The sequence below is a fragment of the Ranitomeya imitator genome, chromosome 1 (genome assembly GCF_032444005.1).
Source record: "Ranitomeya imitator isolate aRanImi1 chromosome 1, aRanImi1.pri, whole genome shotgun sequence".
Lineage (NCBI taxonomy): Eukaryota > Metazoa > Chordata > Amphibia > Anura > Dendrobatidae > Ranitomeya > Ranitomeya imitator.
Window position 1 is genome coordinate 1,192,188,255 of NC_091282.1, and position 72,089 is coordinate 1,192,260,343.

Below are 72,089 nucleotides of genomic sequence, written 5' to 3' on the forward strand. Positions count from 1 at the left end.
TCCCCGGACCAACCCGGAAGTGCTCCGGCGACTTCGGGGTTAGACGCGCCGCTCTCACTCACCATGCAGCGGCCAGAGGTATAAAGCCGGCCGCTGCAGCGCGCGTCCTCATGGAGCCGGGCGGACCCACGGTGACCAAACCCGGACCACGGATGGTTGGCCAGACGAGGGGGGGAGCCTGCAAGCAGGGGCACCCCAGCCGCTGCTTCTGGAACCGCAGCCCCTGCCCTTCCCAGACACCGACCCAGGCAGGTGCATGACCCAGGAATCCTTTTGAACTGCAGGTACTTCGGATTCCTATAGGAACAGGAAACCTAAACTGAGGAGGAGAGGGGACCGCCTCCTTTTATTCTGTAGGTTTCCTGTTCCTATGGGCGAATCCCTCTCTCTCATGTGGGGTGCTGTCGTGGGAAAGGGTAAAAAGTATTTTAATGAAAAAGACACATGGTGTTGTAATAGTTTATTAAACACTCAATCCAATTGAAGACCCTTGTCACCTGAAACAAAGTTACAATTAAAAAAAAAGCAACAATATCCCATACTTCTCCGGCGTTACAGTCAAGTCCCACGCTGCAAATCCATCTGAAGGGGTTAAATAATTTTACAAGCAGAAGCCTGCTAATGCAGCCACCCCTGCCTGTAAAAACTGGGGAATTAATGGAATGCAGGGGAACATAGCTACAGTACCTAGACTTGCGGTGCTGCGCCCCCTGCTGGCATAAACTCATATGAACTCTAGCGTGGGAATTTTTCGGAATATTTTCTCACGTTCGAGTTCATATGAGTTTATGCCAGCAGAGGGCGCAGCACCGCAAGTCTAGGTAGCTACGTTACCCTGCATTCCATTCATTCCCCACTTTTTACAGGCAGGGGCAACAGCTGCATTAGCAGGCTTCTGCTTGTAAATTTAACTCCTTCAGATGGATTTACATCGTGGGACTTGACTAACGGCGGAGAGGTATGGGATATTGCTGGTTTTTAATTTTAACTTTGTTTCAGGTGACAAGGGTCTTCAATTGGATTGAGAGTAAAAAAAACTATTATAATACCCTGTGTATTTATTTCATTAAAATACTTTTTTCATAATGTTTTTTAACCCTTTATTAACAATGGATAGGTGGCTTATTGACACCTCCATTATTAACCAAGCTTAATGTCACCTTACAATAGCAAGGTGTCATTAGCCCCTTATTACCCCATATCCCACCGCTACAGGGGAGTGGGAAGAGAGGCTAAGTGCCAGAATAGGCGCATCTTCCAGATGTGCCTTTTCTTGGGTGGCTGGGGGCAGATGTTTTTAGCCATGTGGGGGGGGGTCAATATCCATGGTTCCTCTCTAGGCTATTAATATCTGCCCTCACTCACTGGCTTTCCCACTCTGTCAGAGAAAATTTGCGTGGGAGCCCACACCAATTTTTTCCATGATTTAACCCTTTAACAGCTAGAGCCACAAAATTTTGCATACATACACTTCTAACATCAGTAGTGAGAAATAAAAAAAAAAAAAAAAGGGGATACGAAATGGTTTACTGTATGTAAACCATGTCTCATATCCTGTCGGGTTTGAGAAGGAGATAGGAAAAGCCGGCAATTAAATTACTGGCTTCTGTGCTATCTAGCGCTGAGCCCGTGGATCCAATCTACGTCCATTTTGCAAGCCGGCGAGAAAATCTCACCATACAGATGACACACGAACAATTTTTGGAGAAAAAAAAAAAAATGCATCCTCGCATTGAATAAGAACCAATGTTCAGGAGCTTTTCTGTGTATTACGGCCGTAAAAAACAGACCGTATTTCCCTACGATAAGTGACGCCGGCCTAAGTGCGCGGCCACACTGCCGAGCAGAGTCTGAAACTTGGCTAGAAGTGTGGGCAACGCCCGATTACAGTGCACACCCCAAACTTTTTAAAAGATGGGTTCACTATCGTATGAACGGCACTTATACCCAGGGGCCAGCTGGATCTGACTTGGTATGATAACTAAAGGTCTGTAAATAAGAAAGCGGCTCCTGCAACCGTCCACAATGCTGGTGAGAACATGGGGCTGCACGAGAACCCAGACACACATGGAATTGTAGACATGATTACATCAGCGGACGTAACGGGGACGACCTGTACTGTGCGAAACAGGTTCAGAAGGGAGAAGTTTGGGGGCTGGAATACCTTTGCGCTTTTCTGTCGGTAACCTCAATAGAATAACATACACAGATGAGAGTTCCATGCTCTGGAAGTACATGAAGATTTCCATAAATTGCTCATTTTGCCTTTCTACCTCGTTAATTATTCTCTGCTCTACATAGAAGCAGGAAGTCTCTTGTCTCTGCCTTTATCATCCCCCTCTTCACCTCATGTCCCAGCTGCTCTCTCCTCTTCCTACCAGGGGCTTTTGTAGTGATGAATCAGTACAGTAAAAATTGACCTCCTGTTTCTACATAGAGCTTAGAGGGATTCAACTAACCAGTTATTAATCACGCAATGTCATAGACCTAATGGAAAAGAGAAGAATTAGATGGTAGAAAAGAAAATGAGCAATTGTAAGTAAACAGTGCTGTATAATATGACGACTGCAATCTATGAGGGGGAGAAAAGGAGGAGGAAAGGAGGAGGAAAGGAGAAAAGGAGGAGGAAAGGAGGAGGAAAGGAGAAAAGGAGGAGGAAAGGAGAAAAGGAGGAGGAAAGGAGAAAAGGAGGAGGAAAGGAGGAGGAAAGGAGGAGGAAAGGAGAAAAGGAGGAGGAAAGGAGAAAAGGAGGAGGAAAGGAGAAAAGGAGGAGGAAAGGAGAAAAGGAGGAGGAAAGGAGAAAAGGAGGAGGAAAGGAGGAGGAAAGGAGGAGGAAAGGGGGAGGAGGGCTGCTTTAATGTACACTAGTCTGTGTTCATCATTTCTTATATGGAAACAAGAGAAAAGGAAAAAAAAAAATCAACCTTCCCCCACGCTCCTTAGGCTAGGTTCCCATTGCGTTAGGGCAATCCGTTTAGCGGATTGCGCTAAACGCAATGTATTTTTGGGGGTCACGTTTAACGTCCCCGCTAGCGCAGATCCCCAATCTGCGAGAGTGGGGAATGGACCTCGGGCGCGTCCGAGGCGCGTCACGAAAGAACATCACATCGCTAGAGCGTACCAAAAATGGCATGCGCTAGCGATGCGTGTTAGCATTGCTGCCAATGGGTGCACTAACGGACGCGTTGCTCGGCGTTAATTTCGCCGTGCAACGCTGTCCGTTAGCACTGTCCCATTAACGCAATGGGAAACTAGCCTTACCGTCACCCAGTCCTCATTGCATCTTCTTACACCTGGGCCTCTCAGTTATAAAACACTTCCAACTCGGATGAGGAGCAAAAGGGTTCTAACCGAGTGTCTTCAGCGTGCTTGGAAAATATGTCTGACTCCCTGCGACCGTTGGACAGCTGCAACACGCAAGGATTGTCTGTTTGTTAGTAGGTGATCCCTGCATGGGTTGCTGCTGTTGAACAGCCACAGGGACTCAAACATATATTTCGAGCACGTCGAAGACACTGTTAGCACCCGAGCATGCTCAGATATCACACGTTCGCTCATCACTAGTGAAGTATAACAATCGCCCAACTTCCGTGAGGTCGCCATATCCTCCACACCACACAAAACTCACAACACAGAGGAAAACAATACATAAAAAAACCCTTTTATTTTTTCTTACACACCCCGTTGTCGTTGGAAGGGGGGTACCACTTTACTTGGTTGTTATAGTTTGAGGCAACAGTTTCCGGGACAAACAGAGCAAGAAAACACAGTAAATGCACACCAGGATTGTAAAAATAGATCACAACTATCGTCACCATGGGAGCAGATACGGAAATGTTCTGAAGAAGGAAGGAAGAAGTGAAGTCTGCATTGTCTCATGCTGGGCCGTAGCGCGCACACCGCCACCTTCCTGTCAGCGCTATTGTATTTGGCCGCTCGCCTCTGGAATGTCGATGACATAACCGGACATGTAAGATTCACCTGCACGCAGTCACTGACTAAAGCTTTTTTTTTTTTTCCTTTTTATAGACAGACACACCACCTATGTCTGGAGAATGAGAATGTGGCCACGCAACCACGGAGCATAGAACAGAAATATATATATATCTTTTTTTTTTTTTTTGTTATTTTTAATAGAATTTCCAATTGCAGTAGTCCTAGCTGTGCTGTGCCAGTCCACGCCGGAGCTCATTTGTAGGTGACCGTCCATTGTTTGACACAAGCGTCGTGGGACACGGTGACCAGAGTGTGATCGTCCAGCCAGGCCAGGCCGCTGACGTGGTGAAGCCGATGGGTATCTGGGAAGACAGACAGGTCGATTAGCGGAGACATTTCATGGCATTTATGACCACACGGATTAATAATGGGCTCGTCCTCAAACCTGACAAAGAAGATTAAGAGCAATAGACCCAACTAGGGTCACCGGGACGTGGTGGGATGGCTTTTGCAATTTTTTGAGATCAAAATTATGTTAACCAAGTACTCTCTATTATTTTCATGCACCATTACCATTTACTTAATATGTCCCTTTTTTTTTTTTTTTCAGAGCAATACCAGTAAGAGGGGTTGTCGTGAATACACCACGCCCCATTGCACAAGCTCCAAGTAATGTCACATCGAACCCTACTGCGGAGAACCGAGCGCCCATCACGGGGAAGGAAGGAAGCAACAGTGATGGAAATCCAGCCTCACTGCCGAGCTCCGCTTTATCCTCTTCACAACAAGGAGGTTTTTTCTTTTTTATATAATTTTTTTTTTAACCATCTTTCCTCACCTTTCTGCAGAGATGCTTTTAATCCATTTGTCCCACGACGAATCCAGCTCTGCTACATCTAGATGGCAGGCTGCATGGATGCATGATGCGACCATGCAGCCCGTCATCTAGCAGAGAAACTGAGCACCGTGTGATCAGTGTGTCTGGGTGAACTGTTATTCCCTGTCTGAGGGCCCCGCGAGCGTGAGAAAGCCCTCATGCTCGGGGTGCTGTAAGACAGGTCCTGCAAGTTCACAGCCAATGAACTCACTTCACCTAATTTCCCACGGCGCTCACACTGATATCAGAAAGGTGAAGCGAGTTCACTGGCTGTGAACTCCCATGACCTGTCTGACGGCACCGCGAGCAGGAGAACTTTCTCACGCTCACGGTCCCTCAGACAGGGAATAGCAGTTCACAGGGAGACACTGAGCACACGGTGCTCAATGTCGACTGGATGACAGGCCGTATGGACGCATCATGCAACCATACACCCTGCCATCTAGATGTAGCAGAGCTGGACCAGTCGAGGGACAAATGGATTAAAAGCATCTCTTCGGAAAGGTGAGGAATACTGTTTGTTTGTTTTTTGCCTCTTTTGCAGATGACGAGGACATCGGGGGAATGGGCGACGTCGTAATTATGGTTTAATTAAGATTATTAAAGGAGGCAGTCTTTCTTTCATTAAAGGACATTTTTCCGGGTGTCTGTTTTATTGCAATGTGACTATAGTGTTAGTAATGGGGGAGTCTTATTGACATCTCTCCATTACTAACCCCTGGGCTTGATGTCACCTGACAATACAAGGGTGACATCAACCCCACAACTATCACCCCACTTGCCACAGATACAGGGCAAGCGGGAAGAGCGAGGCCAAGTGCCAGAATAGGCACATCTTATAAATGCGCCTTTTCTGGGGAAGCTGAGCGCTGATGTATTTAGTCTGGGGGGGGAGGGGCAGTATCCATGGCCCCTTCCTAGGCTATTATTATCAGCCCGCAGCTGTCTGCATAGCCTTTGCTGATTATTAATTATATGGGGACACTACATCATTTTTTTTTTAGGGTCTCCCATTTTAATAGTCAGTAAAGGCTAATAATGCAGCTGTGAGCTGATATTAATAGCCTAGGATGCTCCATGGGCAATACCCCCTTCCCAGGCTTTAAACATCTGCCCTCCAGCCGTCGGCTTTCCTCTGCTGGTTACGAAAATTGCGCAGGAGCCCACACCATTTTTTTCCCAAAAAAATCTTTTATTAATTAAAACACCTGTCCAGTAATTTGCACACACTGTACTAATTGTATTTGTCACTGACATCTATATATCTACCTATTCCATTTGTACTTACTGTATGTAATCCATCTCTTCTATCCTGTTGGTTCCTGCAGTGATTTTACTGAACACTACAGATGAATTACCGTGAGTGTGTGTGTGTGAGAGTGTGTGTGTGTGAGAGTGAGTGAGTGAGTGAGTGAGTGAGTGAGTGAGTGTGTGTGTGTGTGTGTGTTTTTTGACGGATATTACCTTTGAAAACGATGTGTAAATGAAAGAATTGCTGTATGTAAAAGCTCATGTGAAAAATCACACTGCAATCGGAAGCTAGGTGTGGAAAAATCGGATTATACTCGCATGACGCTCGCACTGCATTCGTGCGACTCTCGGCATGGAGACTCGGACCGATTTTTCATACGTTAAGTGTGACCCAGTTTGTTAGGCCATCCCTGCAAGTGTTGGCTGTCTATCAGCGGCGAGTCATGCAGCCGCCAAGACTCGAACATATTTTTCGAGCACACTGAAAACATTCTGTTAGCACTGGAGCATGCTCAGATAACACCTTATCCGAGCACATTCACTCATTACTAGACATACTCTTTGTTTGGACAAGTAAGGATTTGATAATGTCTTTTGCCAGATACAACCCCTTCCCGGCTGATGAGAGGCTTACCTGGCATTTTGATACGGGCGTCTGCGTCACTCACGGTCCATACGAAAACCATCATGTCCATGCCCCCGGTGGCAAAGTGTTCGTTGTCCGGTGACCATGCCACGCAGACTACTTTAGCATGGTGTCCATAAAAGCGGTCCTTCTCCTGGTGATCAACACAAAAGAGAATTACAACCCTGGAAATGTCAGGCAATAAATGGAGCAAAGAAGGAATAAAAGTCAATAGCGGCTCAGCCATTGGTGTAGATCGGCATAACTGGTCAGTAAGCTTCTACTTATAAGTTATAGGATTTGTAAGTTTTTATAATCTGTCCATATGCTGGGAGTTGTAGTGTCACAACAGCAGGATTGCTGCAGGTTGGTAACTGGTGATGAGCGAGCGTGGTCGGATAAGGTGTTATCTGAGCATGCTCGGGTGCTAACCAAGTGTCTTCGACATGTTTGAATAACATGTTTGAGTCCCACCTGCTGTTCGACAGACGCAACACATGCAGGGATGGTCTAATAAACAGCCGTGAGCCATGCAGCCGCAGGAACTCGGACATATTATTCGAGCATGCAGAAGTACCAAGCATGCCAAGATAACACCTTATCCAAGCAAATTCCCGACCAGAGAAGATACAGCATTCCCCATGGCCAACTACTTACCGCATATCCATCGGCGACCGTGAACACCGTCACCCCCCTGTTGACATCAGTGGCAGCGAGAAAGGCGCCATCGTTGGAATAGGCGAGGCTGGTGACCGCGGCCTTCACCAGCAGACACTTGCCTTCATCCTTCAGAGAGTTTCCGCTAATGGAATATAGATGGATGTTGCCGTCCTGTCCAGAAACAACAAGGAAAATGAGTGGTGGCTCGTGTCAGGGGAAGTGCACACATTGCTGCAGAACCTTATTCTCAAGACAAAGGGTTATTCCTAAAAAAGTGAGAGACGCCTTCAGTGACATGGAAAGTGTGATAACTATCCCAGTCATTGTTCTCCCACTCCAGTCCTCCAGAGCCCCCGACCGATCAGATTATCAGTATTTCCTTAGCACCGTCCAGGGGATGGTTCCATCACGTCTGACCGGCCGGCGGCTCCGGAGGACTGGAGTTGGGGGAAACGGTTTTACATCCTTCAGTGAAGACCAAGCTAAGAGCCCCACCTAGTGGATAAATCTCAGAACTAGCAGGAGGATGGCAAAAGTAGGGGCTGCGAGAATCGTCCTAAAGCAAGAATGGCTCATACTCCGAGAGCAATTTCCAACCAAAAATGTACAATTTTTCTACTCTTATCCCTGCTGGAACTTTTATAAGGATTCTTAAAGTATGCCAAGGATTTCCTGAGACTGGCGTGGGGGCAGTAGTGGACTATCCCCAGCATATGTAACATGTATGATGCCGCGGTCACACGTCCGTGTCTCGTGGTTGGGGAGTACAGACTTTATGGGTCTCCAGAACAGAACGGGACATTCTCATAGAGGCCGATGAGGCTCAGAGTGAACGCACGGATGTGAATGTGGCATCAGACCAGATATTGGAGAATGATTCCTACCAACATAGGCATGAAGCAGAGAAGTGCCCATGACGGGGCACACAGCCCGCAGGCATGTGGGGGACGTATCATCAGCGGCACCCTTTACCTCCTGGAGCTGAAGTAGGCAGTGCCAAGCAACCCCCCTCAACAAACACACACTTTGGACAAGGTACATACCGCCCCGCCAACCACGACATCTCCGGAGCCCGGGTGAATGGCGACAGCTTCCGGTTCATAGTCCAGAGAATCAAGGACGAACACCGGCTTCTTGTCCTTAAGCAGCACAATCTGTGGGAGGATAAGAGATAGGATGTAATGTCCACCCGGGCAAAGGCGGCCACATTGTGCGGACCCCGGGGACGGCAGCTAGACGATGGGGAGAAATTTGCTTTGCCTTGTGTTCCCATGTGGTCTCCGACATCACCGTTCTCCCTACACACTCAATAAGTTCCATGTTTGGACTTTCCTTCCTTTACTATGTAAACTGGTAAATGTGATAAGATTAGGAAGAGTGATGAGCGAGCGCGCTCGGATAAGATGTTCAACAGCTGTGAGACTCGAACATAGTATTGGAGCACGCCGAGAATACTCCATTAATACACGAGCGTGATCTGACAACACCGTATCCAAGCACGCTCACTCATCACTAAATAGGAACCAAAAGCCACAGAACCTACGCCTGTGACTCAGGTGGAAAATCCACGATATCATGAGGGAGGGGAAAGCGAAAGCAGAAAAGGGGAAAGCCAAAGCAGAAAAGGGGAAAGCGAAAGCAGAAAAGGGGAAAGCCAAAGCAGAAAAGGGGAAAGCCAAAGCAGAAAAGGGGAAAGCCAAAGCAGAAAAGGGGAAAGCCAAAGCAGAAAAGGGGAAAGCCAAAGCAGAAAAGGGGAAAGCCAAAGCAGAAAAGGGGAAAGCCAAAGCAGAAAAGGGGAAAGCCAAAGCAGAAAAGGGGAAAGCCAAAGCAGAAAAGGGGAAAGCCAAAGCAGAAAAGGGGAAAGCCAAAGCAGAAAAGGGGAAAGCCAAAGCAGAAAAGGGGAAAGCCAAAGCAGAAAAGGGGAAAGCCAAAGCAGAAAAGGGGAAAGCCAAAGCAGAAAAGGGGAAAGCCAAAGCAGAAAAGGGGAAAGCCAAAGCAGAAAAGGGGAAAGCCAAAGCAGAAAAGGGGAAAGCCAAAGCAGAAAAGGGGAAAGCCAAAGCAGAAAAGGGGAAAGCCAAAGCAGAAAAGGGGAAAGCCAAAGCAGAAAAGGGGAAAGCCAAAGCAGAAAAGGGGAAAGCCAAAGCAGAAAGGGGAACAGAAAGCAGGAAGGGGAACAGAAAGCAGGAAGGGGAACAGAAAGCAGGAAGGGGAACAGAAAGCAGGAAGGGGAAAAGAAAGCATGTAGCAGACAATTGGCAAGAAATGTCTCTTCCACCTGGCTTATGAGAAGAAAAATCGTTCAGCTGACATTACACACCTGGCCAATGCACACGGTGACCGCAAAGCCATCGTCGCCTGCAGCAATGCTTTTTGGTTGGACATCCAACTTAACCGAAGGACTACAAGGGAGAAAAAAAAAAAGTTGATAAGTGAAATATCATTTGTCCAGCCCGTTTCTTGTTTCAAAGTTGTGTTCCTGTATGCACAATACTGCCTGCTTCAGAGCTGGGCTCTCCCTTACAATCCTTAGTGGTTCACCAACTCAGGACTGGAAGCGAGCGGCTGCAGGGAAAACAGAACTTCATTTTCTCCTTGCAGCCGCACTTTCAAAGAGACACGTAATGTAAGTTTAACCCTATGTCCTGCAGATTCCACTACGGCTGCAGGAAATACAATCTTGCATATTTTTTTAATGAGTTTCCTTTTACTCTATAACAGTGCTGTTGTGCATCAGGAAATATCATCATCATACAAACCTGTAGGCCCCGTCCCCGACGTTAGTGTATCGCACTGTGTCATCCATGCTGCAAGTGACCAGTTGGTTGGAGCGGTCCACGGCCATGCTGGACACTTGGTTCGTGTGGCCTTTACCAGTGAAGGAGTCATTCTCTCCCGTCTCTGCATCAAAATAATGTATGGTCGATAGTTAAGAAAAAGATTTCATGTATGATAGAAAAAAAAAAAAAAAAAAAAATTATATATATATATATATATATATATATATATATATATATATATATATATATATATATATATATATATATATATATATATATATATATATATATATATATATATATATATATATATATATTTTTTTTTTTATCTTGCCAGATAATCAAAACCTTCGCAGGGAAACACAGGGTTTGGCATGCTGAATTTCAGACATTTACTGTCTCTAAGGAATTTAAGAAGCCCTCTCCCCTGATGTGATGCCACCTCCTGACGAAGCCTCGTGCCGAAACGTGCGTTGGGGCTCGCACCATTCCAGCAGGCGGAAGCTACGAGTAAGGTGTTATTATACAAAAAAAAAATTCTGGATGATGGAGAGCAGAAGTAGTCCACCAAGATAAAAATAAATCAATGGCAGTAGGGTTAGTATATCCAGGATGCACTCGTCACATTTCGGTGTGAAGTGCATGTGATAAGCGGCCATATTGTCAGTCACTCTGGATGTATGGGGGCAGTCAAACGTGCGGATTATTTTCTAAAGCTACATAAGATGGCCAGGGCACTCTTGTTTTATAATTATTATTTTTTTTTTTTATCTTCTTTTTTTGGATCAACCTACTAGGTTAATGTATTTGGCAATGGTCCTCAGTCCCCTCATCCTCCAGATAGGAAGGTGATGGGCAATCCATCTAAGGCATGCCCCAACAATCAGATCCCATATAAATGGACAGGGTGCAAATTCCCTTTTCGTACATTTACAGCAAATCCACAGGCCATAAAAGTATAATACATGCAAGTCGCAGCATATACAGGTCCTTCTCAAAAAATTAGCATATAGTGTTAAATTTCATTATTTACCATAATGTAATGATTACAATTAAACTTTCATATATTATAGATTCATTATCCACCAACTGAAATTTGTCAGGTCTTTTATTGTTTTAATACTGATGATTTTGGCATACAACTCCTGATAACCCAAATAACCTGTCTCAATAAATTAGCATATTTCACCCATCCAATCAAATAAAAGTGTTTTTAATAACAAACAAAAAACCATCAAATAATAATGTTCAGTTATGCACTCAATACTTGGTCGGGAATCCTTTGGCAGAAATGACTGCTTCAATGCGGCGTGGCATGGAGGCAATCAGCCTGTGACACTGCTGAGATGTTATGGAGGCCCAGGATGCTTCAATAGCGGCCTTAAGCTCATCCAGAGTGTTGGGTCTTGCGTCTCTCAACTTTCTGTTCACAATATCCCACAGATTCTCTATGGGGTTCAGGTCAGGAGAGTTGGCAGGCCAATTGAGCACAGTAATACCATGGTCAGTAAACCATTTACCAGTGGTTTTGGCACTGTGAGCAGGTGCCAGGTCGTGCTGAAAAATGAAATCTTCATCTCCATAAAGCATTTCAGCCGATGGAAGCATGAAGTGCTCCAAAATCTCCTGATAGCTAGCTGCATTGACCCTGCCCTTGATGAAACACAGTGGACCAACACCAGCAGCTGACATGGCACCCCACACCATCACTGACTGTGGGTACTTGACACTGGACTTCAGGCATTTTGGCATTTCCTTCTCCCCAGTCTTCCTCCAGACTCTGGCACCTTGATTTCCGAATGACATGCAAAATTTGCTTTCATCAGAAAAAAGTACTTGGGACCACTTAGCAACAGTCCAGTGCTGCTTCTCTGTAGCCCAGGTCAGGCGCCTCTGCCGCTGTTTATGGTTCAAAAGTGGCTTTACCTGGGGAATGCGGCACCTGTAGCCCATTTCCTGCACACGCCTGTGCACGGTGGCTCTGGATGTTTCCACACCAGACTCAGTCCACTGCTTCCTCAGGTTCCCCAAGGTCTGGAATCGGTCCTTCTCCACAATCTTCCTCAGGGTCCGGTCTCCTCTTCTCGTTGTACAGCGTTTTCTGCCACATTGTTTCCTTCCAACAGACTTACCATTGAGGTGCCTTGATACAGCACTCTGGGAACAGCCTATTTGTTGAGAAATTTCTTTCTGGGTCTTACCCTCTTGCTTGAGGGTGTCAATGATGGCCTTCTTGACATCTGTCAGGTCGCTAGTCTTACCCATGATGGGGGTTTTGAGTAATGAACCAGGCAGGGAGTTTATAAAAGCCTCAGGTATCTTTTGCATGTGTTTAGAGTTAATTAGTTGATTCAGAAGATTAGGGTAATAGGTCGTTTAGAGAACCTTTTCTTGATATGCTAATTTATTGAGACAGGTTTTTTGGGTTATCAGGAGTTGTATGCCAAAATCATCAGTATTAAAACAATAAAAGACCTGACAAATTTCAGTTGGTGGATAATGAATCTATAATATATGAAAGTTTAATTGTAATCATTACATTATGGTAAATAATGAAATTTAACACTATATGCTAATTTTTTGAGAAGGACCTGTATTTGTTAGAAGGCCCTGACGTGCGCCGTACTCGTTGGAGAATTCCTATTCACTCCTATGGGAAGTCAGCACCTATCAGGGACCCGTTGGCGAGACTTGCATCTATGGCATAACTTGGGGTTACGCCATATATTTATGAGCTTGGAATACTCATGTAATGTAATAAACTTTCATAGAAAGGATATTGATATGTCCATCGTGGCTGCCGGTGTAAATGGTGGGTCGACCATCCTTTCTGTGGACCGTCATGCACTGGATTGATTTGCTGTGTCCCTAAAATGGGAAAATAAAAATATTACTTACCAGTCCCTGACCCCAACCACGGTATTCACCAGTGACAAGAAAAAAAAAAAAAAAAAAGTGGGGGAGTGTAAGGAGTCCGCCGTACCTTCACCACACGGATGGGTCTGTCTGGGTTATTCTTGTCCAGATAGTTGATGTAGCCAGACAGAGAAACCGTCAGCAAGTAGTCCTTCTGCCACAAGCATCCCAGCTGCTGATCCAGCATGTCGCTCCCCAGGTGGAACGTGGTGACCGCCTTAGAAGCCGCAACGTCCCAGATTTTAGCGGTTTTGTCCCCAGACGCAGAAAGGAGTTGGGTGCTGTCAGCGCTCCAGCTGATCTGCAATGAAACATATGGTCACCGCCGGACAACGAGACGGTAGGAACTTATTTTTCCCTGGCGATTTTGGTATGTTTTTTGCCCCAGTTTACCACTTTCAAAAAAAAAAAAAAAAAAAAAATCAAATCAGTGTGAACAGCCCCTAAGTTGGTCACCCACTTTCTTCTGACCTCCCATACATGTGCATGCTCGGGCGAGCGCTCACGTGTTAGACTCCCCGTGTCAGACCTCTTTGGTGGAAGTTTTTGTTCCCCAAGCGCAAAAGAAATGGTATGTTGAAAACCAGCAGCGCCATTTTTCTCACCCTATGGGATATTCCCATTGGAATGCGAGTGGGGCCACTAGCCTCATGTCTGACACCGTCCACAGGGGTGCAATCTGCAAGTATAGTGCCCGTGACCCAGCAGGCATCAGTAAATGTGACATCACTGGCGCCACTCACCATCCGATGCAAGGAGAGTGAATGGAGCTGGAGGACCCCTTTAATGTAATGTGCATGGCTACCGCTAGTGATGGCTCTAATGTACCGAGATCGTATAATTGTACTTTACAGACAGACAAGGCTCCATATACATCTCTCAGGTCTCCATTTATTGCAGCTGCCATAAAGAGCACACCCTGCTGCACCGCCCATACAGGAAGCACAGAAAAAGGTTCCAAAAGAAAGAAAAGTAATTACTGCGTAAATTCCTCCATCGTGAGCTTTTCCATTTCCAATAGAGCCAATTTTTTCAGCTGTTTTTCCATCATACAGCAAAATCTAGAAAATACACAAAATGTTAAAATTAATGTCCGATCCATTGGGTATCAGTTGGGTGGACTTGGCCTGACAGTCGGCGTTCTCGGATAAGGCGCTCATGTCCTTACTAAATGAGTATTTTTGCCGTGCTCCAAAAAAAAAAAAAAAAAAATGCTCGAGTCGTCACGGCTGTTAGACAGCCACAACACATGCAGGGATTCCTGTTTGTTATGCAATCCGTGAACGCGTTGTGGCTGTCGCAGAGCCGTGAGACATGGAGCCGCGGGGACTCAATCCCCCCGGGCACTCCAAAAATACTCATTTCGGAAAGACATGAGCGCCTTATCAGAGCACACTCGCTCATCACCACTCCCCACCATTTCCCCATCCATTACCTGGCCGTCCGCGCTGGCGGTTGCAAATCTGTTGCCATCGGGAGAAAATCGCACACAGTTCACAAAGCGGTTGTGGTCCTGAATGGGAGAGAAAAAAAAAACAAACAAAAACGGGAGTTTAACAAAATAAAAAAAAGTGTGCATTAATTAATTGCTGAGCGGACCCATCCAGGGCTTCTAGGAAAACTTTTTGAAACCACAAATAATTATAAGGCTTCAGAGCGGCCGGTTAGCGTCTGGTCGCACATTTCCATTTATTTGGAGTATGATCCGACGTGGTGACACAACCGGATATATGATAAATGCTGGAGCTCTGCAGATCATCGCGGCCCAATAACCTGACCATTTACTGGGATTGATGATGGGGACAAAGACCCCCGACTGCAGAGCTCCTTGGGTACAGTCACCCGGCTGTTTCGCGGTCCCAGTGTGATATGAGGCTGCTGAGTTTGGGTCAGTAATCCTGCAGTCGGTACGTTCATGGCGGTCCATACCCAGACAAACAGATGTGTGAATCTGACCCAATTGGGCCACTTGCCTTATTTTGATAAAATTATTATTATCCCAACAATGAACTCACACGAAGAGTCATCAGGGAGAAGAAGCTGCAGCCTCTGCCCCCTCCCTGAAGCTCAGCGTCATTAGTGACCTCCATTTCAGGGGCTAGGATAGTCCCCTGCTCTACCGATTAGGTGTCTGTTGTCAATTCCCATGGATGCTCAATAGATTCTTGTCACTGGAATATCCTCGCTCTCCTGCTGGCTGACCAGAACAAGTATGAAAGAGGGCACTGTCAGTGTGCAATGAGAGAAGAATACCAGGTGTGCTGGAAAATCACAGACCAGCGCTGTCCCCGCAAAGGACGATGCTTTTCCTTCGCACCACTGACAGTGCACTCTTACTGGCTAGCTCTGCTTAGAGCGCACTGTCACTATGCATATTGCACAGTGACTGGAATCTACTGTGAGAATCAAATGTGAGATTCTCAAATGAAGCACCAAAAGAGGAAAGTAGTAATAAAATAAAACAGTTAGATTTGGAGAAATGTCAAAAGTAAAAAAAAAAAAAAAAAAAAAAAAAAAAAAAAGGGGGGGGATTTCCATGCATATAGTAACCTGTCCCTGGGATAGGTCCTTAATATCAGAATGCTCATCTCTGGAGCAGATGGTGATGGGTGGCAGCTGGAGCGGTGCACTCTGTGTTTACACCTGGCCGGCGCCGAGTACAGCTGATGGGTGGGATTGCCGCATGTCGGACCCCACGAATATGTATCGGGTCTTTTGAGAAGGCCACTATAGCGCAAAACAGAAGCCTTATACAGGGGGATAAAGAGGTTTTCACCCACTCGCCTTTCACCCAGACCAGAAAGGATGACGTCCTGACCACCAGTCGCCCGACGCTGCAGCCAATCAGCGGCCTCAGTGCGATCACTTCTGATCAAACGGACTCAGAAGGCGGGATAACATGGAATGAAGAAAAAAAAAAAAAAAAAAAAAAAAAAAAAAAAAAAAAGGTCTTTCCTGCACTCGGTGTCAATTTTACTTTTCCGGTGGCAAGGACGCCATTATTTCAGGCCAAATGGTCACAATGACGGCTCGCTCTAAGGAATCGTATCTGCCATTAAAAGTGATCGCTCATCAAAACGGCAAAAAAAAAGCAATGTGTGAACACTAGCCAGGCTTCGGAGTACGGATTGCGGTGACAGCGTTTGCGTCGCTGGTCTATTTCTGTGTAAGACCACCTGGAATCAGTGACTGCGCTCGCTCCGATAGCAGCCGTTTATCAGGGGTTTTCGGATTTACTGAGCGGTGACAGCCGACGCGGGAGGAGAACAGAAAATCATTTAGAGAAGCCATTATGGTATTAATGCAGCAAGCGCAGGAGCCGGAGAGAGATTTACCAGACGGCGTCTCTGTGCTCAGACTGATCCGGGCCGCGGGTAAGGAGGCATGAATAATTCACAGGGACAGCATCATTAGGGGGGACAGAGAGTCAACACCGGGGTCCCGGGAACTAGAAAGCAGATTACAATCAGGCGTGACAGAGCGGCGCAACAAAGTCTGGACCTGTCACTTTAACGTACATGCTGGGGCCCGACATGCGGGGGTCTTTTATAATTCACCATATTTAATAGCATAGTGGTGGTGGTGGTGGTGGTGGGGGAGGGTGGGGGGAGTATGTGCATTATTACAATGCCATTACACAGCCAGTAACCGCCGCAACTCGGGAATTTATTATTCATATTGCAGAAATAATGGCTTCCCGGGTTAACACTTACATGTCCAAAGCCAGTGTATAATAAGGATTACCAGACCGTGCAGTGCCCCCGAGTTAATATTCATACATTACTAGGAAAGACTAACTGGGGGCTTCGACCAACTGACGCCACCTCCTGGCAGCCAGTTACCCCTGACAGGCTGACAGGTTCACGGCGTAACTAGAACGTAGGCAGTTTGTTTTTATGCACAAAATAAATAAAAAAAATAATAATGATTATTATAATAATAAATATATACAGTGTGTCCGTAAAGTCATGGTGCACTTTTGACCAGTCACTAGAAAGAAACAAAACAAACACACAAAAAAAAGATAGAAATGTGAAATCTGCTCCAAATAAAAGAGAAACTCTCCCAGTTTCATACCTATTCAGTGCAGTTCAATGTGGGCTCCATTTGTTGCACTACACACATCCAAACGATAGTGAAGTTCTTGCCACACACGGGTAAGGAGGAATAACGTCTCCTTTAAGTGATTAACGTCGTTGTTACGTTTAACCCTGCTGTTCTGTTGGTCAAAAATGACCGACTTTGAACTTCAATATTCTTTAAAATATTCAAGATGCGGCTCTGAAACCCGTGGCCGACCGACCCATCCTCATTTAAGTCAATCAACCACAAGTTTCAGAACCGCATCTTGAACACCCCAAAAAATACCAAAGTTCAAAATAGGTCTCCCCAGACCGTACAGAACAGCAGGGTTAATGTACACACGTTGCTTCACATAACTCCAAAAGTAAAAAAGTCTAAGGGCGTCAGAGCCGGGGATAGTGGTGGCCATGGCTTGCCAGAATCCCTGCCTGTCAACCGCCAGGGGGGGAAGGTTCTATCCAGAAACTCACGAACAATGGTGGCGCAGTGTGGAGGAGCGCCATCCTGTTGAAAGAGGACACCTTCAGGAAATTGTGGCACTGCATACAATTCCAACATGTCAAGATACATGTTTGCTATCACAGACCACTCTGCAAAAAAAAAAAAAAAAAAAAGGGCCCATCGCGGGGTTTCTCCACCAAACTGCCAGTTTCCTTCAACTGCTTATCCCTATTCCTATGTGGTGGTGCTTCGTTATAAACGCGCCCATGTTCACGTGGCACTTTGGTCATTCGAATTTTGCGAGCCACAGAACACAACTTTCCTCTGTACCGTCCACATCTCGACTGGCATGGAAAACCACACAGCTGGCATAAGCTTGTCACAGACCTGGCAGCGTATTAATCAGAGTTCAGTTTATCAGGGGTTAATCTGACTGGGTGGTCAGCAACAGCTTATGAGTTTGTGTTAGATTGGTTCTTGTTATCTCTCCTCATGAACAGGTCTGATATGATTGGGCCAGAGAAAGGGCGCAAAAATGTGAACTATAAACAGATCCTGTGACTGGTCAAAAGTGCACCATGACTTTACGGACACACTGTAGATGGAATATAATTATAATATAATAAATCTAAAATACAATTATAAAAATATATATGTGCAACTGCAATTTTTTGTACAAACGTATTTGCCATTTTATGCTGCAATTCTCACTCCAGCAAAGGGTAGGCCTGAAAAGATGTCAGTCATGGTGCAATACGTAGATTAAATTGCTGCAAATAATTTCAACGCGCACAACAGGCAAATCTGACATCAATAACCCTCATCACAAGCAAATCCTCCATGCCAAGGTTCCTGACATTTACACATAGAAAGCAGGATGACGATTTGTGCCGATACCGCAGATCTGGGACGCCACATCCCGCGCAGTTTCCCTCCCCTCCATAATCTCCATGTCACAAGCAGCAGGAAGGATAGGACAGTTCACACCAGGTCAGAGACGAGCACGGACTCACGCCAATTGTAAACTTGAATTTGAACGGTGGTCCCTCGAAGAAAGCCGTGCAGTTGTCATCGCTGCCGGTCACCAGTCGGTAGGGCCGGGTCTGCTTAATGTCCACGCTGTTAATCACTTTATTGTGTCCTGTGATTTCACCCACGGAGGAGCCGGTGTCCCAGAGGAACACGGAGCCGAACCTGAAGGTGGAGAGAAGAGTCATGAATGGGGTGGGATGCCTCAGGTTATAAACAAACAAAAAAAAATTCACACCTTCATCTGTGCGAGGAGTAAGGACGTAGGACGCCTTCTAATACCAAAACAACACACACAGGCGCCGTACCTAGCAAATCTTTACTCCAAGAGGAGCCACGGCGCTCCACCCAATCTACCCCATCTGGGTGGGCACCATAAAGCCCAGAGGCAGATTTATTTCTCTCCTAATATTTAGACGGCGTCAAGGTGAACTTAGACCAGAGTCTGTAGGAGCCATCAGTGAATCTTTAGACCCCTCCATCATCCAGATTTGCAGCACATACTGGTTAGCTTAGTTTTAGCTTTATTCCAATATTTTGCACCTAAATTTGGGAGCAGTCACATTATACGTGGCGCTTGTTTCTTGGGATGTCATACACCCCTTTCCACCAAGTTATGCCCACTTGTTGAGTGAAGCACAAGGTGCCCAAAGAGTGGTGCAGGGCAGTTATACTGGGCTTTTTCTGCCATCTTATTCATTCCCCCTAGAGGAAAAAAAGAATACAGACAAAAAAACAAAACAAAAATCTATGTCCCGGATTGCGGACTCCTTTCTTCCCATCATACCAGACTAACACGAGCACTCACACGGTGGAGACAGGGATAATACGAGGTGCGGGATCTGCACGTGCGACTACAGAGGTGGCGAAGGAGAAAGTCTATAATTACACGAGGCATCTTCATAGCAACCGCACTCTATGGGCATCTTCCGTCCGTCAGCTCGAGCTGCGTGGGGGTCGTTTACATGCCGCCCACCGCATCGCTGCCTTCATACAATTACATTGATAATCGGATTTGAATAAAATCTCGTAAAGAAAAATGCAAAAAAGTAAATTATACAAGTGGAGAAGACGAGAAAATCTACAAGGGGAACACACTGCATGTGAGAAAACACAAAATACCAAAGCTAAATCACGTCTTATTTTTGTCACATCCGTCTCTGACCGCTTCCTAGAGACACCGGCTGCTCTCCACCTTCCTTCAATGATCGGTTATTACTAGCGATGAGCGAACGTGGTCGGATAAGGTGTTATCTGAGCATGCTCAGGTTCTAACAGAGTGTCTTGGACGTGCTTGAAAAATACGTTCGAGTCACGGCGGCTGCATGTCTCACGGCTGTTAGACAGCAGCAACACATACAGGGACTGTCTGTAATTGCAGCTGTCAAACAGCTGCGGGGACTCCACCATAGAGTATCTTCAGCGTGCTCGAATACTATTAGCACACGAGCATGCTCAGATAACACCGTATCCAAGCACACTCCCTCATCACTACATCTGTTCTTAATCTTTATCTATATTAACCCTTAACTGCGCGCAACTCCATCCATCATTCGAAGCTGCAACTCGTCTTGCAGAAAACATCAAAGGTACGGCGATGCTGAGGAAAAACTGAAATTGGCTGTGACCCCAAGGAGGGGCGGAATAAGTCTTATTCAACCCCTTGGAGTCGCGGCCATCTATAGCTTTCCATCCACTTACCCTTATCAGGCCAGGTGTCGTTTTGACACCATTTTTACAAAGTAGTGTACCAAAAATTTAGAGGGAGAAAAAAAAAAAAAAATTTTGATATATTGCAGTTTTTACTGCTTTCAGGTTTGCACCACCATTTTCTGACACCCATAACTTATTTTTCCCATTGGAGTTGTATGGGGACATGTTTTGCATGTCGAGCTGTAGTTTTTATTGATATTTTGGGATACATAGGAGGTTTGGATCGTTTAGCAGTGCATCATTAGGAAAGGTATAGTGATGAGCGAGTACTCGTTGCTCGGGTTTTCCTGAGCACGCTCGGGTGGTTTCCGAGTATTTGTAAGTGCTCGGAGATTTAGTTTTCATCACCTCAGCTGAATGATTTACAGCTACTAGCCAGCATAAGTACATGTGGGGATTCCCTAGCAACCAGACAACCCCACATGTACTCAGCCTGACTAGTAGCTGTAAATCATTCAGCTGAGGCGATGAAAACTAAATCTCCGAGAAGTCAAATACTTGGAGACCACCCGAGCGTGCTGGGGAAAAACGCAAGCAACGAGTAGTATACTCGATCACTAGAAAGGTGCCATGACAAAAATATCCTGCAATTTTGCCTTTGCAGTCTCCGACTAAAACCAACCTATGGATGAGCAGCACAATAGTGCCAAGATGGCGGCACACGGGGGCCTTTAGTAAGCCGCGGGCTGCTATGGCAACCGATGTGCACCTCATGATCACATCGCAGGGTTATGGGCTCCTGAATGAAAGCACATTCGAAAGCTCATGAGTAAACGCTGCGCAGGTAGGGTCACTCCTATTACAGTCACGTGTATGACTGCATTAAAAGATGTTAGTTTTTTTTTTCCAAACAGAGGGTCGGACCCCCCCATCATGAAGTTAATTTTATCTGAGAGACCCTCTTGCCGTCACAGTCAGTCACAGCTGCGTGGAGCAGTGCTCTTCTGTACGTGCCCCTGCTCTCCTCAGCTGTGTATTCCTGCCTATCTAGTCTCAGCAGCACACTTTACTCATAGAGGAGGACAGAGTTTCAGCATTTTCTAAGAAGGTTTCCAAGAACATTATATTAAAACGTACCAATTACGTGCCAGAATCCCTCAATTAGGCCGGATTCACAAGATCTGTATTTAAGGACCTCACACAGGTCTATCGGGAGACCTGGTGGTGGGGCGAGGTCTCCTCATCCGAGCACAGTCCGTGAACACGAGCCGTATGAAATACCGGCCTATAATTACGGAGCCTCCTGCTCCATCTGCACTTAGCAGAAACCAACAAACCTCTTAGTGAATGCGGCCGAGGAAACCACCGGAAAGGTGGAGCAGAAGATACCGACATCGCTCCATACCTCAGCCATGTCTGGGAATTCACAATGTCCCACTAATATCACTCCTATTTATGAAAAAGGGAAGTTTGGTAGACGGGAGGAAACTCATAAGCCTGAATTAGGATATAAAAGGGGTTAGATATTAAGGGTTTCAGACAATCTGGTGTTTGTGAGGTGGTCAGATTTCAGAACCTGACTACACAGGCTGGCCTGTAGTCTGTTACTATGGAGACAGCAATGAACCGCTGACTGGTTCTGACTAGGGATGAATGAACGTGCTCGGATAAGGCGCTCGCTCATCACTAATACTGACCCAAAACAAAGATGGCGGTGCCAAGCGCTCTTCACTGTAAACCATGGCAGTTATGGTGGCCACTGACTATAAAGTCAGCACTCTGGTGAGGGGCGAGGCTGGCACACCTGCAGGGATAGTCACATGACTCCTCGTATCAACAGACTATAATTAATGGTTCAGCTATAACCAAAGCTAATCTCTAGACCATAATTAAGATGAGGACATTGTTTCCACCAAAAACAGAAAAATCCTTTTTAAACAGGGGTGTGGACCTTTATCAGAATTCGCACACCTATCCATTACCTGCAGCTAGCTCTCCAGCTCCCGGTTACACTTTTAAGAAAGGAAAACCTGTTTTTTTTTCCCCCCCAATAGTGAACAACCCCACAATGTTCAGTCATTGAAGAGTTAAAGGGGTATTCTCATTTCCAAGACCCTATCCCAATATGTAGTAGGTGCAATAATTGTGGCCAATTGCTATTATAAATGAAGTATAGTTCTTCTGATTCGCTATGTTGCTCAGCCCATGTACAGGGCATTACAGTAGTCAAGGTATCTATGGTTACGACCACTCATAGTGACAGTGGTTAGTGGTCGTAACAGTGGATACCTAAGATACTGCACAAGGGGTAAGCAACACAGTGAATCAGAAGGACTATACTTAATTTCTAACTGGAGGTATTTGCTATTAATATTATTACATATTGGGATAAGAACTTGGAGATGGGAATACCCCTTTAAGTATTTTCTCTACTATTCAGTGCACAAATGGAAGAAGAATGGGGAAGTCTTCTCCATTTCCACCTCATCTCCTGAGACCTTCCTTCCATTTTACCGCAAACAGAAGTGGATTTTATATCCATTTAACCCACAACACATATATAATGTTTAGAGCTGCTCGGCACTAGCATTAGGCAGAGCGGGGGTACCCAGTCATACAGGACGTGATGGCCGGCACTAGTGGCACGCAGAGTGGGCGTACCCAGACAGAACATGATGGCCGGCACTAGCGGCACGCAGAGCGGGCGTACCCAGACAGAACATGATGGCCGGCACTAGCGGCACGCAGAGCAGGCGTCCCCATTCATACAGAACATGATGGCCGGCACTAGCGGCACGCAGAGCGGGCGTCCCCATTCATACAGAACATGATGGCCGGCACTAGCGGCACGCAGAGCGGGCGTCCCCATTCATACAGGACGTGATGGCCGGCACTAACGGCACGCAGAGCGGGCGTCCCCATTCATACAGGACGTGATGGCCGGCACTAACGGCACGCAGAGCGGGCGTCCCCATTCATACAGAACATGATGGCCGGCACTAGCGGCACGCAGAGCGGGCGTCCCCATTCATACAGGACGTGATGGCCGGCACTAACGGCACGCAGAGCGGGCGTCCCCATTCATACAGGACGTGATGGCCGGCACTAACGGCACGCAGAGCGGGCGTCCCCATTCATACAGAACATGATGGCCGGCACTAGCGGCACGCAGAGCGGGCGTCCCCATTCATACAGGACGTGATGGCCGGCACTAACGGCACGCAGAGCGGGCGTCCCCATTCATACAGGACGTGATGGCCGGCACTAACGGCACGCAGAGCGGGCGTACCCATTCATACAGAACATGATGGCCGGCACTAGCGGCACGCAGAGCGGGCGTCCCCATTCATACAGGACGTGATGGCCGGCACTAACGGCACGCAGAGCGGGCGTACCCATTCATACAAAACGTGATGGCCGGCACTAGCGGCACGCAGAGCGGGCGTCCCCATTCATACAGGACGTGATGGCCGGCACTAACGGCACGCAGAGCGGGCGTACCCATTCATACAGAACATGATGGCCGGCACTAGCGGCACGCAGAGCGGGCGTCCCCATTCATACAGGACGTGATGGCCGGCACTAACGGCACGCAGAGCGGGCGTCCCCATTCATACAGGACGTGATGGCCGGCACTAACGGCACGCAGAGCGGGCGTACCCATTCATACAGAACATGATGGCCGGCACTAGCGGCACGCAGAGCGGGCGTACCCATTCATACAGGACGTGATGGCCGGCACTAACGGCACGCAGAGCGGGCGTACCCATTCATACAGAACATGATGGCCGGCACTAGCGGCACGCAGAGCGGGCGTCCCCATTCATACAGGACGTGATGGCCGGCACTAACGGCACGCAGAGCGGGCATCCCCATTCATACAAAACGTGATGGCCGGCACTAGCGGCACGCAGAGCGGGCGTACCCAGACAGAACATGATGCCCGGCACTAGTATCAGGCAGAGCGGGCGTACCCATTCACACAGGACATGATGGCCAGCACTAGTAGAACGCAGAGCGGGCGTACCCATTCATAAAGGACATGATGGCCGGCACTAGCAGCACGCAGAGCAGGCATACCCATTCACACAGGACATGATGGCCAGCACTAGTAACACGCAGAGCAGGCGTACCCATTCACACAGGACATGATGCCCGGCACTAGCAGCATCCAGAACGGGCGTACCCATTCACACAGGACATGATGCCCGGCACTAGCAGCATCCAGAGCGGGCGTACCCATTCACACAGGACATGATGGCCAGCACTAGTAACACGCAGAGCAGGCGTACCCATTCACACAGGACATGATGCCCGGCACTAGCAGCATCCAGAACGGGCGTACCCATTCACACAGGACATGATGCCCGGCACTAGCAGCATCCAGAGCGGGCGTACCCATTCACACAGGACATGATGCCCGGCACTAGCAGCATCCAGAACGGGCGTACCCATTCACACAGGACATGATGCCCGGCACTAGCAGCATCCAGAGCGGGCGTACCCATTCACACAGGACATGATGCCTGGCACGGACTGCTCATAATAACGATGTGCCACCAGTGACATCACCACTTCTCTTTACAACATCTCATTATGGGCAACACCAACCCATTTTACACATAAGCTTTCTTCACCATTAGCACCTTGCGTCACTCGCTTAAGGTGGGTTCAGACGAGCGCTGGAAAAGCAGACTGTTTTCATAAAGGATAAAAAAAATTAAAAAAAATTTGGTTTCCTATGCGCCTCTGCAATGGAGCTGTTAGACTGTTTGAGCCCAGTAACCCTGACAGACCCCTATTGATTTACCCATTTGTCACCAGTTCAATGTGAAAGTCAAGTCAAAACTCCTCTGCATCTACATTCTAAGAGCAAGACCCATCCCCCACCATGATCCCGGGCGCAGAATATCAGCCACCACTGCACCCATCCATGTAAATGGCTGATATGTAGGACATATTCTCTCCACAAAGGCGGCAGACTTCAGAAGCCCTAGTTACAACAAGTCTGCTCCAGATATGTTGTGTTATAGTCAAATTCCAGTGATTTCTCTGACGGGACAGTCATACTCACTATGTAACAAAGGCAGGGTCAGCTCATTATCAAATGGTGAAAGGAATAACTACCTAGTACAATGAGAAAGCCAACGCTCTGCTGCCACTGTGATCCCAGAGCTGCGGAGCTCAGAGCCATGCATAGATCAGCTACCAGAACTCACAATACAAACAGAATGCATTAGATTTTGGACCTGGTGAAGCTGGTGTACTTACTATGAAACTCCGTGTTAGACTAACTGACATTGGGAGTACACATTTATGTACACCGGCCGAAGTAGAAAGCACAACATTGACGACAAGTAATGGCCGTATGTGGCACCTCCGGACAGAAAACGTTTTGCAAGACGGGAAATGCAGTACAGTAGGTGGAGGACTCGCCTGCATAGTTCCTTAGCAGACGCTTTGGGCAGATACTAGTCCCCAAATAAGCTGACCGCCCCCAAACAAGATGGCCGCCCCCACCTTCAAAGCAAATCTCCATCACCGGATTAGGAAGGTTTGATAATGGAAACAGATCGGTGCGGACCACCATGAGTGCAGAATTCCCTATCCCAGCCACAGCAGTCAGGACGCTCCGTCACCACTTACGTCTCTCTTCCTTCTCCGACCACGGCAATCCTCTTGCTGTCCTCGGTCCAGGAAATGTCCTTAATCTTCCCCACGAATGGCTGGTACTCGTACTTCAGCATGTGCTCCTTCTGCGTGGTGTCCCATATCCTCAGCTTCCCGGTGATATCTGGCAGATGGACACAACAATGAACGGACTGAATGACGGAGACGCTTCATTTACATTCAGAAGGAAAAAGGTCCTGCCGGTAGGACTATGGAGGAGAGTGGCCCAGATGCAGAGCCCAAGGGGTTAAATGCCCCCATCAGAAATTTACATATGGACCCATTAGAGGCTTTCACTCTGGAGGACTCAGAATGGGGACTAATCACATTTACAGCCTATTGAGTCCAATGGATCTTTTGCAATGCTCCGTTCCCCCTGTGGTGGCGCTGCAGAGAAGCAGAGACCCTTCTACCAGGATCATGCATGGGTTCATCATTGGTGGGCTCTAATAAGCCGTAGGGACAAAACGGCATTGGCCAAAGACATCGATGACCATAAAAATCAGAACTCTATGACCGCTGTTATCGGTGACCGAAGCGGCCGGAGGTTCTCGCTTGCGGAGCTGGTCGTCTACTTGTAGTGCCCGCCGCAGGGTACCGCACATTCACTTCCTATTGATTTTAATAGGCGGATATTCAGTATCAAGCCCCAGCCACTACAAGTAGACGGCCAGCTCCGCAAGTGAGAACTTCCGGCCGGCGGCCACCTCCGAATCCAATAACAGCTGATCAGCGGGGGTGCCAGGTTTCGGACTCCAACAGATCAGACATTGATGACCTATCTTAAGGAGAGGTCATCGATGTAAAAGAAGTGGACAAGCTCTTTAATGGGGAATATTTATGCCCTGAGGGTGCCTTATTTTACAAAATTGTTATAACCCCCCGAGTGGTCCTTTGATACTTGTGGCAGTTCTTACTGCTGGTCATTGAGACAAGCCATGACGGGTGGTCTACTATTGACCAGTATGGTAGCATTTCACTTCCATTTCACCAGGTCTTTTCCCCAGTGCGGCGTAAAGGGATTGTCCAGTGAAAACCCGTTCCCTTAAAGATCGGTTGGGTTCTGACCGATGGACTACACTGACTGGCAGAACGGGAAACTTATTCGTCCCCGGTACAATGGAGTGTGTGCATGTGCAGCTGCCGCTCTATTCACTTCCTACACGGCTGCCGAGCGCGGCTTTTTCCCGCAGCCCCGTAGAGAATGAATGGAGCGGCAGTCAGACGTTCGACCTTCCACTTTGTTTTGTCAGGAGGGATAATGAAGCCCCGTTCTGCCGATCGGTGCACGTCCCAGCGATCGGACCCCCACTGATCAGCAAGTTATCCTTCCGATAGGCGATCATTTTCACTGCGCAGAAGAAAACGCGCAACAACTCTGCAACGTGTGCGCGAGGGATGTTCACATGGAGCATTTGGCTTCTATTTTCTTTACTAAACCAAGTGTAATGTGCACTGTTTTTCATGCAGAAAAATAAAAAAAAGTAAACATTCTAAGGGTTAACGGTGTATGTTCTTTATAGTAACGCAGCGCTACCTCCAGAGGCGATGTAGAATCCGCTGGGAGCGTACTTGGCCACGACAACTTGCTGCGCGTGCTCGGTGTAGACGTCTGCGATGGACGGGTTCTACAGGGGGGACAGAGCAGAATACATTACACAGTGTATAGGGAGGAGCTGATCTCAGGTACAAGGTGCGAGGATCCGTCAGCCCCACACCCGTCATACACATTCCCGCCCATCAGAACGGAAACCGCGGAAATCCTCATCAGTCCTATGGAGCAGAGACGTACACACCATAACTGGGGAATCAGAGCTGATCTACGAGCCGCAGCATTACTCTGCCTCTGTCCATGCTCATTACGGAGGCGCTGCAGATCAGACGCTGTGATCGGGGGGATATCCAGCTGTGATCGGGGATTATGGCGCGGATGAGAGCATTAGACGCTCCGCCAGCATATCGGCCGTACAAGGGATCTGCTCTAACGGGCAGCTGCACGGTCAGATCCGACACAGCTACGTCTCAGGATTACAGTGAGCAGAAGTGGGGGAGACGTGGAGCCCAGTAATCCCCGGTGGTCTCCCAATGGAAGCATATACATACAGGTCATATCCACAGAGGAGGGGGGACTGGGGATCACCTTGAAAAAAAAAAAAAAAATGCAATGGGGACATCCGAAGTATAAATCTATGTCTGCAGCATCACCTAATTTACAACTCAGAATGATCTTTTCATTGTGTAGAGAAGACTTTATGAAGAACGGTCCAAAACATTTTAAAATTAGTAGCAGATTTGCCATTGGGAAAACACAAAACAAAAAAAAAAAAAAAAACCACACAAACTTGCTGTACATACCCTTACAGAAGTCGTCCAATAACCCATCAGCAGAAAAGATACATATGATTGCCGGAGGTCCGGCTGTTGTGACCCCTGCTGAACAAAGCTCCTTGCATTGGTGGACGGTTAGTGAGCATGTGCAACCTTGGCTCCAATATCTGTCTACAACTCCTACAGACCAGTAATGGACGGTCAGTGAGCATGTGCTATCATGGCTCCAATATCTGTCTACAACTCCTACAGACAAGTAATGGATGGTCAGTGAGCATGTGCTATCATGGCTCCAATATCTGCCTACAACTCCTACAGACCAGTAATGGACGGTCAGTGAGCATGTGCAATCATGGCTCCAATATCTGTCTACAACTCCTACAGACCAGTAATGGATGGTCAGTGAGCATGTGCTATCATGGCTCCAATATCTGTCTACAACTCCTACAGACCAGTAATGGATGGTCAGTGAGCATGTGCAATCATGGCTCCAATATCTGCCTACAACTCCTACAGACCAGTAATGGACGGTCAGTGAGCATGTGCAATCATGGCTCCAATATCTGCCTACAACTCCTACAGACCAGTAATGGACGGTCAGTGAGCATGTGCAATCATGGCTCCAATATCTGCTTACAACTCCTACAGACCAGTAATGGACGGTCAGTGAGCATGTGCAATCATGGCTCCAATATCTGTCTACAACTCCTACAGACCAGTAATGGATGGTCAGTGAGCATGTGCTATCATGGCTCCAATATCTGTCTACAACTCCTACAGACCAGTAATGGACGGTCAGTGAGCATGTGCAATCATGGCTCCAATATCTGCCTACAACTCCTACAGACCAGTAATGGACGGTCAGTGAGCATGTGCAATCATGGCTCCAATATCTGCTTACAACTCCTACAGACCAGTAATGGACGGTCAGTGAGCATGTGCAATCATGGCTCCAATATCTGCTTACAACTCCTACAGACAAGTAATGGACGGTCAGTGAGCATGTGCAATCATGGTTCCAATATCTGCCTACAACTCCTACAGACCAGTAATGGACGGTCAGTGAGCATGTGCAATCCATGGCTCCAATATCTGCCTACAACTCCTACAGACCGGTAATGGGCAGCTAATGGAGCAGTTGCATGCTCACAATCACTCAATTCACACAGCTGACTTTGACCCTTCTATTCTAAAGGATCTGTGTTGGTCTCGACAGCAAGACCCCCAGTGATCACACATTTATTTTCTATCCCCTCAGAAATTACAAACTCCAACACAAAAATGTAAGTAATGGAGGTGGGGGAGACTAACATATGTATAAATTCGGCAGGTCTAGGGTGTCTCTTAAAGGGACTCTTGTCACCTGAATTTGGCGGGCTATGTAAATGCCCTGTGTCCGGTCCGATGGGCGGTGTTTCCTCTTCTTTCAATCACCCCTTCCTTTCCCGCTGTCCGCAATATTTTCTTGAAGTTGAGTAGGTTTCCTCCGTATTTCACATGTGCGCAATGCAATCTTGCCTTGTGCACGCGCAGTATGCTTTGCCCAACTGCGGGCAAAGCCGAAAAGCATTACTGCGCATGCACCGCCGCACTATGTCCCGGAAAAAAAAAACAACAGCAAAATACTTCCGGGTCATAAAGCATTACGGCGCATGCGCCGCCACACTATGTCCCGGAACGCAGCAAAATACCTCCGGGTCATAGTGCACCGGCACATGCGCAGTAATTCTTTTCGGCTTTGCCCGCAGTTGGGCAAAGCATACTGCGTGTGCGCAAGGAAAGATTGCATTGCGCACACGTGAAATACGGAGGAAACCTGCTCAACTTCAAGAAAATATTGCGGACAGTGGGAAAGGAAGGGGTGCATGAAAGAAGAGGAAACACTGCCCATCGGACCGGACACAGAACATTTAAATAGCCCACCAAATTCAGGTGACAAGAGTCCCTTTAAGAAAAGGCGTCCACAGCAGTTTTCTCAGTGAGGAGCCGGACGAGCAGCTCCTCCTATCTCAGCTTTTAGAGTTTGTGAGTTTTACATTGAAAGGGGAATAAGATGTGGGGGATTTCTGCAGCTTTTGCACAATGAAAACTGAAGCTGCAAGTAACCTCTGTGTGCCCATGCGAGGAGCCCCTCCAGGAGCGAGGTGTGCCCATGCGAGGAGCCCCTCCAGGAGCGAGGTGTGCCCATGCGAGGAGCCCCTCCAGGAGCGAGGAGGCCCATGCGAGGAGCCCCTCCAGGAGCGAGGAGGCCCATGCGAGGAGCCCCTCCAGGAGCGAGGTCTCCGGGCGTGGCTCTGACTCCTCAGTTCTGTAGATCCTACGGGCAGCAGAACACTGCACATCGCTCTGCACTTGGGCACCGCTTCCCAGCTCAGCGGAACGAGTCCAGGCTCGCTGACGATCCCATACCTTCTCCTCCACAGTCACCGGTAATGTGCATACATGGAATACCAAGTGTCAGACGCCTATGGCTGCTCGTACTCTCCACTTCCCCAATATAACACTTCTGCAAAATACCGTATGAAGCCGGCGCGGTCACTCCCCTCCGTGGATTAGTCTAGACACCCCTGGTAATGCCAAGAATCACCACATCTTCTGGTGGCATCCTACTACGTGCTGCCAACTCCAAGAAGATGGCAAAATGCCAAAAACATTGTGCAGTGGACGCAAGACACATAGAAATATCCAAATACTGTGGTCAACAAACTTCTGGGGGAACACCGTACAAGATAGGGGGCACAGGGGTCTTTATCGGTGCCATCACACAAAACCTCACTTGTCCAATGCAGCAGGTTTTACACCTGTCCATGCCATGCCCAAGAGGAAATCTGTGCCAAACCAGGAAGCCCCCCGACCAGTCCGCAACACCAACCACACGGACACTGTGTGAGGGGCCATAAAGCCGTACACAGCACGGCCGGGATGATTCGTGCGGACCGTGGCTCGGGCAGCGTGAATCTGTCAGGCCTCCATTACAGGGAAGATTTCATAGGGGACGGGGCAGTAAATCACGGTGTGGCCCTTCCACTCTCAGGATCAGGGTACGTCCCCTCACCCACATCCTGCTGATCCGGCCCTGCTGCGTGACCTCTGTGTCAGGACCATGTAGCTCCTGAGCAGCATCCAGGGTGGGGAACAGGAGGACGCAGCCATGTCCGTACAGTGCGCCGTACCTCAATGTTTCTGATGATCACACATTTCCCATTCGTGTACACAAAATTGTTTCCCTTGGGGTCTCCTCCGAGGACCTTGGCCACCCCTCGTTCCATCTGAGGTAGGCTGGCGAAAACATGTTCTAAGGAAAGAGAGAAAAAGAAACGTCAGGAGATTCGAGTAATGAACAGGTTATTCCATCAATTAAGTCCCGGCATAGAGATAGGACCCCGAGAAGGACGTCAGCCACATATACACAGGTCGCAGCGCCGCCATTACAGGCACAAGCCCCGGCTCCGCCATTACAGGCACAGGCCGCGGCTCCATCATTACAGGCACAGGCTCCGCCATTACAGGCACAGGCCCCGCCATTACAGGCACAGGCCCCGGCTCCGCCATTACAGGCACAGGCCCCGGCTCCGCCATTACAGGCACAGGCCCCGGCTCCGCCATTACAGGCACAGGCCGCGGCTCCGTCATTACAGGCACAGGCCCCGCCATTACAGGCACAGGCGCTGTGCTAAAGAGCATCCATATACTAGAAGGGTGCACAACACAAGAGGCATTATGGGAAACACACCGATGAATGAATGGTGGAACTGTCTTCATTCATTCTTCTGCTCCTACAGATGGTTCCACCTGGTAACAGCCTATTACAAGTCAGCAGAGCACACCCAACTGACGGCAGCTCGGCACAGGGCCACCCAACCGACGGCATACAGGCACAGGATACCCCAACTAGAGCACACCCAACTGACGGCATACAGGCACAGGATACCCCAACTAGAGCACACCCAACTGACGGCAGCCCGGCACAGGGCCACCCAACCGACAGCAGCCCGGCGCAGAGCACACCCAACTGACGGCATACAGGAACAGGGCACCCCAACTAGAGAGCGCCCAACTGACGGCAGCCCGGCACAGGACACCCCAACTAGAGAGCGCCCAACTGACGGCAGCCCGGCACAGGACACCCCAAATTGAGACAGACAGCCTCCAACTGACGTGCCAGGCACAGGCCGACACAACCAGGGACAGTACACCCCAAATCGACGACAGTGCGGACCAGCCTGCCATCAGGAGCCCCAGCCGGCATCAGTGCACCGTCCATCCTTAGATACAGAGGCGGCGGTAGATGGCTGCTGCCGCTGCTCCAGGGTCCGCTCCCCCAGCTCCCGGCCTTGGCTCGGAGACTCCACATCACCGCAACAGGCGGAGGCGCGGCCGGGAAACTACAGGACAAGTGCTGCTGACAGCGGCAGTATACACACAGTGCTGACGTCACCGCCGGGCGCTGCACAGGACCGGGCCCCCTCCCATCCCGGTGCCCGCTCACTCACTGATCTCATAGGGCATGGTGCGGAGTGTCCGGCGCTGCACGGAGTCTGGGGATGTGCGCTGCTCCCTCCCGGCCGCCAACGATTCAAACCCGGAAGCCGAATGCCAGCAGCTCCCAGCGGCAGCGTCTCCCTGAGCCCGTGACCATATATGGTCAACACACAGCGCTGCTCCAGCCGCTCCCCCGCAGCCGCGCAGCGCTGTCACTGTGCGTGACGTCACCGGAGGGCGGGGAAACGCCCGGCGCCATGTTTATGGTGGGCAGCGCGCAGTGGGGGCTCTCGTGTCATCTCGTGTCATGTACAGGGGAGTCACGGGCTGCGGCCGGTCAGGTCACTGTCTCCTCCTCACAGCGGGAGGCTGCAGTCAGTCACTGCTCTGCGCCGTCACTGTCACCTCCTCCTCACCACAGTCAGCGCACACTGCAGCCATTCATTCTGCTCCATAGAGATCAGTGTGAGCCCCGCAGACTCCCGCACACAAGGCGCCATTCATCCCATGAGGCCGGGAGAAGCTGATACATCTGCGCCATGCTAGACGTCAAGTCACACCTGTGTGCAGTATAGAAAACGCAGAGGAGGAGGAGGGGGCAGCTATGAGAAGGCACAAACCAGGGACAGCAAAGCACTAATGCCAAACCTCACAGCCGAGCAACACACGACAATCCGTGTAATAAATGTGCAAACAGCAGGATGAGCGCCTGAAACTGGAGTCCGATGGGCCCCGGGTCTCCACCTGCATGTTGTCAGATGTATGAGTCCTTGTAGCGTTCACCCTCCATGTAGTAATGTCCCTCATTGTGTGCTCCTTCCTGGTATAATGTCCCTGTCCTTTGCCCCTTCAACTAATAATGTCCCTCATACTGGGCCCCTTCATGGTATAATGCCCCCTATCCTGGCCCCTTCCTGTAACAATGCCCTCCATCCTGATATAATGTCCCCCATCCTATAACAATGTCCTCCATCCTGGACCCTTCCTGCTATAATGACCCCCATCCTCTAACAATATCCTCCATCCTGGACCCATCCTGCTATAATGTCCCCATCCTATAACAATGTCCTCCACCCTGGACCCTTCCTGCTATAATGTCCCCATCATAGTAACATAGTAACATAGTTAGTAAGGCCGAAAAAAGACATTTGTCCATCCAGTTCAGCCTATATTCCATTATAATAAATACCCAGATCTACGTCCTTCTACAGAACCTAATAATTGTATGATACAATATTGTTCTGCTCCAGGAAGACATCCAGGCCTCTCTTGAACCCCTCGACTGAGTTCGCCATCACCACCTCCTCAGGCAAGCAATTCCAGATTCTCACTGCCCTTACAGTAAAGAATCCTCTTCTATGTTGGTGGAAAAACCTTCTCTCCTCCAGACGCAAAGAATGCCCCCTTGTGCCCGTCACCTTCCTTGGTATAAACAGATCCTCAGCGAGATATTTGTATTGTCCCCTTATATACTTATACATGGTTATTAGATCGCCCCTCAGTCGTCTTTTTTCTAGACTAAATAATCCTAATTTCGCTAATCTATCTGGGTATTGTAGTTCTCCCATCCCCTTTATTAATTTTGTTGCCCTCCTTTGTACTCTCTCTAGTTCCATTATATCCTTCCTGAGCACCGGTGCCCAAAACTGGACACAGTACTCCATGTGCGGTCTAACTAGGGATTTGTACAGAGGCAGTATAATGCTCTCATCATGTGTATCCAGACCTCTTTTAATGCACCCCATGATCCTGTTTGCCTTGGCAGCTGCTGCCTGGCACTGGCTGCTCCAGGTAAGTTTATCATTAACTAGGATCCCCAAGTCCTTCTCCCTGTCAGATTTACCCAGTGGTTTCCCGTTCAGTGTGTAATGGTGATATTGATTCCTTCTTCCCATGTGTATAACCTTACATTTATCATTGTTAAACCTCATCTGCCACCTTTCAGCCCAAGTTTCCAACTTATCCAGATCCATCTGTAGCAGAATACTATCTTCTCTTGTATTAACTGCTTTACATAGTTTTGTATCATCTGCAAATATCGATATTTTACTGTGTAAACCTTCTACCAGATCATTAATGAATATGTTGAAGAGAACAGGTCCCAATACTGACCCCTGCGGTACCCCACTGGTCACAGCGACCCAGTTAGAGACTATACCATTTATAACCACCCTCTGCTTTCTATCACTAAGCCAGTTACTAACATCCTCTAACAATATCCTCCATCCTGGACCCTTCCTGCTATAATGTCCCCCATCCTATAACAATGTCCTCCACCCTGGACCCTTCCTGCTATAATGTCCCCATCCTCTAACAATATCCTCCATCCTGGACCCTTCCTGCTATAATGTCCCCCATCCTATAACAATGTCCTCCATCCTAGACCCTTCCTGCTATAATGTCCCCCATCCTATAACAATATCCTCCATCCTGGACCCTTCCTGCTATAATGTCCCCCATCCTATAACAATGTCCTCCATCCTGGACCCTTCCTGCTATAATGACCCCCATCCTGCTATAATGTCCCCATCCTATAACAATGTGCTCCATCCTGGACCCTTCTTGCTATAATGACCCCCATCCTGCTATAATGTCCCCCATCCTATAACAATGTCCTCCATCCTGGACCCTTCCTGCTATAATGACCCCCATCCTGCTATAATGTCCCCATCCTCTAACAATATCCTCCATCCTGGACCCTTCCTGCTATAATGTCCCCCATCCTATAACAATGTCCTCCATCCTGGATCCTTCCTGCTATAATGTCCCCCATCCTATAACAATGTCCTCCATCCTGGACCCTTCCTGCTATAATGTCCCCCATCCTATAACAATGTCCTCCACCCTGGACCCTTCCTGCTATAATGTCCCCATCCTCTAACAATATCCTCCATCCTGGACCCTTCCTGCTATGATGTCCCCCATCCTATAACAATGTCCTCCACCCTGGACCCTTCCTGCTATAATGTCCCCATCCTCTAACAATATCCTCCATCCTGGACCCTTCCTGCTATAATGTCCCCCATCCTATAACAATGTCCTCCATCCTAGACCCTTCCTGCTATAATGTCCCCCATCCTATAACAATATCCTCCATCCTGGACCCTTCCTGCTATAATGTCCCCCATCCTATAACAATGTCCTCCATCCTGGACCCTTCCTGCTATAATGACCCCCATCCTGCTATAATGTCCCCATCCTATAACAATGTGCTCCATCCTGGACCCTTCCTGCTATAATGACCCCCATCCTGCTATAATGTCCCCCATCCTATAACAATGTCCTCCATCCTGGACCCTTCCTGCTATAATGACCCCCATCCTGCTATAATGTCCCCATCCTCTAACAATGTCCTGCATCCTGGACCCTTCCTGCTATAATGTCCCCCATCCTATAACAATGTCCTCCATCCTGGATCCTTCCTGCTATAATGTCCCCCATCCTATAACAATGTCCTCCATCCTGGACCCTTCCTGCTAATAATGTCCCCATCCTCTAACAATATCCTCCATCCTGGACCCTTCCTGCTATAATGTCCCCCATCCTATAACATTGTCCTCCATCCTGGACCCTTCCTGCTATAATGACCCCCATCCTGCTATAATGTCCCCATCCTATAACAATGTCCTCCATCCTGGATCCTTCCTGCTATAATGACCCCCATCCTGCTATAATGTCCCCATCCTATAACAATGTCCTCCATCCTGGACCCTTCCTGCCATAATGACCCCCATCCTGCTATAATGTCCCCCATCCTATAACAATGTCCTCCATCCTGGATCCTTCCTGCTATAATGTCCCCCATCCTATAACAATGTCCTCCATCCTGGACCCTTCCTGCTATAATGTCCCCATCCTCTAACAATATCCTCCATCCTGGACCCTTCCTGCTATAATGTCCCCCATCCTATAACAATGTCCTCCATCCTGGACCCTTCCTGCTATAATGACCCCCATCCTGCTATAATGTCCCCATCCTATAACAATGTCCTCCATCCTGGATCCTTCCTGCTATAATGACCTCCATCCTGCTATAATGTCCCCATCCTATAACAATGTCCTCCATCCTGGACCCTTCCTGCCATAATGACCCCCATCCTGCTATAATGTCCCCCATCCTATAACAATGTCCTCCATCCTGGGCCCTTCCTGCTATAATGACCCCCATCCTGCTATAATGTCCCCATCCTATAACAATGTCCTCCATCCTGGACCCTTCCTGCCATAATGTCCCCCATCCTATAACAATATCCTCCATCCTGGACCCTTCCTGCTATAATGTCCCCCATCCTATAACAATGTCCTCCATCTTGGACCCTTCCTGATATAATGTCCCCCATCCTGATATAATGTCCCTACCGTAGTATCATGTACCCAATCCTGGTCCCCCTTCCAGGTACAGTATAATGTCCCTCATCCTGTTATAATCATATTCAAAGACATGAAATATGAAGTCGTTAAATGGATTAATATAGATATAACGAGGTAGGGCTGAAGCATAAAAAAAGTGACATCCGAAAAATAGATTATATATAATATCATAAGCCACATTTCTCATAATACAATTATAGATAAATGCAAATAATAATAATTTTATTTATATAGCGCCAACATATTCCGCAGCGCTTTACAAATTATAGAGGGGACTTGTACAGACAATAGACATTACAGCATAACAGAAATACAGTTCAAAACAGATACCAGGAGGAGTGAGGGCCCTGCTCGCAAGCTTACAAACTATGGGGAAAAGGGGAGACACGAGAGGTGGATGGTAACAATTGCTTTAGTTATTCGGACCAGCTATAGTGTAAGGCTCAGGTGTTCATGTAAAGCTGCATGAACCAGTTACCTGCCTAAGTATGTAGCAGTACAGACACAGAGGGCTATTAACTGCATAAAGTGTATGAGAACATGATGCGAGGAACCGGATTATGTTGTTGTTTTTTTTTTTTTATTATAAATAGGCCACACAGGGATCGTTAGGTTAATGCATTGAGGCGGTAGGCCAGTCTGAACAAATGAGTTTTTAGAGCACGCTTAAAACTGTGGGGATTGGGGATTAATCGTATTAACCTAGGTAGTGCATTCCAAAGAATCGGCGCAGCACGTGTAAAGTCTTGGAGACGGGAGTGGGAGGTTCTGATTATTGAGGATGCTAACCTGAGGTCATTAGCGGAGCGGAGGGCACGGGTAGGGTGGTAGACTGATACCAGGGAGGAGATGTAGGGTGGTGCTGAGCCATGGAGTGCTTTGTGGATGAGGGTAGTAGTTTTGTACTGGATTCTGGAGTGGATGGGTAGCCAGTGTAATGACTGGCACAAGGTAGAGGCATCGGTGTAACGGTTGGTGAGGAATATGATCCTGGCAGCAGCATTCAGGACAGATTGGAGTGGGGAGAGTTTGGTAAGAGGGAGACCGATTAGTAGAGAGTTACAATAGTCCAGACGAGAATGAATAAGTGAAACAGTCAGAGTTTTTGCAGAGTCGAAAGTAAGAAAAGGGCGAATTCTAGAAATGTTTTTGAGATGCAGGTAAGAAGAGCGAGCCAGTGATCGGATGTAGGGGGTGAATGAAAGGTCAGAATCAAGGATGACCCCAAGGCAGCGGGCATGTTGCTTTGGAGTAATGGTGGAACCGCACACGGAGATGGCAATGTCAGGCAAAGGTAGGTTAGTAGAGGGAGAGAACACGAGGAGTTCAGTTTTTGACAGGTTTAGTTTCAGATAGAGGGAGGACATGATGTTAGAGACAGCGGTAAGACAATCACTGGTGTTTCCTAAAAAGGTCGGCGTGATATCAGGAGAAGAAGTGTATAATTGGGTGTCATCAGCATAGAGATGGTATATATATTTTCCATGTTTTCTTAAAATTGTTTATAAGTTGAAAAAATGTCCAAAAATTGTGGAGTGAGAAATATATATATTGTCACATCCTGGTACTTGCAGTTCTTGGATCTGGAGTAGAATACGCTTCCTACTTCTAAAGGTAAGGGCGATTCCCACTTCAAATATGGCCACCAGCAAAATGAGGAGAGCGTACAGGCGGCACCATCTTCACTATGGGCAAAAATGATAAAATCACTCGAGTTCTCATGTTTGATATTTACGAGCCCTTCCTCCATTCTAGATTATAATGCCCAGCTGTTTTTCAGATGATGAATAAAGGGCAGTTTCCATTATAAATCTGCCCGTAAGTTTAGAGCCCCCTATAAAAGGAGCTGCTGTGGAGGGCTATGGGTCTGGTCCGCGGCCGTGCTCGTGTTACATGTGTGGCCGGTGAGCAGTGTGAGCTCATGGCTATATGTAGTCGCTGTCACTGAGGCCTCACATAATTATCAGCTCTGCTCACTCCCGGACGATGGAGGAAACTTGGCCAAATGTGGATGTTCTGCAGCACAGACGTATCCTGCTGGGTAGAGTAGTCCTTATATGGCCGATCTGAAAGGACGGAATGGTTCTCTGCCCCATTTTTAGAAGAACTAGAATTTTGCTTTACGGAGCATTTCCTTTTAAAACAATATTGTAACCGGTAACTATAATAATCGAAATGTTAGATCCCCTGAAAAGTCCATTTATACTGCTGTAATTTGGGGTAAACCTGCACAATATGCTGCTGATTTTACCGCTAATGTTTAGCTGCGGACTTTCCACCACAGAAATTCCACACGGATATGTGGTCCTAACAGGGGAGAATTTATCAAGACAGGTGTTTTATTCACCATTCATGAACCTAATGCCCATGGGATAAGGTGTGCCCACATATATTATGCAAATTGTCTCTTCAGAGAGGAAGAGGACGAGAACTCTAGGACCCCCTATAGGAAGCAGAAATCCTAGCAGTCAATAATTACCCTTTAACGAGCCTTGCCATATGACTTGGGATAAAAGCCAAACCAGAATCTCAATTTGCAGACACGGTGTTTCGGGGTGCTGCCCCTCGTCAGAGCAAAGTATGAGATCTGATTTGGCTACGTGAGAAGCATCTGACCATGATCCAAGGGGTAACGTTTCTTCTTTTGGAGAGTGATAAGCCAGTCCTGGCATGTCAGAGTGAGGAGACTTACACACCCTACATGCTCCTCTTGGAAATTAAATATGCAAATTGCCTCATCAGAGAGAAAGAGGACTAGAACTCTAGCGTTACTTATTGTAAGTAGCAATTCTAAAAGTTAATATCGACCCTTTAACGAGCCTTGCAATATGATTTGCGATAAAAGTCAAATCAGAATCTCAATTTGTAGACACGGTGTTTCGGGGTATTACCCCTCATCAGGATGAGATTTGATGAGGCTAAGGGCTTAAGGCTGAGATCTAACGGTTAATATTTCTCCTTGAGGAGAGTCGCAAGCAAGTTCTGGCATGTCAGAGTGAGGAGACTTATATGCCACGCATGCTCCTCTGGGAAATTAAATATGTAAATTGCCTCATCAAAAAAGAAGATCCCAGTCTTAAGCTTCTCACCTAGCCAAATCAGATCTCATACTTTTCACTGATGAGGGCCAGTACCCTGAAACACAGTATCTGCAAATTGAGATTCTGGTTTTGGCTTTTATGCTAAGTTATATAACAAGACTCTTTAAAGGGTCGATATTGAATTTTAGGATTGCTGCTTCCAATAGGTGGTGCTAGAGCGCTAGTTTTCTTTCTCTTGAAGATACAATTTGCATGGTTGCAGGTTATTCGTCTGTTGTTGCTGTGTGAGGAACAACTGTCTCAGGATTTCCTTCATCTTGTCTGCAGGCCTGGATTGCAGTGTGGCAGGCCTAATGACAGACATGCAGCAGACGTTGGGGTATGCCTCTGTTCACGCTGCCCACATTCTCCACCATATTGTAGTGCGGCAGTGTTCACACTGTGCGGTAATGAGGCAGTACCTCCGGATCGCAGCCGGGGTGTCAAAACAGTCCGTCTCCAAAGCCAACTGCACCGCCGTGTCATGCTGTGGGGCGCCAGGAGTTTTACTTCCCTTGGCTCTGTGTTAGCTTCACACAAGCTGGTGTTGCAGAGCCATCTGCTCTGCAGCTTGCAAACAAACACTGACTGACACACCCAAACCTTTGCTGCAGGTTTTGAAATGGAATCTGTGGCCATGTGCCACTTGTAAGACCTGGCTGGAGGTAGTAACATAGTAACATAGTAACATTGTTAGTAAGGCCGAAAAAAGACATTTGTCCATCCAGTTCAGCCTATATTCCATCATAATAAATCCCCAGATCTACGTCCTTCTACAGAACCTAATAATTGTATGATACAATATTGTTCTGCTCCAGGAAGACATCCAGGCCTCTCTTGAACCCCTCGACTGAGTTCGCCATCACCACCTCCTCAGGCAAGCAATTCCAGATTCTCACTGCCCTAACAGTAAAGAATCCTCTTCTATGTTGGTGGAAAAACCTTCTCTCCTCCAAACGCAAAGAATGCCCCCTTGTGCCCGTCACCTTCCTTGGTATAAACAGATCCTCAGCGAGATATTTGTATTGTCCCCTTATATACTTATACATGGTTATTAGATCGCCCCTCAGTCGTCTTTTTTCTAGACTAAATAATCCTAATTTCGCTAATCTATCTGGGTATTGTAGTTCTCCCATCCCCTTTATTAATTTTGTTGCCCTCCTTTGTACTCTCTCTAGTTCCATTATATCCTTCCTGAGCACCGGTGCCCAAAACTGGACACAGTACTCCATGTGCGGTCTAACTAGGGATTTGTACAGAGGCAGTATAATGCTCTCATCATGTGTATCCAGACCTCTTTTAATGCACCCCATGATCCTGTTTGCCTTGGCAGCTGCTGCCTGGCACTGGCTGCTCCAGGTAAGTTTATCATTAACTAGGATCCCCAAGTCCTTCTCCCTGTCAGATTTACCCAGTGGTTTCCCGTTCAGTGTGTAATGGTGATATTGATTCCCTCTTCCCATGTGTATAACCTTACATTTATCATTGTTAAACCTCATCTGCCACCTTTCAGCCCAAGTTTCCAACTTATCCAGATCCATCTGTAGCAGAATACTATCTTCTCTTGTATTAACTGCTTTACATAGTTTTGTATCATCTGCAAATATCGATATTTTACTGTGTAAACCTTCTACCAGATCATTAATGAATATGTTGAAGAGAACAGGTCCCAATACTGACCCCTGCGGTACCCCACTGGTCACAGCGACCCAGTTAGAGACTATACCATTTATAACCACCCTCTGCTTTCTATCACTAAGCCAGTTACTAACCCATTTACACACATGTTCCCCCAGACCAAGCATTCTCATTTTGTGTACCAACCTCTTGTGCGGCACGGTATCAAACGCTTTGGAAAAATCGAGATATACCACGTCCAATGACTCACCGTGGTCCAGCCTATAGCTTACCTCTTCATAAAAACTGATTAGATTGGTTTGACAGGAGCGATTTCTCATAAACCCATGCTGATATGGAGTTAAACAGTTATTCTCATTGAGATAATCCAGAATAACATCCCTCAGAAACCCTTCAAATATTTTACCAACAATAGAGGTTAGACTTACTGGCCTATAATTTCCAGGTTCACTTTTAGAGCCCTTTTTGAATATTGGCACCACATTTGCTATGCGCCAGTCCTGCGGAACAGACCCTGTCGCTATAGAGTCACTAAAAATAAGAAATAATGGTTTATCTATTACATTACTTAGTTCTCTTAGTACTCGTGGGTGTATGCCATCCGGACCCGGAGATTTATCTATTTTAATCTTATTTAGCCGGTTTCGCACCTCTTCCTGGGTTAGATTGGTGACCCTTAATATAGGGTTTTCATTGTTTCTTGGGATTTCACCTAGCATTTCATTTTCCACCGTGAATACCGTGGAGAAGAAGGTGTTTAATATGTTAGCTTTTTCCTCGTCATCTACAACCATTCTTTCCTCACTATTTTTTAAGGGGCCTACATTTTCAGTTTTTGTTCTTTTACTATTGATATAGTTGAAGAACAGTTTGGGATTAGTTTTACTCTCCTTAGCAATGTGCTTCTCTGTTTCCTTTTTGGCAGCTTTAATTAGTTTTTTAGATAAAGTATTTTTCTCCCTATAGTTTTTTAGAGCTTCAATGGTGCCATCCTGCTTTAGTAGTGCAAATGCTTTCTTTTTACTGTTAATTGCCTGTCTTACTTCTTTGTTTAGCCACATTGGGTTTTTCCTATTTCTAGTCCTTTTATTCCCACAAGGTATAAACCGCTTACACTGCCTATTTAGGATGTTCTTAAACATTTCCCATTTATTATCTGTATTCTCATTTCTAAGGATATTGTCCCAGTCTACCAGATTAAGGGCATCTCTAAGCTGGTCAAACTTTGCCTTCCTAAAGTTCAATGTTTTTGTGACTCCCTGACAAGTCCCCCTAGTGAAAGACAGGTGAAACTGCACAATATTGTGGTCGCTATTTCCTAAATGCCCAACCACCTGCAGATTTGTTATTCTGTCAGGTCTATTAGATAGTATTAGGTCTAAAAGTGCTGCTCCTCTGGTTGGATTCTGCACCAATTGTGAAAGATAATTTTTCTTGGTTATTAGCAGAAACCTGTTGCCTTTATGGGTTTCACAGGTTTCTGTTTCCCAGTTAATATCCGGGTAGTTAAAGTCCCCCATAACCAGGACCTCATTATGGGTTGCAGCTTCATCTATCTGCTTTAGAAGTAGACTTTCCATGCTTTCTGTTATATTTGGGGGTTTGTAACAGACCCCAATGAGAATTTTGTTACCATTTTTCCCTCCATGAATTTCAACCCATATGGACTCGACATCCTCATTCCCTTCGCTAATATCCTCCCTTAAAGTGGACTTTAGACAAGACTTTACATAGAGACAAACCCCTCCTCCTCTACGATTTTTACGATCCTTTCTAAACAGACTGTAACCCTGTAAGTTAACTGCCCAGTCGTAGCTTTCATCTAACCATGTCTCGGTTATTCCCACTATGTCAAAGTTACCTGTAGATATTTCTGCTTCTAGTTCTTCCATCTTGTTTGTCAGGCTTCTGGCGTTTGCGAGCATGCAGTTTAGAGGATTTTGTTTTGTTCCAATCTCCTCACTGTGGATTGTTTTAGAAATGTTCTTACCTCCCTTCTGAGTATGTTTTCCTGGGTCGTCTTTGTTCGAGTCTAATGTTTTTCTTCCCGTCCCCTCTTCTTCTAGTTTAACGCCCTCCTGATGAGTGTAGCGAGTCTTCTGGCGAATGTGTGTTTCCCAGGTTTGTTGAGGTGTAGTCCGTCTCTGGCGAGGAGTCCATCATACCAGTAATTCACACCGTGGTCCAGGAATCCAAATCCTTGTTGTCTGCACCATCGTCTTAGCCAGTTGTTTGCATCAAGGATCCTGTTCCATCTCCTGGTGCCATGCCCATCTACTGGAAGGATAGAAGAAAAAACTACCTGTGCATCCAGTTCCTTTACTTTCTTCCCCAACTCTTCAAAGTCCTTGCAGATTGTCGGTAGGTCCTTCCTTGCCGTGTCATTGGTGCCAACATGTATCAGAAGAAATGGGTGGACGTCCTTGGAGCTGAAGAGCTTTGGTATCCTATCGGTCACATCCTTGATCATCGCACCTGGAAGGCAGCATACTTCTCTTGCAGTTATGTCCGGTCTGCAGATGGCTGCTTCTGTGCCTCTCAGTAGTGAGTCTCCCACCACCACCACTCTTCGTTGCTTCTTGGCTGTACTTTTTGCTGTCACTTGTTGCTGTGTGCCCTTTTCTTTTTTGCTTGCTGGTATTGCTTCATTCTTAGGTGTGCCATCTTCATCCTCTACAAAGATTTGATATCGGTTCTTCAGTTGTGTGGTTGGTGATTTCTCCATGGTCTTCTTGCTTCTTTTGGTCACATGCTTCCACTCATCTGCTTTTGGAGGTTCTCTGACACTTTTTGCACCTTCTGTGACCAGTAGAGATGCTTCTGTTCTGTCTAGAAAGTCTTCATTCTCTTTGATGAGTTTCAAAGTTGCTATTCTTTCTTCCAGACCCCGCACCTTTTCTTCTAAAAGGGCCACTAGTCTACACTTCTGACAGGTGAAATTGGATTCTTCTTCTGGTCGATCTGTGAACATGTAGCACATGCTGCAGCTCACCATGTAGGTTGTCACATCTGCCATGTTGCTCCTAGATCCTGCTGACTTGCTGTGTGTTTTCCTTCTTGTGTAATCTACTCAGCCAAGCTCTCTTGCAATAATGTCCTACAGGCAAAAATGAAGCTTGAATCCCTGGTTTGGTGATGCTTTCGAAGCAGCTGGTCCCGGCTGTACCCAACGATCTTCTAGCTTAGGGAGACTTCGCTTCTCCCAGAAGGCACCTGGAATATGCAAATTAGCCTCCTGAAGCTTGAATCCCTGGTTTGGTGATGCTTTCGAAGCAGCTGGTCCCGGCTGTACCCAACGATCTTCTAGCTTAGGGAGACTTCGCTTCTCCCAGAAGGCACCTGGAATATGCAAATTAGCCTCCTGAAGCTTGAATCCCTGGTTTGGTGATGCTTTCGAAGCAGCTGGTCCCGGCTGTACCCAACGATCTTCTAGCTTAGGGAGACTTCGCTTCTCCCAGAAGGCACCTGGAATATGCAAATTAGCCTCCTGAAGCTTGAATCCCTGGTTTGGTGATGCTTTCGAAGCAGCTGGTCCCGGCTGTACCCAACGATCTTCTAGCTTAGGGAGACTTCGCTTCTCCCAGAAGGCACCTGGAATATGCAAATTAGCCTCCTGAAGCTTGAATCCCTGGTTTGGTGATGCTTTCGAAGCAGCTGGTCCCGGCTGTACCCAACGATCTTCTAGCTTAGGGAGACTTCGCTTCTCCCAGAAGGCACCTGGAATATGCAAATTAGCCTCCTGAAGCTTGAATCCCTGGTTTGGTGATGCTTTCGAAGCAGCTGGTCCCGGCTGTACCCAACGATCTTCTAGCTTAGGGAGACTTCGCTTCTCCAGAAGGCACCTGGAATATGCAAATTAGCCTCCTGAAGCTTGAATCCCTGGTTTGGTGATGCTTTCGAAGCAGCTGGTCCCGGCTGTACCCAACGATCTTCTAGCTTAGGGAGACTTCGCTTCTCCCAGAAGGCACCTGGAATATGCAAATTAGCCTCCTGAAGCTTGAATCCCTGGTTTGGTGATGCTTTCGAAGCAGCTGGTCCCGGCTGTGACCCAACGATCTTCTAGCTTAGGGAGACTTCGCTTCTCCCAGAAGGCACCTGGAATATGCAAATTAGCCTCCTGAAGCTTGAATCCCTGGTTTGGTGATGCTTTCGAAGCAGCTGGTCCCGGCTGTACCCAACGATCTTCTAGCTTAGGGAGACTTCGCTTCTCCCAGAAGGCACCTGGAATATGCAAATTAGCCTCCTGAAGCTTGAATCCCTGGTTTGGTGATGCTTTCGAAGCAGCTGGTCCCGGCTGTACCCAACGATCTTCTAGCTTAGGGAGACTTCGCTTCTCCCAGAAGGCACCTGGAATATGCAAATTAGCCTCCTGAAGCTTGAATCCCTGGTTTGGTGATGCTTTCGAAGCAGCTGGTCCCGGCTGTACCCAACGATCTTCTAGCTTAGGGAGACTTCGCTTCTCCCAGAAGGCACCTGGAATATGCAAATTAGCCTCCTGAAGCTTGAATCCCTGGTTTGGTGATGCTTTCGAAGCAGCTGGTCCCGGCTGTACCCAACGATCTTCTAGCTTAGGGAGACTTCGCTTCTCCCAGAAGGCACCTGGAATATGCAAATTAGCCTCCTGAAGCTTGAATCCCTGGTTTGGTGATGCTTTCGAAGCAGCTGGTCCCGGCTGTACCCAACGATCTTCTAGCTTAGGGAGACTTCGCTTCTCCCAGAAGGCACCTGGAATATGCAAATTAGCCTCCTGAAGCTTGAATCCCTGGTTTGGTGATGCTTTCGAAGCAGCTGGTCCCGGCTGTACCCAACGATCTTCTAGCTTAGGGAGACTTCGCTTCTCCCAGAAGGCACCTGGAATATGCAAATTAGCCTCCTGAAGCTTGAATCCCTGGTTTGGTGATGCTTTCGAAGCAGCTGGTCCCGGCTGTACCCAACGATCTTCTAGCTTAGGGAGACTTCGCTTCTCCCAGAAGGCACCTGGAATATGCAAATTAGCCTCCTGAAGCTTGAATCCCTGGTTTGGTGATGCTTTCGAAGCAGCTGGTCCCGGCTGTACCCAACGATCTTCTAGCTTAGGGAGACTTCGCTTCTCCCAGAAGGCACCTGGAATATGCAAATTAGCCTCCTGAAGCTTGAATCCCTGGTTTGGTGATGCTTTCGAAGCAGCTGGTCCCGGCTGTACCCAACGATCTTCTAGCTTAGGGAGACTTCGCTTCTCCCAGAAGGCACCTGGAATATGCAAATTAGCCTCCTGAAGCTTGAATCCCTGGTTTGGTGATGCTTTCGAAGCAGCTGGTCCCGGCTGTACCCAACGATCTTCTAGCTTAGGGAGACTTCGCTTCTCCCAGAAGGCACCTGGAATATGCAAATTAGCCTCCTGAAGCTTGAATCCCTGGTTTGGTGATGCTTTCGAAGCAGCTGGTCCCGGCTGTACCCAACGATCTTCTAGCTTAGGGAGACTTCGCTTCTCCCAGAAGGCACCTGGAATATGCAAATTAGCCTCCTGAAGCTTGAATCCCTGGTTTGGTGATGCTTTCGAAGCAGCTGGTCCCGGCTGTACCCAACGATCTTCTAGCTTAGGGAGACTTCGCTTCTCCCAGAAGGCACCTGGAATATGCAAATTAGCCTCCTGAAGCTTGAATCCCTGGTTTGGTGATGCTTTCGAAGCAGCTGGTCCCGGCTGTACCCAACGATCTTCTAGCTTAGGGAGACTTCGCTTCTCCCAGAAGGCACCTGGAATATGCAAATTAGCCTCCTGAAGCTTGAATCCCTGGTTTGGTGATGCTTTCGAAGCAGCTGGTCCCGGCTGTACCCAACGATCTTCTAGCTTAGGGAGACTTCGCTTCTCCCAGAAGGCACCTGGAATATGCAAATTAGCCTCCTGAAGCTTGAATCCCTGGTTTGGTGATGCTTTCGAAGCAGCTGGTCCCGGCTGTACCCAACGATCTTCTAGCTTAGGGAGACTTCGCTTCTCCCAGAAGGCACCTGGAATATGCAAATTAGCCTCCTGAAGCTTGAATCCCTGGTTTGGTGATGCTTTCGAAGCAGCTGGTCCCGGCTGTACCCAACGATCTTCTAGCTTAGGGAGACTTCGCTTCTCCCAGAAGGCACCTGGAATATGCAAATTAGCCTCCTGAAGCTTGAATCCCTGGTTTGGTGATGCTTTCGAAGCAGCTGGTCCCGGCTGTACCCAACGATCTTCTAGCTTAGGGAGACTTCGCTTCTCCCAGAAGGCACCTGGAATATGCAAATTAGCCTCCTGAAGCTTGAATCCCTGGTTTGGTGATGCTTTCGAAGCAGCTGGTCCCGGCTGTACCCAACGATCTTCTAGCTTAGGGAGACTTCGCTTCTCCCAGAAGGCACCTGGAATATGCAAATTAGCCTCCTGAAGCTTGAATCCCTGGTTTGGTGATGCTTTCGAAGCAGCTGGTCCCGGCTGTACCCAACGATCTTCTAGCTTAGGGAGACTTCGCTTCTCCCAGAAGGCACCTGGAATATGCAAATTAGCCTCCTGAAGCTTGAATCCCTGGTTTGGTGATGCTTTCGAAGCAGCTGGTCCCGGCTGTACCCAACGATCTTCTAGCTTAGGGAGACTTCGCTTCTCCCAGAAGGCACCTGGAATATGCAAATTAGCCTCCTGAAGCTTGAATCCCTGGTTTGGTGATGCTTTCGAAGCAGCTGGTCCCGGCTGTACCCAACGATCTTCTAGCTTAGGGAGACTTCGCTTCTCCCAGAAGGCACCTGGAATATGCAAATTAGCCTCCTGAAGCTTGAATCCCTGGTTTGGTGATGCTTTCGAAGCAGCTGGTCCCGGCTGTACCCAACGATCTTCTAGCTTAGGGAGACTTCGCTTCTCCCAGAAGGCACCTGGAATATGCAAATTAGCCTCCTGAAGCTTGAATCCCTGGTTTGGTGATGCTTTCGAAGCAGCTGGTCCCGGCTGTACCCAACGATCTTCTAGCTTAGGGAGACTTCGCTTCTCCCAGAAGGCACCTGGAATATGCAAATTAGCCTCCTGAAGCTTGAATCCCTGGTTTGGTGAATGCTTTCGAAGCAGCTGGTCCCGGCTGTACCCAACGATCTTCTAGCTTAGGGAGACTTCGCTTCTCCCAGAAGGCACCTGGAATATGCAAATTAGCCTCCTGAAGCTTGAATCCCTGGTTTGGTGATGCTTTCGAAGCAGCTGGTCCCGGCTGTACCCAACGATCTTCTAGCTTAGGGAGACTTCGCTTCTCCCAGAAGGCACCTGGAATATGCAAATTAGCCTCCTGAAGCTTGAATCCCTGGTTTGGTGATGCTTTCGAAGCAGCTGGTCCCGGCTGTACCCAACGATCTTCTAGCTTAGGGAGACTTCGCTTCTCCCAGAAGGCACCTGGAATATGCAAATTAGCCTCCTGAAGCTTGAATCCCTGGTTTGGTGATGCTTTCGAAGCAGCTGGTCCCGGCTGTACCCAACGATCTTCTAGCTTAGGGAGACTTCGCTTCTCCCAGAAGGCACCTGGAATATGCAAATTAGCCTCCTGAAGCTTGAATCCCTGGTTTGGTGATGCTTTCGAAGCAGCTGGTCCCGGCTGTACCCAACGATCTTCTAGCTTAGGGAGACTTCGCTTCTCCCAGAAGGCACCTGGAATATGCAAATTAGCCTCCTGAAGCTTGAATCCCTGGTTTGGTGATGCTTTCGAAGCAGCTGGTCCCGGCTGTACCCAACGATCTTCTAGCTTAGGGAGACTTCGCTTCTCCCAGAAGGCACCTGGAATATGCAAATTAGCCTCCTGAAGCTTGAATCCCTGGTTTGGTGATGCTTTCGAAGCAGCTGGTCCCGGCTGTACCCAACGATCTTCTAGCTTAGGGAGACTTCGCTTCTCCCAGAAGGCACCTGGAATATGCAAATTAGCCTCCTGAAGCTTGAATCCCTGGTTTGGTGATGCTTTCGAAGCAGCTGGTCCCGGCTGTACCCAACGATCTTCTAGCTTAGGGAGACTTCGCTTCTCCCAGAAGGCACCTGGAATATGCAAATTAGCCTCCTGAAGCTTGAATCCCTGGTTTGGTGATGCTTTCGAAGCAGCTGGTCCCGGCTGTACCCAACGATCTTCTAGCTTAGGGAGACTTCGCTTCTCCCAGAAGGCACCTGGAATATGCAAATTAGCCTCCTGAAGCTTGAATCCCTGGTTTGGTGATGCTTTCGAAGCAGCTGGTCCCGGCTGTACCCAACGATCTTCTAGCTTAGGGAGACTTCGCTTCTCCCAGAAGGCACCTGGAATATGCAAATTAGCCTCCTGAAGCTTGAATCCCTGGTTTGGTGATGCTTTCGAAGCAGCTGGTCCCGGCTGTACCCAACGATCTTCTAGCTTAGGGAGACTTCGCTTCTCCCAGAAGGCACCTGGAATATGCAAATTAGCCTCCTGAAGCTTGAATCCCTGGTTTGGTGATGCTTTCGAAGCAGCTGGTCCCGGCTGTACCCAACGATCTTCTAGCTTAGGGAGACTTCGCTTCTCCCAGAAGGCACCTGGAATATGCAAATTAGCCTCCTGAAGCTTGAATCCCTGGTTTGGTGATGCTTTCGAAGCAGCTGGTCCCGGCTGTACCCAACGATCTTCTAGCTTAGGGAGACTTCGCTTCTCCCAGAAGGCACCTGGAATATGCAAATTAGCCTCCTGAAGCTTGAATCCCTGGTTTGGTGATGCTTTCGAAGCAGCTGGTCCCGGCTGTACCCAACGATCTTCTAGCTTAGGGAGACTTCGCTTCTCCCAGAAGGCACCTGGAATATGCAAATTAGCCTCCTGAAGCTTGAATCCCTGGTTTGGTGACGCTTTCGAAGCAGCTGGTCCCGGCTGTACCCAACGATCTTCTAGCTTAGGGAGACTTCGCTTCTCCCAGAAGGCACCTGGAATATGCAAATTAGCCTCCTGAAGCTTGAATCCCTGGTTTGGTGACGCTTTCGAAGCAGCTGGTCCCGGCTGTACCCAACGATCTTCTAGCTTAGGGAGACTTCGCTTCTCCCAGAAGGCACCTGGAATATGCAAATTAGCCTCCTGAAGCTTGAATCCCTGGTTTGGTGACGCTTTCGAAGCAGCTGGTCCCGGCTGTACCCAACGATCTTCTAGCTTAGGGAGACTTCGCTTCTCCCAGAAGGCACCTGGAATATGCAAATTAGCCTCCTGAAGCTTGAATCCCTGGTTTGGTGACGCTTTCGAAGCAGCTGGTCCCGGCTGTACCCAACGATCTTCTAGCTTAGGGAGACTTCGCTTCTCCCAGAAGGCACCTGGAATATGCAAATTAGCCTCCTGAAGCTTGAATCCCTGGTTTGGTGACGCTTTCGAAGCAGCTGGTCCCGGCTGTACCCAACGATCTTCTAGCTTAGGGAGACTTCGCTTCTCCCAGAAGGCACCTGGAATATGCAAATTAGCCTCCTGAAGCTTGAATCCCTGGTTTGGTGACGCTTTCGAAGCAGCTGGTCCCGGCTGTACCCAACGATCTTCTAGCTTAGGGAGACTTCGCTTCTCCCAGAAGGCACCTGGAATATGCAAATTAGCCTCCTGAAGCTTGAATCCCTGGTTTGGTGACGCTTTCGAAGCAGCTGGTCCCGGCTGTACCCAACGATCTTCTAGCTTAGGGAGACTTCGCTTCTCCCAGAAGGCACCTGGAATATGCAAATTAGCCTCCTGAAGCTTGAATCCCTGGTTTGGTGACGCTTTCGAAGCAGCTGGTCCCGGCTGTACCCAACGATCTTCTAGCTTAGGGAGACTTCGCTTCTCCCAGAAGGCACCTGGAATATGCAAATTAGCCTCCTGAAGCTTGAATCCCTGGTTTGGTGACGCTTTCGAAGCAGCTGGTCCCGGCTGTACCCAACGATCTTCTAGCTTAGGGAGACTTCGCTTCTCCCAGAAGGCACCTGGAATATGCAAATTAGCCTCCTGAAGCTTGAATCCCTGGTTTGGTGACGCTTTCGAAGCAGCTGGTCCCGGCTGTACCCAACGATCTTCTAGCTTAGGGAGACTTCGCTTCTCCCAGAAGGCACCTGGAATATGCAAATTAGCCTCCTGAAGCTTGAATCCCTGGTTTGGTGACGCTTTCGAAGCAGCTGGTCCCGGCTGTACCCAACGATCTTCTAGCTTAGGGAGACTTCGCTTCTCCCAGAAGGCACCTGGAATATGCAAATTAGCCTCCTGAAGCTTGAATCCCTGGTTTGGTGACGCTTTCGAAGCAGCTGGTCCCGGCTGTACCCAACGATCTTCTAGCTTAGGGAGACTTCGCTTCTCCCAGAAGGCACCTGGAATATGCAAATTAGCCTCCTGAAGCTTGAATCCCTGGTTTGGTGACGCTTTCGAAGCAGCTGGTCCCGGCTGTACCCAACGATCTTCTAGCTTAGGGAGACTTCGCTTCTCCCAGAAGGCACCTGGAATATGCAAATTAGCCTCCTGAAGCTTGAATCCCTGGTTTGGTGACGCTTTCGAAGCAGCTGGTCCCGGCTGTACCCAACGATCTTCTAGCTTAGGGAGACTTCGCTTCTCCCAGAAGGCACCTGGAATATGCAAATTAGCCTCCTGAAGCTTGAATCCCTGGTTTGGTGACGCTTTCGAAGCAGCTGGTCCCGGCTGTACCCAACGATCTTCTAGCTTAGGGAGACTTCGCTTCTCCCAGAAGGCACCTGGAATATGCAAATTAGCCTCCTGAAGCTTGAATCCCTGGTTTGGTGACGCTTTCGAAGCAGCTGGTCCCGGCTGTACCCAACGATCTTCTAGCTTAGGGAGACTTCGCTTCTCCCAGAAGGCACCTGGAATATGCAAATTAGCCTCCTGAAGCTTGAATCCCTGGTTTGGTGACGCTTTCGAAGCAGCTGGTCCCGGCTGTACCCAACGATCTTCTAGCTTAGGGAGACTTCGCTTCTCCCAGAAGGCACCTGGAATATGCAAATTAGCCTCCTGAAGCTTGAATCCCTGGTTTGGTGACGCTTTCGAAGCAGCTGGTCCCGGCTGTACCCAACGATCTTCTAGCTTAGGGAGACTTCGCTTCTCCCAGAAGGCACCTGGAATATGCAAATTAGCCTCCTGAAGCTTGAATCCCTGGTTTGGTGACGCTTTCGAAGCAGCTGGTCCCGGCTGTACCCAACGATCTTCTAGCTTAGGGAGACTTCGCTTCTCCCAGAAGGCACCTGGAATATGCAAATTAGCCTCCTGAAGCTTGAATCCCTGGTTTGGTGACGCTTTCGAAGCAGCTGGTCCCGGCTGTACCCAACGATCTTCTAGCTTAGGGAGACTTCGCTTCTCCCAGAAGGCACCTGGAATATGCAAATTAGCCTCCTGAAGCTTGAATCCCTGGTTTGGTGACGCTTTCGAAGCAGCTGGTCCCGGCTGTACCCAACGATCTTCTAGCTTAGGGAGACTTCGCTTCTCCCAGAAGGCACCTGGAATATGCAAATTAGCCTCCTGAAGCTTGAATCCCTGGTTTGGTGACGCTTTCGAAGCAGCTGGTCCCGGCTGTACCCAACGATCTTCTAGCTTAGGGAGACTTCGCTTCTCCCAGAAGGCACCTGGAATATGCAAATTAGCCTCCTGAAGCTTGAATCCCTGGTTTGGTGACGCTTTCGAAGCAGCTGGTCCCGGCTGTACCCAACGATCTTCTAGCTTAGGGAGACTTCGCTTCTCCCAGAAGGCACCTGGAATATGCAAATTAGCCTCCTGAAGCTTGAATCCCTGGTTTGGTGACGCTTTCGAAGCAGCTGGTCCCGGCTGTACCCAACGATCTTCTAGCTTAGGGAGACTTCGCTTCTCCCAGAAGGCACCTGGAATATGCAAATTAGCCTCCTGAAGCTTGAATCCCTGGTTTGGTGACGCTTTCGAAGCAGCTGGTCCCGGCTGTACCCAACGATCTTCTAGCTTAGGGAGACTTCGCTTCTCCCAGAAGGCACCTGGAATATGCAAATTAGCCTCCTGAAGCTTGAATCCCTGGTTTGGTGACGCTTTCGAAGCAGCTGGTCCCGGCTGTACCCAACGATCTTCTAGCTTAGGGAGACTTCGCTTCTCCCAGAAGGCACCTGGAATATGCAAATTAGCCTCCTGAAGCTTGAATCCCTGGTTTGGTGACGCTTTCGAAGCAGCTGGTCCCGGCTGTACCCAACGATCTTCTAGCTTAGGGAGACTTCGCTTCTCCCAGAAGGCACCTGGAATATGCAAATTAGCCTCCTGAAGCTTGAATCCCTGGTTTGGTGACGCTTTCGAAGCAGCTGGTCCCGGCTGTACCCAACGATCTTCTAGCTTAGGGAGACTTCGCTTCTCCCAGAAGGCACCTGGAATATGCAAATTAGCCTCCTGAAGCTTGAATCCCTGGTTTGGTGACGCTTTCGAAGCAGCTGGTCCCGGCTGTACCCAACGATCTTCTAGCTTAGGGAGACTTCGCTTCTCCCAGAAGGCACCTGGAATATGCAAATTAGCCTCCTGAAGCTTGAATCCCTGGTTTGGTGACGCTTTCGAAGCAGCTGGTCCCGGCTGTACCCAACGATCTTCTAGCTTAGGGAGACTTCGCTTCTCCCAGAAGGCACCTGGAATATGCAAATTAGCCTCCTGAAGCTTGAATCCCTGGTTTGGTGACGCTTTCGAAGCAGCTGGTCCCGGCTGTACCCAACGATCTTCTAGCTTAGGGAGACTTCGCTTCTCCCAGAAGGCACCTGGAATATGCAAATTAGCCTCCTGAAGCTTGAATCCCTGGTTTGGTGACGCTTTCGAAGCAGCTGGTCCCGGCTGTACCCAACGATCTTCTAGCTTAGGGAGACTTCGCTTCTCCCAGAAGGCACCTGGAATATGCAAATTAGCCTCCTGAAGCTTGAATCCCTGGTTTGGTGACGCTTTCGAAGCAGCTGGTCCCGGCTGTACCCAACGATCTTCTAGCTTAGGGAGACTTCGCTTCTCCCAGAAGGCACCTGGAATATGCAAATTAGCCTCCTGAAGCTTGAATCCCTGGTTTGGTGACGCTTTCGAAGCAGCTGGTCCCGGCTGTACCCAACGATCTTCTAGCTTAGGGAGACTTCGCTTCTCCCAGAAGGCACCTGGAATATGCAAATTAGCCTCCTGAAGCTTGAATCCCTGGTTTGGTGACGCTTTCGAAGCAGCTGGTCCCGGCTGTACCCAACGATCTTCTAGCTTAGGGAGACTTCGCTTCTCCCAGAAGGCACCTGGAATATGCAAATTAGCCTCCTGAAGCTTGAATCCCTGGTTTGGTGACGCTTTCGAAGCAGCTGGTCCCGGCTGTACCCAACGATCTTCTAGCTTAGGGAGACTTCGCTTCTCCCAGAAGGCACCTGGAATATGCAAATTAGCCTCCTGAAGCTTGAATCCCTGGTTTGGTGACGCTTTCGAAGCAGCTGGTCCCGGCTGTACCCAACGATCTTCTAGCTTAGGGAGACTTCGCTTCTCCCAGAAGGCACCTGGAATATGCAAATTAGCCTCCTGAAGCTTGAATCCCTGGTTTGGTGACGCTTTCGAAGCAGCTGGTCCCGGCTGTACCCAACGATCTTCTAGCTTAGGGAGACTTCGCTTCTCCCAGAAGGCACCTGGAATATGCAAATTAGCCTCCTGAAGCTTGAATCCCTGGTTTGGTGACGCTTTCGAAGCAGCTGGTCCCGGCTGTACCCAACGATCTTCTAGCTTAGGGAGACTTCGCTTCTCCCAGAAGGCACCTGGAATATGCAAATTAGCCTCCTGAAGCTTGAATCCCTGGTTTGGTGACGCTTTCGAAGCAGCTGGTCCCGGCTGTACCCAACGATCTTCTAGCTTAGGGAGACTTCGCTTCTCCCAGAAGGCACCTGGAATATGCAAATTAGCCTCCTGAAGCTTGAATCCCTGGTTTGGTGACGCTTTCGAAGCAGCTGGTCCCGGCTGTACCCAACGATCTTCTAGCTTAGGGAGACTTCGCTTCTCCCAGAAGGCACCTGGAATATGCAAATTAGCCTCCTGAAGCTTGAATCCCTGGTTTGGTGACGCTTTCGAAGCAGCTGGTCCCGGCTGTACCCAACGATCTTCTAGCTTAGGGAGACTTCGCTTCTCCCAGAAGGCACCTGGAATATGCAAATTAGCCTCCTGAAGCTTGAATCCCTGGTTTGGTGACGCTTTCGAAGCAGCTGGTCCCGGCTGTACCCAACGATCTTCTAGCTTAGGGAGACTTCGCTTCTCCCAGAAGGCACCTGGAATATGCAAATTAGCCTCCTGAAGCTTGAATCCCTGGTTTGGTGACGCTTTCGAAGCAGCTGGTCCCGGCTGTACCCAACGATCTTCTAGCTTAGGGAGACTTCGCTTCTCCCAGAAGGCACCTGGAATATGCAAATTAGCCTCCTGAAGCTTGAATCCCTGGTTTGGTGACGCTTTCGAAGCAGCTGGTCCCGGCTGTACCCAACGATCTTCTAGCTTAGGGAGACTTCGCTTCTCCCAGAAGGCACCTGGAATATGCAAATTAGCCTCCTGAAGCTTGAATCCCTGGTTTGGTGACGCTTTCGAAGCAGCTGGTCCCGGCTGTACCCAACGATCTTCTAGCTTAGGGAGACTTCGCTTCTCCCAGAAGGCACCTGGAATATGCAAATTAGCCTCCTGAAGCTTGAATCCCTGGTTTGGTGACGCTTTCGAAGCAGCTGGTCCCGGCTGTACCCAACGATCTTCTAGCTTAGGGAGACTTCGCTTCTCCCAGAAGGCACCTGGAATATGCAAATTAGCCTCCTGAAGCTTGAATCCCTGGTTTGGTGACGCTTTCGAAGCAGCTGGTCCCGGCTGTACCCAACGATCTTCTAGCTTAGGGAGACTTCGCTTCTCCCAGAAGGCACCTGGAATATGCAAATTAGCCTCCTGAAGCTTGAATCCCTGGTTTGGTGACGCTTTCGAAGCAGCTGGTCCCGGCTGTACCCAACGATCTTCTAGCTTAGGGAGACTTCGCTTCTCCCAGAAGGCACCTGGAATATGCAAATTAGCCTCCTGAAGCTTGAATCCCTGGTTTGGTGACGCTTTCGAAGCAGCTGGTCCCGGCTGTACCCAACGATCTTCTAGCTTAGGGAGACTTCGCTTCTCCCAGAAGGCACCTGGAATATGCAAATTAGCCTCCTGAAGCTTGAATCCCGGGTTTGGTGATGCTTTCGAAGCAGCTGGTCCCGGCTGTACCCAACGATCTTCTAGCTTAGGGAGACTTCGCTTCTCCCAGAAGGCACCTGGAATATGCAAATTAGCCTCCTGAAGCTTGAATCCCGGGTTTGGTGATGCTTTCGAAGCAGCTGGTCCCGGCTGTACCCAACGATCTTCTAGCTTAGGGAGACTTCGCTTCTCCCAGAAGGCACCTGGAATATGCAAATTAGCCTCCTGAAGCTTGAATCCCGGGTTTGGTGATGCTTTCGAAGCAGCTGGTCCCGGCTGTACCCAACGATCTTCTAGCTTAGGGAGACTTCGCTTCTCCCAGAAGGCACCTGGAATATGCAAATTAGCCTCCTGAAGCTTGAATCCCGGGTTTGGTGATGCTTTCGAAGCAGCTGGTCCCGGCTGTACCCAACGATCTTCTAGCTTAGGGAGACTTCGCTTCTCCCAGAAGGCACCTGGAATATGCAAATTAGCCTCCTGAAGCTTGAATCCCGGGTTTGGTGATGCTTTCGAAGCAGCTGGTCCCGGCTGTACCCAACGATCTTCTAGCTTAGGGAGACTTCGCTTCTCCCAGAAGGCACCTGGAATATGCAAATTAGCCTCCTGAAGCTTGAATCCCGGGTTTGGTGATGCTTTCGAAGCAGCTGGTCCCGGCTGTACCCAACGATCTTCTAGCTTAGGGAGACTTCGCTTCTCCCAGAAGGCACCTGGAATATGCAAATTAGCCTCCTGAAGCTTGAATCCCGGGTTTGGTGATGCTTTCGAAGCAGCTGGTCCCGGCTGTACCCAACGATCTTCTAGCTTAGGGAGACTTCGCTTCTCCCAGAAGGCACCTGGAATATGCAAATTAGCCTCCTGAAGCTTGAATCCCTGGTTTGGTGATGCTTTCGAAGCAGCTGGTCCCGGCTGTACCCAACGATCTTCTAGCTTAGGGAGACTTCGCTTCTCCCAGAAGGCACCTGGAATATGCAAATTAGCCTCCTGAAGCTTGAATCCCTGGTTTGGTGATGCTTTCGAAGCAGCTGGTCCCGGCTGTACCCAACGATCTTCTAGCTTAGGGAGACTTCGCTTCTCCCAGAAGGCACCTGGAATATGCAAATTAGCCTCCTGAAGCTTGAATCCCTGGTTTGGTGATGCTTTCGAAGCAGCTGGTCCCGGCTGTACCCAACGATCTTCTAGCTTAGGGAGACTTCGCTTCTCCCAGAAGGCACCTGGAATATGCAAATTAGCCTCCTGAAGCTTGAATCCCTGGTTTGGTGATGCTTTCGAAGCAGCTGGTCCCGGCTGTACCCAACGATCTTCTAGCTTAGGGAGACTTCGCTTCTCCCAGAAGGCACCTGGAATATGCAAATTAGCCTCCTGAAGCTTGAATCCCTGGTTTGGTGATGCTTTCGAAGCAGCTGGTCCCGGCTGTACCCAACGATCTTCTAGCTTAGGGAGACTTCGCTTCTCCCAGAAGGCACCTGGAATATGCAAATTAGCCTCCTGAAGCTTGAATCCCTGGTTTGGTGATGCTTTCGAAGCAGCTGGTCCCGGCTGTACCCAACGATCTTCTAGCTTAGGGAGACTTCGCTTCTCCCAGAAGGCACCTGGAATATGCAAATTAGCCTCCTGAAGCTTGAATCCCTGGTTTGGTGATGCTTTCGAAGCAGCTGGTCCCGGCTGTACCCAACGATCTTCTAGCTTAGGGAGACTTCGCTTCTCCCAGAAGGCACCTGGAATATGCAAATTAGCCTCCTGAAGCTTGAATCCCTGGTTTGGTGATGCTTTCGAAGCAGCTGGTCCCGGCTGTACCCAACGATCTTCTAGCTTAGGGAGACTTCGCTTCTCCCAGAAGGCACCTGGAATATGCAAATTAGCCTCCTGAAGCTTGAATCCCTGGTTTGGTGATGCTTTCGAAGCAGCTGGTCCCGGCTGTACCCAACGATCTTCTAGCTTAGGGAGACTTCGCTTCTCCCAGAAGGCACCTGGAATATGCAAATTAGCCTCCTGAAGCTTGAATCCCTGGTTTGGTGATGCTTTCGAAGCAGCTGGTCCCGGCTGTACCCAACGATCTTCTAGCTTAGGGAGACTTCGCTTCTCCCAGAAGGCACCTGGAATATGCAAATTAGCCTCCTGAAGCTTGAATCCCTGGTTTGGTGATGCTTTCGAAGCAGCTGGTCCCGGCTGTACCCAACGATCTTCTAGCTTAGGGAGACTTCGCTTCTCCCAGAAGGCACCTGGAATATGCAAATTAGCCTCCTGAAGCTTGAATCCCTGGTTTGGTGATGCTTTCGAAGCAGCTGGTCCCGGCTGTACCCAACGATCTTCTAGCTTAGGGAGACTTCGCTTCTCCCAGAAGGCACCTGGAATATGCAAATTAGCCTCCTGAAGCTTGAATCCCTGGTTTGGTGATGCTTTCGAAGCAGCTGGTCCCGGCTGTACCCAACGATCTTCTAGCTTAGGGAGACTTCGCTTCTCCCAGAAGGCACCTGGAATATGCAAATTAGCCTCCTGAAGCTTGAATCCCTGGTTTGGTGATGCTTTCGAAGCAGCTGGTCCCGGCTGTACCCAACGATCTTCTAGCTTAGGGAGACTTCGCTTCTCCCAGAAGGCACCTGGAATATGCAAATTAGCCTCCTGAAGCTTGAATCCCTGGTTTGGTGATGCTTTCGAAGCAGCTGGTCCCGGCTGTACCCAACGATCTTCTAGCTTAGGGAGACTTCGCTTCTCCCAGAAGGCACCTGGAATATGCAAATTAGCCTCCTGAAGCTTGAATCCCTGGTTTGGTGATGCTTTCGAAGCAGCTGGTCCCGGCTGTACCCAACGATCTTCTAGCTTAGGGAGACTTCGCTTCTCCCAGAAGGCACCTGGAATATGCAAATTAGCCTCCTGAAGCTTGAATCCCTGGTTTGGTGATGCTTTCGAAGCAGCTGGTCCCGGCTGTACCCAACGATCTTCTAGCTTAGGGAGACTTCGCTTCTCCCAGAAGGCACCTGGAATATGCAAATTAGCCTCCTGAAGCTTGAATCCCTGGTTTGGTGATGCTTTCGAAGCAGCTGGTCCCGGCTGTACCCAACGATCTTCTAGCTTAGGGAGACTTCGCTTCTCCCAGAAGGCACCTGGAATATGCAAATTAGCCTCCTGAAGCTTGAATCCCTGGTTTGGTGATGCTTTCGAAGCAGCTGGTAAATTTGTAAACATTACATTTACATGTAAATGTAAATTTGTGGTGTACGTCATTTACTGTCCATGTAACCGATTTTATATAGGTAAAACCATAAGACCCCTATTTGTTAGGTTTCGCGAGCACTATAATTCTGTGCTCACAGGGAAGGGGCGTGTGCGCCTAGTAAAACACATACACGATGTGGATGGCGGCGATCCCAGTTCCTTTTGCTTTGCCGGCTTAGAGGCAGTTAAATTCCCTCAGCAAGGGGGCAATCACAATAAATTATTATTACAACGCGAAGCCCACTGGATCTTAAAAACAGATGCGCAAGGGCCCTGGGGTCTTAATGACAAACTAGACATGGCGGTTTTCATCTATATCCGTTTGAAAGCTGAGATTGTAGAATGAGTTATGTTGTTTTTACTTATTTTTGATTGCACACATGTGTGATAAGTGGTGAGTCCACTCCTATTAAAGGATATGACATCACTAACACAACTCACTGGACCCGTTGAAGCGATTGTTCGCGAAACGGCCGTCGTCTGTCTCGTCTCTGCACGCTCCCTCACCGCTCCCTCCTCATGTCGTAGCCTGTCTGGTTCCTAGCTTGGAACGCTGTGCCATGGTTAAAGGACTATTATACTGTTGAAGACTACGGGTGAGTGCTGCTTTCATTCATTCCTTCAGTTACCGGTGATTCAGCTGTTCCCAGTGCATGCACCTCCCCATCTTCAGAAGAAGCTTGCTCCGTCTGGTCTCCGAGGAGTGTATCGTCGGGGTCTAATTTCGGGAGAGCTCGTTCAGTGCCGGTCGACTGACTTCTTTCTTGTGACTGTGTTTACACCTAAGGAAGACCTTAGTGCACAAATAATGTGATAGACTAACTAATAATTACTGTATTTTCAGGCATATAAGACGACTTTTTAAGTCCTGAAAATCTTCTCAAAAGTCGGGGGTCGTCTTATACGCCTGGTATGGCATGTATACGGCGAAGGACCTGAGATGATGCAATGGTCACGCGACCGTGACGTCACAAAGGTCCTTTGCGCAATGCGTCCCTGGGAATGGAAACCGCCGCATGCACCCTGAGAGCCAGGAGAACTCCGGGGGCAGTCGGAAGGTAAGTATATCCATATTTTTTATTTTTATTCTTATTTTTAAATGAGTATGGATCCCAGGGCCTGAAGGAGAGTCTCCTCTCCTCCAGACCATGGAAACCATCCGGGACCGCTCCCTGCACCATATACAGCGACCTCAGAGCTCCGCACACACCGTATAAGGTGACACCCGGCGTATAAGATGACCCCCGACTTATATGGCGAGTATATGCCAAACTCTATATTTTAAATGGAAAGTTAGGGGTTGTCTTATATGCCCAGTCGTCTTATAGGTCGATAAATATGGTAGACAATATGCTTCATAGATGACTGTTTTGATGCACCATCTCTTTAAAACAGTCAAATATATTCCAAAAGAGCCACTGTAATGTCTTCTACTCAAACCAGACCATAAGTGAAAGGATTAGAAGGTAGCAGGAGGGACAAACAGGATGCCTAAGCTCTAATAGAAAAAATCCTAGGTACAACCACACATGGCCTATCATCCCTACCTGCCAGTGGGGGACAGCTGCTGTCCCTCACTTATCATGCAAGATCTGTGCTGATATGTGTGCAGGGAGCCTAGACCAGACAATTAACAACTAGGTTAAAGTGGAGAAGGGATACTGCCTGTCATGTCTTTGGTAAAGATAGATATTGCTTATCATTCTGATGTAGGTAGATATAAAATGCTTCTATGCCTCTGCTTCTCCGCGTTTCTCCTTAGGTGGTCTATTAGGAGGCTACAGTGTGTTCATATGAGGTATAGATGCTGCATGATGCTCAGAAGCCCATGGTGACCAATGGGCATTCACCACGTGTTGACGTGTGGAGGAAAGACAATTCTGGCATTTAGAAAGGAAGGATTTCTTAATAGTTAGAGTCGTCAGACTGTAGAATGACCTACCACAAAAGGTAGTAATATCAGACACTGTATCAGCATTTAAAAAGGTCTGAATGCTTTTATGAAAACAAATGACATTGTAGGTTATAAATAATCCAGCAATAGATAATATAATTTTTGAACCTGATGGATGTTTTTTTATTAACCTACATAACTATCTGACCAGTTGGGAGTCAACCCCTTTTAGCATAGTACCTACAAATAACTGTAGGTAGTATGTTATTTTGGAAGCGCCATTTGTGACTAGGTCATTTCTTTTTGGTTATTCCCTTTTAGCATAGGTTGCCTGACCATTTGAGCAGTATAAAAGGCCAGACAGCCCAAACTGTAGGCTATATTATTACTCTCTTAGAGTGCATTGGGGACTCTGCTTGTTATTACATTAATCAAAGTACTTACTGTTTTCCATCCAGCAAAGAAATTGATGAAGTGAAAGGGGCCATGTAGTTTTTCTTATATGTTTGTATGTCAGCTAGAGATCATTGTGTCTTTTTTCCATTTTTCAATGTTGGAGGGTGTAGAATGGTAGACCACATGTAGCACTGAAGACCTTGCAATTGGCATAAAAATGGCAGTGCTCCATACTGGATTATAGATTGTAATGCTCCATTGGTATCATGGTCTTCCTTTAAACTTTCTAATACATTTGAAACATTAGATATTATATATATCAGTTTTCTTTTCATAGCCAATAACAAGTTCTCTTCATGGATGCTTGATTTTGGTGGACAAGCTGTTCTTGATAAATTTCCATCTGTCTATTTCTTGACAGTGCTCTGAGAATCGGAAAAGACCTGTCAAGTCATTTCATGTTCTTTTTTGAAAAATTGCCTTTTAGTAACTGTTTTACTGCTAGTTGACCTTCATAATGTAGCTTTTGTTTGGAAATACATTGAACAGTTGAAAGACCTTTCATTGTTAAGGTACATTTATTTTGAAATCTGATGCAATACTTTGGCTCTTATTGTTGTTACATCAGCTCATGAAAGAAATAAGGAAATCTGTTTTTAGAACAAAAATAATTCTTCCTACCTATTGGCTGGAAAAAAAAACAAATGATATTTCCTCCAGAGCTTGCCATGTTGAAGATATGAAAAGTTATTTTGTGGCACCCCAAGAGTCCGGTTGCCACAGTGGCATTGCCTCCCTCACAAGGTATGATGTCATGCATGGAAGCAAGGAGGGGTCCCATTACCAGGTGATACCAGCATCCAACACCTTCCTTACTCCAGAACAGAAGGGGGAGCTCTAACTCCCATTTCAGGGGAGCTACCCTATAAGTTCTGGCCTGGAGGGGGGGTTAGTCTGTCAGTAGTCAGAGTCTGAGAGGAGAGAAGTCGAGCAGAACCTGGGGAGTGGAGCTGTAACCAAGCTCGCCCCAGAATGGAGCCCTGACTAAATAGGACACTAGAGTCCTTGCTTGTGTGGGGGCTGTATGCCCTGACAGCTGAATCTGGAGGGGAGGGAACTGCAAGCTCCCTGGCCACACCGAACACCCAGAGGCACCACAGCAGTCCAAGAGTCCGGGGCTGCCAGTGAAAAGGCAGTGCTCATGATAGGCTCATGCTGTCTGCCATACAGGTTAGAAGCAACATGCAGGAGAGGAACTTGAGCAGAGCTTAAAGCAGCAAGGACCTAAGAGAGCAGCACAGTAGGTAGGCCTCCAAACCCACCTGGCTAGGTGGATCCTAAGTTGCTTCAAGGCTGCCCGGATTCCCAGTATCATCTGTTACCCATGCCCAAGACTACACCTTCAGCCTTGAGTAAAGGTAAAGAAAACCTACAGCCCTTGTGTCCTCCAGTCATTTCTCACACCCTCAGTCCTGCACCCCAATGTCCACGAACCCTTATAATAGTACTGGTAGCCCTGGTGCCCCACTCCACCTGTGGGGAGCAGAACCATCCCAGCTACGTCACCATCGGCCCCAGCGGTCCCCTTAAGCAGCGTCGGCCATCCAATTGTCGAACACCACAGGTGGCATCATGAACTAATCCCCTATAAACTTTATTCCCCTTTCATTTTAATTTTATTGGACGCCCAGGGCCATAGACTGGGTAACTGCTGCCATGACAACCCCCCTGAAGACCTGTCGGAACTGGCCCGAGTACCCCACGGCTTTAGCGGGCGCTCCATTTACACCAAGGATTTTCACCTGCTAGTCAACATGACTAGTTTTGAGCATTCCGATACTGCAATTATTGAGTATCAGCTGATATTCACGGTATCAGAATTCCGATACTGAGTTACGATACTTTCAGTATATCGAATAGCGGAATCGGAAGTTCCCATAGTGCAATGAGCCAGTTTGATTTAATTCAACCAATGAGGAATCCTAAGAAGTGTGGGCACATCCTGTTATGCATGTTAGGCATATAAATAAGGGCATGGCTGTGATTGGCTGCTGAAATGATGTCATGATGCACTATAAAAGCCGTTGTCGCCATTTTGGGTTCACTCTGCTGTGAATTCAGTTAGGGACAGGACGCTGCTGTTCTGACTGAGGGATAGTTTGAGATAGCGATTTGCTTCATAGTGCTTTACCGAGGCTAATTTAGTAACTGCTGTGTGAGAACCTTGTTTTTGCCTTGCAGCACTGTTCACGACTGTCTGCAAGGTCTGTGTGTGAGTGCAGCTCACGCTGTAGCCTGTTCTGCAGCCACAGCTGGTTGTAGTCAGCTCAGCGTGCGTCACACCTCATACTGTTTCGTTGTCCTTTTTTTCAATTAGTGCTGCCTGCTGCACATTTTTTCTGATCTATCCTATTAGTGGGTTTCCATCCGTGTCCTGCTTGATTGCGGAAAAACACTACATAAGAGTACATAGAAGAGCCTTTCAGCAGCCTTGTGCCCTGCAGCCCCAGCCAGATTAGTATTAGCCTATTTTTTGGAGCCTCATCTATTGCATTGTAGGTTACCTTCCTGCATTGTAATTGCTACAAAAGTTTGTGATACTATTGGTTTTACATCTTTGGGCACATCCAGTGTCATTTTGTGAAAAAAAACAAAAAATTAATAAAGTTCACCAACCACTCCACTTTACAGTTGTGTAGGCCACATTAGCTCATATTAAAGTCTAGTCCACACTTTATAAAATTAGTGTTTCTTATACCTGTTAGCAGCTGTTCAGGAATAAGCACACTAAGCCCTTAGTACTTATCTGCCTATCTTTATCATTCAACCAAGATGAAGAAGGCAAGGAGTAAGGCACGTGGTTGTGGGTGTAGAGTTTCTGCAGGGAGAGGACGTGGGGATTCTGTGCCTTCTGTGGGCACCGGTGACTCATCATCCCCCAGATTTAGCAGGGAACAGTCCGTCATGCGCAGCTTTGTAGGAGCTCGCCGTACCCTACTGCTGCGGGATGAACAAATTGAAGCCATTGTCGGATGGATTGCAGCTAACGCATCAACTTCAATTAGTGCCACATCCTCTCAGGCACAGAGCACAGAAGAGCACCCATCTGTCTCTTCACCACGTGCCAAATTGCCCAGGTAGTCAGAGATCCCAGGACAGGAGTCATCTCTACTTCTGTTCTCTGAATCTCTTGGCTTGGAAAGAGGGGGCCAGCCAAGCAGCATTCAAAAAACTGAAGAAGAGGCAGTATGCAGTGATGCGCAACTGCTTTATCTCTCTCAATCAGAAGAGGCCAGTGGGCCAGTGCCTATGGTCAGCACTCCTCAGTACGCATCTGATGATGAGACTCAGGCGCCACTTTCTGGTGCGTACTGTGCTGCCAAGACTACCCAGGAGAAGCAGTTGTTGGAAGAGGGTAGTGTAGATGATGAGGTCCTTGAACCATCATGGTGTGAGGTACAGGAAGGTGGTGGGAGCAGCTCTGAGGAAGAGATTCCCCGAACGGCCCAAAAAGGCGTTGCCTGTAGCCTCCACTTCGGCACCCATTAGGAGCATGCCTCTTCCAAAACCCAAAACGGGCACTCCCAAGACTTGCAGTGCCTGGTCCTTTTTTGACACAGTTGCAGATGACATTTGCTTAGTCAAATGCAAGCCGTGTAATCAGAAAGTCAAAAGAGGGAAAAGTGTCAGCAACCTCAATACCACCTCAATACCACAAATATGTGGAAACATGTGCGGACCAAGCACGTGGTGGAGTTACAAAAACACACTGAAGACCTAGGCCAACCTACAGCGCAACCTACCACCTCTTCAGCTCGTGTTGTAGCCTCTTCCTCCAGCTCACACACAGCTGGTTCGGCTTCCTTACAGGATCGCCATGGAAGAACCTCTGGCACTGTTGGAGAGATACACAGTGTAATTCCACCCACAGCACCACGTTCCCTGTCATCCTACACTCCCAGGCCAGTCTACAGCCATCAGTAGCACAGGCATGGGAGAAAAGGCGGCCATACTCGGCAAACCACCCCCGAGCACAGGCTCTGAATGCTGGCATTGCAAAACTACTGTCCCTTGAAATGCTATCATTCAGGCTGATGGAGACTGACACCTTCCGTAACTTCGTGGCATTGGCAGTCCCACAATACAACGTGCCCAGCCACTTTTATTTTATTTCAGCAGGCAAGCCAACCCTGCCCTGCAAAAGCATGTGGAGGGAAAAATTAAACATGCGCTACTAAATGCCGTCAGTAGCAAGGTCCACCTGACCACCGATGTGTGGACCAGTCACCATGGACAGGGACGATACCTGTCCCTCACTGCCCATTGGGTAAATGTTGTGGAGCCGGGGACAGATCTTGAGAGTGGCGCTGTACGTTTTCTGCCAACTCCAAGGATTGCAGGAATCCAGTCTGTACACATTGACTCTTCCTCATACTCCAGTTCCTCTGAATCACCGCTGCAGGAGCCATCACAGTCTACCTCCACATGGACCCGTGAACACTTACCTGTTACGACTGATATGAGCACAGCCGTGACCAAACGTCAACAGGCCGTATTGAAACTAATTTCTTTGGGGAATCAAAGCCACACAGCGCAGGAGCTCTGAAATGCCATCAAGCAGGAGAGCGACGTGTGGTTTGTGCCAGCGAATCTCCAGCCAGGCATGTGTAGTGTGTGACAATTGCCGAAATCTGGTGGCAGCTCTGGGCCTAGGCAACCTCCCTCACATCCCATGTCTGGCACATGTGCTCAACTTGGTCGAGTTTTTTGAGGGACTATCCAGATCTTGATGCAGTGCTGCACAAGGCCCGCCTAGAGTGTGCTCACTTGCGGCGTTCCAGCATAGCAAGATCAAGCATTGCAGCTCTGCAGCGCCGATTCTGCCTTCCGGAACCTCGCATCATATGTGACCTACCAACCAGGTGGAATTCAATGTTGCATAAGTTGGAGCGGTTGTGTGAGCACCAGGCAGCAGTAATGGAGTACCAGCTGCATCAGGCGCAAACAAGTCGCACTGCGCGCCGTTCATACTTCACCACCACTGAGTGGGCCTCTATGAAGGACATCTGCCACGTTTTGCGTGCCTTCGATGATTTCACGCGGATGGCGAGTGCAGATGATGCACTAGTCAGCATGACTGTCCCCGTTATCTGCCTGCTTTAAAAAACACTGCAAGCACTAAGGGAGGAGGTTGTGGAAGAGGTGGAGGATGAGGAGTCACAAACGCCATCTGCTTCTGGACAGTCTGCGCAACGTGGTTCCTCACAAAGGCCTAGGCAGATGACACTTTGTGAGGAGGATGAGGAGGAGTCAATGGAGGAGGAAGACATCTGTCCAGAGGAGGGAGTTACACAATGCTCTAGTAGTCAGTATGTAGAGTGAGGGTGGGGTGATGCAGAGCAGGCAGAGATAACGCCTCAAGCAGGGGACAGCGTTTCTTGGCTAGTTGGCAGTCTGCAGCACATGGTTGACTTCATGCTGCAGTGCCTGAGAAATGACCGCCGCATCGCCCACATTCTCAGCATGGCTGATTATTGGGTGTACACCCTCCTAGAGCCTCGCTACCAGGACAACTTACAAACCCTCATAACACCGTTAACTCGGGAGCGTAAAATGCGGGAGTACGAAGACAAACTGGTGCATTCCATCATGTTCTCCATTACAACCGAGAGCAGTGCTGCTAGTGCTTTACAAAGCAGCTCAGTCTGCCAAGGCAGTGGAAGAAGCTCTGCACAAAGAGGGAGAAGAAGCAGTGCCTCAGCACAAGGCAAGACCAGTATGGTCCAATTGTGGCAAAGTTTTGTGTGCCCGCCACAAATGTCTACACCATCACAGACGGCTCCAGTCAGCAGGAGGCAATGTTTCCGTCAGATGGTGACAGACTACATGTCTTGCCCTCTCAGTGTACTCCCAGATGGCTCTTCCCCCTTCAAGTTCTGGGTCTCTAAGCTGAATACTAGTGTTGAGCGATACCGTCCGATACTTGAAAGTATCGGTATCGGATAGTATCGGCCGATACCCGAAAAATATCGGATATCGCCGATACCGATATCCAATACCAATACAAGTCAATGGGACATCAAGTATCGGAATGTATCCTGATGGTTCCCAGGGTCTGAAGGAGAAGAAACTCTCCTTCAGGCCCTGGGATCCATAGTGAGGTGTAAAATAAAGAATTAAAATAAAAAATATTGATATGCTCACCTCTCCGGCGGCCCCTGGACATCACGCTGGTAACCGGCCGGCTTCTTTGTTTAAAATGAGCACCTTTAGTACCTGCGAATGACGTCGCGGCTTCTGATTGGTCGCGTGCCGCTCATGTGACCGCCACGCGACCAATCAGAAGCCGCCACGTCATTCGCAGGTCCTCAATTCCTAGAATTAGGAGTTTAGTGAATGAGAATGACGTCGCGGCTTCTGATTGGTCGCGTGGCGGTCACATGGGCGGCACGCGACCAATCAGAAGCCACGACGTCATTCTCAGGTCCTAAAGGTGCTCATTTTAAACAAAGAAGCCGGCCGGTTACCAGCGTGATGTCCAGGGGCCGCCGGAGAGGTGAATATATCAATATTTTTTATTTTAATTCTTTATTTTACACATCCCTATGGATCCGATACCGATACCCGATACCACAAAAGTATCAGATCTCGGTATCGGACTTCCGATACTGCAAGTATCGGCCGATACCCGATACTTGCGGTATCGGAATGCTCAACACTACTGAATACATGGCCAGAGCTTAGCCAGTATGCATTGGAAGTGCTGGCTTGCCCTGCTGCTAGTGTATTATCGGAACGCGTCTTTAGTGCCGCAGGTGGTGTACTAACAGGCCGTCGCATGCGACTATCCTCCAATAACATTGACCGGCTTACTTTTCTGAAAATGAACAAGGCCTGGATCTCGCAGGATTTTGCCACTCCTCTTCCAGATTAAATAATTGGTTGGCAACAGTATCCAGGTCTCCTGTTGTGTTCATGTTTCTACCACCTGAACTGTAATCACTGGGCTCCAACACCGCCAGTTGCTGCTCAGAAGTGCCGTCTGCACAGTCAACACATGACCCAGTGTTTTTGGGTTTCAGTAACGTCAGCTGATCCCCTGCTGTGTATCCGGCAATTTCTCCTGCTCCATCCACACTCACACTACAACAAATATTACACTGCTTCAAATAAGGCCTCAGCCTTTACTCTGCTTCTCCTGAATTCCCTGGGCTCCAACGCCGCCCGTTGCTGCTCAGAAGTGCTGTCTGCACAGTCAACAGTTGCTCCTCTGTTATTGCGGTTCAGTAACGTCAGCTGATCCCCAACTGTGTATTTGGCAATTTCTCCTCTTCCATCCACACTCACACTACAATAGATATTAAACTGCCTCAAATTAGGCCTCAGCCTACATTTTGTTTCTCCTGGATTCCCTGGGCTCCAACACCACCAGTTGTTGCTCAGAAGTACCGTCTGCACAGTCAACAGTTGCTCCTCTGTTATTGGGTTTCAGTAACGTCAGCTGATCCCCTGCGGTGTATCCGGCAATTTCTCCTGCTCCATCCACACTCACACTACAACAGATATTAAACTGCCTCAAATTAGGCCTCAGCCTACACTCTGCTTCTCCTGGATTCCCTGGGCTCCAACACCGCCAGTTGCTGCTCAGAAGTGCCATCTGCACTGTCAACAGTTGCTCCTCTGTTATTGGGTTCCAGTAATGTCAGCTGATCCCCTGCTTTGTATCCATCAATTTCTCCAGCTCCGTCCACACTCACACTACAACAGATATTAAACTGCCTCAAATTAGGCCTCAGCCTACACTCTGCTTCTCCTGGATTCCCTGGGCTCCAACACCGCTAATTGCTGCTCAGAAGTGCCGTCTGCAAATGAAACTCTGGATGTGCCATCGGACCGGCCGGTCTCAGTCAGCCCTGTTAGCAGTGCTCTGGACTGTAGACCCCGAAGCCTTCAGTAAAAAGGTAAAGAGACTACAACCCTGTGTCCTCGTTATTCCTCGCACCTTGCACCACACACCATCACCTTTCATTGGATGCCCCTTAGCAGGAATACGGACAGGGTCTAGCCACCGTGACAACCCCGGATTGAGTACCCCATGGCCCTGTGTCTGGGGGCGCTCCAGTTGCATGTAGGTAAGTACCGGGAGACGAGGTCAGAGATGTATGGAGGTGACAGGTTGTGGATGGCTTTGCATGCCATGGTTAGGGTTTTGAATTGGAGTTGGTGGGTAATGGGGAGCCAGTGCAGGCATTGACAGAGGGGAGATGCTGGGGAATAGTGGGGGACTTGTGGATTAGTCAGGCAGCAGAGTTTAGAATAGATTCGAGGGGTACAAGAGTGTTAGAGGGGAGGCCACAGAGCAGGAGGTTGCAGTAGTCAAGGAGGGAGATGATGAGGGCATGGACTAGTTTTTTTGCAGATTCTTGGTTAAGGAATGTATGGATGCAGGAAATATTTTTGAGTTGAAGTCAGCAAGAAGCAGAAAGGGCTTGGATATGTGGTTTGAAGGAGAGATCAATGTTAAAAAATTACCCCGAGGCAGCAAGCTTGTGGGACTGGGGAGAGTGAGCAGCCATTTACTTCAATGCAAAAAAAGAGAAAAAAATCCAGCTTCCAAAAACTTACAAATTTATTCAGGATAAAAGGCAAAGTCCAGTCCAATCCAATAAATTACATAGTGAAGAGTAGCAAGCTACGCGTTTCGAACAATGGTATGTTCTTTCTCAAAGCTACTGCATACATGTGGCAGCAAGGTTAAATACCAGCTGTCACCAATGAGAATTACTCTGTCGATCACATGATAAACAGAGCAAATCATCTGGTTAAAAATCTTATATCTACAAAAAAACAAAGAATAACTTGAACAACTTACAACAAAATAAATAAAGAAAAACGCAAGAAAAACATAATACATATTATAGTTGCAATTCAGTGCATTATGAGTGAAAGTCCAGAAAGAGCACGTAAAGCTGCTCAACTATTTACATTAGATGCATCTTCTACAGCTGTAATTTCTGAATCAGATACATTCAGTTTGGACATTTTGAAACTGGAAAAACTGATGACTACTGAAATGAAAATATGGTGGGACTTTACTACACTGGATCACTATGTACGCAAAGACATGATCCCAAGAGGATTGCGGTTAAAGAAAATTCCCACTACTATATTTTCTCAGGAATTTGTGAAAGAGTGGAATTCAATTTTAAGTAATTGTTCCATTCAACTCATGCAACTAATCATGAAACATGAGGACTTGAGACTAAAAAACATCCAATCAGAGATGAATGACTTAAAAACTAGTTTGGAAAGTAAAAATAATGTGAAATTTAATGATGAACTTTTAAATATAAAAAAAATCTCTTTCCAAATTAGAAGATGCAATTATGAATCGCAAAGGGAGTAAATTCCAGCGAGATCTGGGAGACTATCAAATGGATCAGGTGTATGAGTGGGGCAGGTGGCAAAAATCATCTAAAAGCCCTCGCCCAATTCTCAAACGCACTAAGTACTCCTCCGATGCATCTGAGCGTCGAGTCTCTTTTAGTTCCTCAGATATGGATTCTGCAGATAACAGCGCTAATGAAGATGTGAATACAAGTTACAATACTGAGAACAATACATATTACCGTAGACCAAGAAGACAGCATTTAAAAAAACGC

At 48.1% G+C, this 72,089-nt stretch overlaps 1 protein-coding gene across 1 annotated transcript; it reads right to left on the bottom strand.

Moving 5' to 3' along the window:
• Window positions 1-3,640: 3,640 nt before the first annotated feature.
• WDR1 (WD repeat domain 1) lies at window positions 3,641-33,091 on the bottom strand. The gene is made up of 15 exons (XM_069744852.1): window positions 32,740-33,091; window positions 31,420-31,541; window positions 27,456-27,546; window positions 25,895-26,042; window positions 18,580-18,760; window positions 14,478-14,555; window positions 14,023-14,103; window positions 13,110-13,343; window positions 12,905-12,994; window positions 10,106-10,260; window positions 9,667-9,748; window positions 8,393-8,503; window positions 7,347-7,520; window positions 6,699-6,843; window positions 3,641-4,298 (listed from the first exon to the last, which is right to left on the bottom strand). The coding sequence occupies exons 1-15, from the start codon at window positions 32,753-32,755 to the stop codon at window positions 4,189-4,191; spliced, it is 1,818 nt and encodes a 605-aa protein (XP_069600953.1). The 5' UTR covers window positions 32,756-33,091; the 3' UTR covers window positions 3,641-4,188.
• Window positions 33,092-72,089: the final 38,998 nt, after the last annotated feature.

Coding starts and splice junctions, on each gene's coding strand:
- WDR1 (XM_069744852.1), bottom strand. Junction 26,043..27,455: donor ATTCTACATCGCCTCTGGAG/GTAGCGCTGCGT, acceptor TCCATCTGCCAG/ATATCACCGGGAAGCTGAGG. Junction 9,749..10,105: donor GTCGGGGACGGGGCCTACAG/GTTTGTATGATG, acceptor TCTCCCTTGTAG/TCCTTCGGTTAAGTTGGATG.